The sequence below is a fragment of the Sphaeramia orbicularis genome, chromosome 9 (assembly GCF_902148855.1).
Source record: "Sphaeramia orbicularis chromosome 9, fSphaOr1.1, whole genome shotgun sequence".
Taxonomy (NCBI): domain Eukaryota; kingdom Metazoa; phylum Chordata; class Actinopteri; order Kurtiformes; family Apogonidae; genus Sphaeramia; species Sphaeramia orbicularis.
In genome coordinates this window covers 51,956,229-52,027,269 of record NC_043965.1, presented here as the reverse complement: position 1 = coordinate 52,027,269, position 71,041 = coordinate 51,956,229, and the positions used below count along the sequence as shown (strand labels likewise).

Below are 71,041 nucleotides of genomic sequence, written 5' to 3'. Positions count from 1 at the left end.
CTGGAGCCTGTAACTGACCAAGAGCCTTGAGCTTGGAGTCTGGAACCCGGAGCATGGATCTGACCCGGAGCCCGGAGCACTGAGACCGGAACAGGGAGTTTGGAGCCTGGAGCTTGGAGCCTGGAGCATGGAACTGAGCCCTAACCTTGAGCCTTGAGCCTGGAGCACTGAGCTTACCCTGGAGCTAACCCCGAGCCAAGAGCCTGGATCCTGGATCTTGGAGCCTGGGGCCAGGAGCACGGAGCCTGGAACTGATCCAGAACCAAGAACCTTGAGGCTTGAGCCCATAGCCTGGACTGACCCCGAGCTTTGAGCCTGGAGCCCAGAGCCTGGAGCCCAGAGCCTGGAGTACGGAGCCTTGAGCCTGGAAACTGGAGCCTGGAGCGAAGAGCATGGATCACGGAGCACAGAGACTCTAACAACTCTAACAAGCTTGGAGCCTCGAGCCCAGAGCCTCAAGCCAGGAGCCCGGATCATGGAACTGACCCCGATCCCTTAGCCTGGAGCTTTAAGCCCGGAGCCTGGAGGCTGGAGCCTAGGGCCAGGAGCACGGATCCTGGAACCGACCCCAAACCAGGAACCTTGAGGCTGGAGCCCGTAGCCTGGAGTGTGGAACCTTGAGCCTGGAAACTGGAGCCTAGAGCCCAGAGCCTTGAGTACAGAGAATGGAAACTTGATCTTACCACGAGCTCGGAGCCTCGAGCCCGGAGCCTGAAGCCTGAAGCCTGGAGCATGGAACTGATCCTGATCCTGGAGCTTGGAGCTTTTAGCCTGGAGCCTTGAGCCTGGAACCCGGAGCATGAGGAACCAGGAGCTTGGAACATACCTCGAGCCCGGAGGATCTATCCAGTAGCCTGGAGAACGGAGCCTGGAACTGACCAAGAGCCAGGAGCCTGGAGACGGAGCCTGGAGCGTGGAGCTTAGAACCCAGAGCTTAAAGACTTGAGCCCAGAGCCTTAAACTAAACCGGAGCCTGGAACCTTAAGCCTTGAAATGACCCTGTGCTGGGAGCCTGGAGCACGGAGCCTAAAGCCGGACCTTGGAGGCTGGAGCACGAAGCCTGGAACTGACCCCGAGCATGCAGTGCGGAGCCTGGAGCCTGGAGCCATGAGCCTGGAGCCCGGAGCCCAGAGCATGGAGCATGGAACTTTTAGCCTGGAGCCTGGAGCTTGAAGCCCTTATCCAGGAGCCTGAAACTGACACTGAGCCCAGAGCCTTAAGCCTTGAGCCTGGAGCCTGAAAAATGGAACCGATCCAGAGCCTGGAACCTGGAGACCAGAGCTTGAAGCATGGAGCCTTGAGCCTGGAGGCTAGAATCTGGTGCCTGGAGCTTTGAACTCACTCCGAGCCTTGAGCCTGGAGCTTGGAGCCTTGAGCCTTGAACCTTGTGCTGGGAGCCTAGAGCCCAATGCCGGGATCCTGGAACTGACCCTTAGCCTTGAGCCAGGAGCCTTGAGTCCAGAGCATGGAACTAACCAAGAGCCTGGAGCCTTTAGCCTGGAGCCCAGAACCTGGAACACACATTGAGCTTGGTGCCTTGATCCCGGAGCCTGAAGGCTTGAGCCCAGAATCTGGAAATGACCCTGACTAAGGACCCTGGAGAACTGACCCTGAGCTTGGAGCCTTGAGCCTTGAACCTTGTGCCGGGAGCCTAGAGCCCAATGCCTGGATCCTGGAACTGACCCTGAGCCTTGAGCCAGGAGCCTTGAGTCCAGAGCATGGAACTAACCAAGAGCCTGGAGCCTTTAGCCTGGAGCCCAGAACCTGGAACACACACTGAGCTTGGTGCCTTGATCCCGGAGCCTGAAGGCTTGAGCCCAGAATCTGGAAATGACCCTGACTAAGGACCCTGGAGAATTGACCCTGAGTTTGGAGCCTGGAGCCTTGAGCCCGGAGCCCGGAGCCCGGAGCCCAGAGCCTTGAGTCCCGAGTCCAGATTCCAGGGCCCGGAGCCCGGAGCCCGGAGCCCGGAGCCTGGAGTCCCGAGTCCGGATTCCAGGGCCAAGAGCCTGGAGCCTGGAGCCTGGAGCCGGGAGCCGGGAGCCTGGAGCCTGGAGTCTGGAGCCTGGAGCCCGGAGCATGGAGCATGGAACTTTGAGCCTGGAGCCTGGAGCTTGAAGCCCTTAGCCAGGAGCCTGAAACTGACACTGAGCCCGGAGCCTGGAGCCCAGAGCCTGAAGCCTGGAGCCCGGAAAATGGAACCGATCCCGAGCCTGGAACCTGGAGACCAGAGCTTGAAGCATGGAGCCTTGAGCCTGGAGGCTAGAATCTGATGCTTGGAGCTTGGAACTCACTCCGAGCCTTGAGCCTGGAGCCTTGAGCCTTGAACCTTGTGCCCGGGAGCCTAGATCCCAATGCCTGGATCCTGGAACTGACCCTGAGCCTTGAGCCAGGAGACTTGAGTCCAGAGCATGGAACTCACCAAGAGCCTGGAGCCTTTAGCCTGGAGCCCAGAGCCTGGAACACATACTGAGCTTGGGGCCTGGATCCCGGAGCCTGAAGGCTGGAGCCCAGAATTTGGAAATGACCCTGACTAAGGACCCCGGAGAATTCACCCTGAGTTTGGAGCCTGGAGCCTGGAGCCTGGAGCCTGGGGCCTGGGGCCTGGGGCCTGGAGCCTGGAGCCTGGAGCCTGGAGCCCGGTGCCCAGAGACTCATACTGACCCCAAGCCTAAGGGCTAAATCCTCGAGCCTGGAGCATGGACCTGACCCCGAGCCCTGAGCCCTGAGCACAGAGCCTTGATCCTTGAGCCCTGAGCCTGGAACTGACCTCAAGCCCGGAGTCTGGAGCCGGTAGCCTTCAGCACGGAGCCTGCAACTGACCAAGAACCTGGAGCGCGGAGCCAAGAGCCCAGAGCTTAAATATTGGAGCCCAGAGCCCGGAGCCCGGAGCCCGGAGCCCAGATACTCGAACTGACCCTGAGCATGGAGCCTTGAGCCCGGAGCCTGGAACGGACCATGAGTATGGAGCCTTGATCCCGGAGCCTGAAGAATTAATCCCGTGCAGTTTGACAGTATCAATCACTTATCACATCAAGAAGTTGGAATGCCAATTTGACAATTTCAATGTTTTTTAAAATCAATATGAGTATTTTTTTAATGATTTATCACCATAACTGAAACACCAAGAGGACTGAGAAGAGGCTTTGTCTCATTTGAGCTTGCATTTCCGACAACACCCTTACTTTGAAGGCGGGGAAAACGCCACCGCGGAAGCTACGTAGCCTCGTGTCGTCATAGCGGCATGATATGGTAAAGCCAGCCAGTGCACAACATAAACAAGCAAGTCCTACACCTCCTCTTTAATCTTCTGACAGGGACCGTGAAACCACTCAAAAAAAACCACACACAGCCTCCAACACAACGGCGGTTAATTTAATGACAAGGGAATACAGAGCTGAGGTGGATTTCTTGCTGAGTTTGGCTCCGGACAACTCAGCTGACTCAGGAGAAAGGAGTGCTCACAGAGCTAACTAACATTAGCGCCGACGGTGCTAACTAATGCTAGCGGGCTAGGCTACATTTAGTTGCAGTTAACTCTCAGTTTAGTAATGAAGCTGCAGCAGTCAGTCCACCAGGAATCACCTCGGAATTGTAATGATCTCTGTCATCGTTGTTGAAGGCTGTGTGTTGCTCCTGTCCCCGGAGGTATTCATTGTAAACGCGCTGGTTGTTAGCGTGTCTGACTGCTAATGGCTAATTTAGCAAGATGTTTGCAGAAGCATGCTCCAAAATACTATTAAAATTAAAATGTACGTGATGTGCGATAATGGCAAATAATACAGTGTATATTATCATGTTATTACATAAATTCCATGAAGTTACATACGCAGAAAAACCCCAAATGTCTTACCTTAAACCTGACCGTTGTCTTCTTGTGTTTTGGCGGACAAATATGCGCATGAGTCCTGTATACACGTCACAAGGCGCATGCGCGGGCTCATAAACACGCAGCACAATTAAAACCTACTTGGTATTTCTAAGTTCATTGCAATGACTATGAAACCTTTGAATATTAGGTGAAAATACATAATAAAACTTACTCTTCCTGCGTAGTTTACCTATTACATGGATGGCATATATAGGATTTACTTAAATAATTCAAGTTCTCACAGATACTTTCAAATTGAAAGTTAAAACTGTGAGTTAACCTAGTAAATATTACTACACCACAAGGTCAATTTTTTTCAGTGTAGTCTCAAAGTGACCAAAAAAGCTTCTTTTCGTGTGAAACACCAAAAAATGAAATCTGAGTCAATTTCATCTAAGTCTTCATTCAAATTCATTCATTTTTCCAAATGGTTATCCAAAGGGCGCAGGTCTTCTGCCACCGGGGATTTCACCGTTCTCGGTTCCACAGCGAGCAGTGCTTAAGTGTGTGGTACATGGGTTCACCGAGAGGTCTGGGCATTGGGGTGAGCCTTGAGCCCAGAGCCTAGAGCCTAGAGCCCAAAGCCTTAAGCCTGTAGCCCGGAGCAAGGAGCCTGGAGCCTGTATTGAAAAGGAGCCCGGAGCCTGGATCCTGGAGCCTGGAACTGACCCCGAAACTGGTTCCTGGAGCCCGGAGCATGGAGCATTGAGCGTGGAGCTCGGAGCTTGGAGCCTGGAGCCCGGAGCCAAAGCCTGGAGCCTGGAGCCTGGAGCCTGGAGCCTGGAGCCTGGAGCCTGGAGTATGGAGCCCGGAAAATGGAGCCTGGAACTGAACCCTAGACTGGAGCCTGGAGACTGGAGCGAAGAACTGACCCCGAGGCCAGAGCCTTGAGCCTTGAGCCTTGAGCCAGGAGCCAGGAGCCTGGAGCCAGGAGCCTGGAGCCTGGAGCCCAGAGCCTAAGCCTGGAGCCTGGAGACCGGAACATGGAGCATGGAACTTAACCCTAGACAGGAGCCTGGAGCCTGGAGACTGGAGACTGGAGCGCAGAACTGACCCCGGGGCCGGAGCCTGGATCCTGGAGCCCGGAGCCTTGAACTGACACCTAACGCGTAACCTGGAGCTTGGAACTGATCAAGAGCCCAGAGACTTGAGCATGGAGCCTGGAGCAATGGCCCTGGAGCCTGGAGCCCGGAACATGGAGCTGTGATCCTGGAGCCTGGGACTGACCCTGAAACTGGTTCCTGGAGCCCGGAGCATGGGGCCATGAGCATGGAGCATTGAGCGTGGAGCTCGGAGCCTGGAGCCTGGAGCCTGGAGCCTGGAGCCTGGAGCCTGGAGCCCGGAGCCAAAGCCTGGAGCCTGGAGCCTGGAGCCTGGAGCCTGGAGCCTGGAGCCTGGAGCCTGGAGCCTGGAGTATGGAGCCCGGAACATGGAGCCTGGAACTGAACCCTAGACTGGAGCCTGGAGCCTAGAGCCTGGAGCCTGGAGCCTGGAGCCTGGAGCCTGGAGCCTGGAGTATGGAGCCCGGAACATGGAGCCTGGAACTGAACCCTAGACTGGAGCCTGGAGCCTTGAGCCTGGAGCCTGGAGACTGGAGTGAAGAACTGACCCCGAGGCCGGAGCCTGGAGCCTGGAGCCTGGAGCCTGGAGCCTGGAGCCTGGAGCCTGGAGCCTGGAGCCTGGAGCCTGGAGCCTGGAGCCAGGAGACCGGAACATGGAGCATGGAACTGAACCCTAGACTGGAGCCTGGAGCCTGGAGACTGGAGCGCAGAACTGACCCCGGGGCCGGAGCCTGGATCCTTGAGCCCGGAGTCTTGAACTGACACCTAACGCGGAACCTGGAGCCTGGAACTGATCAAGAGCCCTGAGCCTTGAGTGTGGAGCCTGGAGCAATGGCCCTGGAGTCTGGAGCCCGGAACATGGAGCCATGAGCATGGAGTTGTGATCCTGGAGCCTGGAGCTCGGAACCTGGAACTGACCCCCGAGTCCAGAGCCTGGACCGTGGAGTATGGAGCCTGGAGAGTGGAAATGACCCCGTGCCTTTAGCCTGGAGCCCCTAGCCAAAGCCTGGAGCCTAGAGCCCAGAGCCTAGGCCTCGAGCCTTGAGCCTTCAGCCTTCAGCCTTGAGCCTTGAGCCTTGAGTCTGGAGCCAGGAACCTTGATTCTGGAGCCTGGAACTGAACTCGAGACTGGAGTCTGGAGCCCGGAGCCTGGAATTGACCCAAAGCCCAGAGCCTCCATCCTGGATAGCGGAGCCCGGAGCCCGGAGCCTAGAATTGATCCCGAGCCCGGAGCCTTGGGTGCGGAGTCATGAGCTTTTAGCCTGTACCCTGTACCCTGGAGCCTGGAGCCTTTAGTCTGGATCCTGGAGCCTAGAGACTTGAGCCTGAAGCTTGGAAGAATATCCGGAGCCTAAAGCCCTGAGGCCGGAGCCTCGAATTTACACCGTGAAAGGAGCCTGGAGCCGGAGCGTGGAACTTACCCCGAGCCCAGAGCCCGAAGCCTGGAGCCCGGAGTCCGAAGACCTTACCATGGAACTGACACTGAGCCAGAAGCCTGGATCCTGAAGCCTGAAGCCTTGAGCCCGAAGCCTGGAACTGACAGCGAGCATGTCGCCTGGAACCTGGAGCTTGGAGCCTGGAGCCCGGACCCTTGAGCATTGAGCCTTTAGCCTGGAACCCTGAGCCTGGAGCCTGTAACTGACCACGAGCTTAGAGGCTGGAGCCTGGAACTCGGAGCATGGAGCATGGAGTTTGGAACTTGGAGCCTTGAACTGAACTCGAGATTTGAGCCTGGAACCCTGAACTGACTCCGAGGCTGGAGCCTGGATCCTTGATCGCGGAGCCCGGACCCCGGAGCCCGGATCCTTTAACTGACCCGGAACCTGGAGCCTGGAAACTTTAGTCTGGAACTGACCACAAGCCTGGAGCCTGGAGCCTAGAGCCTGGAGCCTGGAGCCTGGAGTCTGGAAATGACCCCGAGCACAGAGCACTGAGCGCAGAGTCTTGACCCTGGAGCCTAGAGCCTTGTGCACGGAGCATTTAGCCTGGAAGCTTGAGGCCGGAGCCTTGAACTGACCCGGTGACTGGAGCCTGCAGCCTGGAACTGACCACGAGCCCAGAGCCTGAAGCCTGAAGCCTGGAGCCCGGAGACCAGGGCCTGGAACTGACGCTGAGGCTGGAGCCTGGAGCCTGGAGCCTGGAGCCTGGAGCCTGGAGCCTGGAGCCTGGAGCCTTGAGCCTGGAGCCTGGAGCCTGGAGCCCTGAGCCTGAAGCCTGCAGCCTGAAGCCTGGAGCCTGGAGCCCGGAGCCTGAAACTGACCCTGAGCATGTAGCCTTGAGCCCTGAACCTGGAGCAAGGACCATGGAGCCTGGAGCCTGGAGTCCGGAACTTGGAGCATGGAGCCATAAGCATGGAGTTGTGATCCTTTGAGCCTGGAGCCTGGAGACTTGAGCCCTGAGCCTGGAACTAAACCCCAAGCCTGGAACGTATAGCCAGGAGCATGGGGCCTGGAACTGACCAAGAGCCTTGATCATCGAACCTGGAGCTTGGAGCCTTGAGCCTTGAGCTTGCAGTACGGAGACTGGCGCACGGAGCCTAAAGCCCAGACTTGAGCCCAGATCCTCAAAGTGACCCAAAGCCTGGAGCCCAGGCCCGGACTGCCTAATCGGGAGGACCGGGAAAATTCCCGGTGGGCCGGTATAATATTTAGGCCGCGAGGGCTGGAGTTCACTTTAAATATGTATTTAATATTTTATTTATTTACTTTTTGGGGGCCGGTGTTCAGTCATAGCACTGAGTTGATCACGTAATCTGCAGCTGCTGTTCCTGGGCCCCACCCCCTCTACTAGCAAACTGTTTGTTTTCTTCCTCTTATTTGCGGACGCACAGTGACCTGGCATAACATGTCCTTGCATTCGGTTAGTAGCTCTGTACTGTAGCTGTGGAGCATATACTGTGCTCTGTAGGTCAGGTGTGTTTGCTGTTTGAAACATGGATAATAGAAAGAGCAAGGGTGGTGTGGGGAAGGCAAGAATTAAAAAGAGGAAAGCTCTGGAAGCAAACGCAGCCAAATGTGACAAAATCAGCAACTTTTTCACAAAAACGACCTCCCGGTTGGAAACAACTAATGAGGACGATGAACCGGGTAAGGTGAGCTGTTGGAACAGACAATGTGAACAAGCATTAGTTCCAGTAAAACCACTTTCTAGACCCAAACGATAGTACTGGCCTATTTTAATTTTTATTATTAAAAGTGAGACAGTAAATACACAAAGCCCACAACTGAAAGGATATAGCATAAAGTAATATTAAATAAGCCTGCATATTTTGCCAATGTAAATATCTTAATTAGTTAAGTAAGTCCAAATGTCTGTAGATATTATTTTTTATTGTGATCCAGGTGCAGGCAAGTCTAGGGAAACTGGAGGAAGTGTGAAAGGGAGAGCAGTCTACTGATGACAGAGGAGCAGCTCAGCAGCACAACCCTGAACCACTAGGCACAAATGAGACAAATGAAGATGAGTCTGTTGTTAGCTTTGATTGCTTTGCTCGCCCTAAGTCACAGGATACACATATATTTTTTTCTTATCATCCTCATCAAACCCCTAATATCACTATACCAAAAGTTTTCAATAGCAACGATGGAACAAATCGCAAGTAAGTTGTAATGGAAATCTTTTGTTGCAGAGGATACAAAAATAATAGTTATTAGAAAGTGCAGCAAGCTTTTTTTATTTTTTTATTATTTTTTTATTTAATATTTTTATATATTCTTTCATTTCAAACATTTTAATGGTTTGAAAAATGTTAACACTTATAAGAACAAAAATATAGATTCTGTTATTGTTGTGTTGTGAGGAATAATAATGTTGGAGATGTCGATGTGCACTCACTGTTGAAATAAATCCACACTGTGAAGCAACCTTTACTTGCACTGAATTGGAAATATTTTAGAAAATACACTGAATTAGAAGGCTTTGTAGAACAGTTTGTAGACCTAACATGTAAGGTTAGAATTGCATGATTTTAATAATAATCGGTCGTGATCTAAGGTGGGCCGGTCTGAGGTATGAAACTCCAGGGCTGAAAATGAGTCTCAGTCCGGCCCTGCTGGAGCCTGTAAATGACCCTGAGCCTTGAACCCGGAGCATGGAGCCATGAGCATGGAGTTTTGAGCCTGGAGCCTGGAGCCTGGAGCCCGGAGCCTGGAACTGACCCCAAGTCCAGAGCCTGGACCGTGGAGTATGGAGCCTGGAGCTTTGAGCCTGGAGCCTGGAGCCTGGAGCCTGGAGCCTGGAGCCTGGAGCCTGGAGCCTGGAGCCTGGAGCCTGGAGCCTGGAGCCAAGAACCTAGAGCCTGGAACTGAACCCGAGACTGGAGTCTGGAGTCTAGAGCACGGAACTGACCCCAAGCCCGGAGCCTGTATCCTTGATTGCGGAGTCTTGATCCCGGAGCCCGGAGCCTGGAACTGACCCAGAACCCAGAACCTGGAGCTTTTAGCCCATAGCCTAGAACGTATCAAGATCCCGGAGCCTTGAGTGCGGAGCCTATAGCTTTGAGCCGGGAGCCTGATTCCTGGAGCCTGGAACCTGGAGCCTGAAAGAAGACCCCGAGCCCAAAGCCTGGAGCCCGGAGCCTTGAGCCCGTAACCTGGAGTCTGGAACTGAACCCGAACCCTTAAACCTGGAGCCTGGAACCCGGAGCCTGGAATTCATCCCGAGCCCGGTGTCTGGAGCGCGGAGCCATGAGCTTGGAGCCTGGAGCCTGAAACCTGGAAGAAGACCCCAAACCTAAAGCCCTGAGTAGAGCCTGGAGCAGAGGGCGTGGATCCCGGAGCCTAGAACTCACCCCGAGCCCGAAGCCTGAAGTTTAGAGCCTGGAACTGAAAAATAGCCCTAAATGTGGAGCCTCAAACCTGGATCCCGGAGCCGGGAAAATACTCTGAGCCCAGAGGAAGGAGCACAGAGCCTGGGGCATTGAGCCCAGAGCCTGGAAACTGGAGCCCAGAGCGTGGAACCTGAAGCTGACCCCGATCCCGGAGCCTGGAGCCCGGAGCCCGGAGCTTGGAGCCCGGAGCCCGAAGCCCGGAGCCCGGACCCTCGAACTGACCCCGAGTCTTTAGCCATGAGCCTGGAGTCTAGAGCTTGGAGCCTTTAGCCCGGCGCGTGGAACTGTGCCCGAGAATGGAACCTTGAGCCCAGAGACTGGAACTTATCCCAGTCCTTGAGCATGGAGCTCAGAGAATTGAGCCTTGAGCCCGGAGCCCAAAGCTTGGAGTCCAGAGCCTGGGAATGACCCTAAGCCTGGAGCGCAGAGCCTGGAACCTGGATTCTTGAGCGTGGAGCCTGGAACCCACATCAAAGAGCCAGGAACTTACCCGTAGCCCGGTGCCCGGAGCCTGGATTAAACCCTGAGCAAGGAATCTCTAGCCTGAAGCCTTGAGCCCAGAGCCTGGAACTGATCCCGAGGACCAGAAGAAGGAGTGCAGAGCCTGGAGCCCTGAGACTTTAGACCAGAGCCAAGAACCTTGAGCCCAGAGAACGGAGATGGAGGCCTTGCACTGACACTGAGCCTTGAGCTCTAAACCCGGAGCCTGGAGACTTGAGCCCGGATCCTGAAACTGACCTCGAGTCCTGAGCCTGGAACATGAAGCCTGGAACCTTTGGCGTGGAGCCCAGAGCCTGCAGCCTGCATCCTCTAAACCAAACCCGGAGCTTGACATACCTGGGGCCTGGAACCCGGAGCCTTAAACTGATCCCGAACACGGAGCCATGAGCTTTGAGTCGGAAGCTTTGAGCCAGGAGCATGGAGCCTGGAGCCTGGAAGAAGACCCAAAGCCCAAAGCGTGGAGCCCGTAGACTGGAAATGACCCTGTGCCCGGAGTCTTGAGCCCAGGGCGTGGAACCCGGAGCCTGGAACTTACCCCAAACCCGAAGCCTGGAGCCTGAAGCCTGGATCTCAGAACTTTGAACCTACCCCATGCTCAAAGCCTATAGCCAGGAGCCTAGAGCCCGGCGCCTTGAGCGCAGAGCCTGGAGCCTTGAGCCTGGAACCTGGAGCCTGGAGCATGTAGCCTTGAGCCTGGAACTTGAAGCCTGGAGCCTGGAGCTCTGAGCCTGGAGTCCGGAGCCTGGAACTAAAACTGAGCCCGGAGCCCGGAACCAGGAGCCTGGAGCCTAAAACTGACCACACATCCGGACCTTGGAGACCGGAGCCTAGAAATGACCCCGTGCCTTGAGCCTGGAGCCCGGAGCCTTGAGTGCGGAGCCTAGACGTAGGAGGCTGGAACCCCGAGCCTGGAACTGACCCCGAGCCTTGAGCACGGAGCATGGAGTACGAAGCCTGGAACTGACCCTGAGACTGAAACCTGGAGCCCGGAGCCTGGAACTAACCCTGAGCCTGGAGCCCGGAGCTTTGAGCATGGAGCCTGGAGTCCGGCACCCAGAGCTTTGAACTGACCCCGAACCCAGAGCTTTGAGCCTGGAGCCTGGAGCTTTGAGCCCAGAGCATGGAAATGACCCCGAGCCTGGAGCCTGGAGCCTGGAGCCTGGAGCCTGGAGCCTGGAGCCTGGAGCCTGGAGCCTGGAGCCTGGAGCCTGGAGCCTGGAATCTGGAGCCTTGAGCCCGGAGCCTTCAACTGACACCAATCCTGGAGTCTGGAGCCTTTAGCCTGGAGCTTGTAGCCTGGAAAAGACCAAAAGCTGGGATTCTTGAGCCCGGAGCCTGGAGCCTGGAACCTGGAGCCTGGAGCCTGGAGCCTTGAGCCCGGAGCCTGGAACTAACCACAAGCCCGGAGCAAGGAATGTGGAGCCTGGAGGAAAGAGTCGGAGAGAGACAGAAAAAAAGAGTAAGACCAGGGCAAGGAGGAGCAGAGTTCTGAAAAATGGCCACAGACAGTTTGAGTTTTACCGTTATCAAGCTGCACATGAGAAAAGCACCAGAGGTCAAAAAGGGGTTAGGCTTACAGGGGTTGTCTCTGGAAAAAAAATAACAAAGTTCAACATACTGTTCATGTTTTATCGTTATGCAGCTCCAGATGAGAAAAGAACCGGAGCTTAAAAAAGGGGTTGGGCTAACCGGTGTTCTGTCTCTGGAAAAATAACAATCTCCCACACGGGCTGGAAAAAAGATAGAGTCCACACCGTCCACCAGCTGTCCCGGTCTAACCCTGACAAGGGTCAGTGCGACATTTCCCAGTGCTCTTCCTCGTCCATGCACGCCAATGTGCAGCTATAAGGCAGTTGGAGGACAGAGGGAGAGAGAGAAAGAGAGATAGAAAGATAAAGAATCAGGACCATGGACAGAGTTCTCCCACTAGAGAGTGGCTGCAATGTGAGGCAGTTTTCCATCTCCACGGGGCGGTTTGAGAAATGCCAGAACTAAGTGTGAAGCTTTACATTCTGCTTGAGAAAAAAGTTCTTTGTCTCAGAAGTGACCGAATCAGCTTCTGCTTGCGTGAAACGCTCAAAAATGACATTTTTACCAATATAGTCAGAAAAGCATGAAAACACTAAAAAAAAAAAAAAAAAAGTCAAAAATAAGTGTTTTATGGCTATTTTGTCCATTTCTTTTCAGGTCTTGAAAAAAAAGTCCATGTCTCAAAGTGAAAAAAAAAAGCTTCTTTTCGTGTGAAACGCTAAAAAATGACATTTTGTCCTCTTCTAATCCGAAAAGTAGAAAAACGATAAAAACAAGCCAGAAATGTGAGGTTTTATGACTTTTTTGTTCGAGTCTTATCAGTTCATGACGTTTTGCTTTAGAAAAAAATCCATCCTTGTCTCAAAGTGACAAAAACTGCTTCTTATCGCGTGAAACGCTCAAAAATGACATTTTTTCCTGTTCTACTCAGAAAAGCAGGAAAACGCTTAAAACAAGTAAGAAATAATTGGTTGATGGCTGTTTTGTTAAAATCTTATCAGGTCATGAAGTTTTGCTTGAAAAAAAACAACCTTGTCTCAATGTGACCAAAACAGCTTCTTTTCGCCTGAAACGCTCAAAAATGAAATTTTTGCCTGTTCTACTCAGAAAAGCAGGAAAAAAAACTTAAAAAGAGTCAGAAATAATTGGTTTATGGCTGTTTTGTATAAGTCTGATCAGATCATGAAGTGTTGCTTGAGAAAAAAAAAAACCTTTTCTGAACGTGACCAAAACAGCTTCTTTTTGCCTGAAACGCTCAAAAATGACATTTCTACTCAGAAAAGCAGGAAAACACTTAAAACAGGTCGGAAATAATTGGTTTATGGCTGTTTTGTAAAAATGTTATCAAGTCATGAAGTTCTCCTTGAGAAAAAAAACTTTGTCTCAATGTGTCCAAAATATCTTCTTTTTGCGTGAAACGCTCAAAAATGAATTTTTTTCCCCCTGCGCTACTAAGAAAAGTAGTGAAACAAGTCAGAAATCAGTGTTTGGTGGCTGTTTTCTTAAAATCTTATAAGGGCATGAAGTTCTCCTTGAGACAAAAATACCTTGAAAAAAAAAACAAAACTTTGTCTCAATGTGACCAAAAGGGCTTCTTTTCGCGTGAAACGCCAAAAAATGAAATTTTTTCCTGCTGTACAACGAAAAGCAGGAAAACAAAACAAATAAGAAATTTCATGAAATAGTGAAATAATCTTTTTTGAAATAGCTTTATGGCTGTTTTTTTATGAGTTTTATCAGATCATGAAGTTCTGCTTGAGAAAAAAATACATCCTAGTCCCAAAGTGACCAAAAAAGGTTCTTTTCGTGTGAAACATCAAAAAATTAAATCTGAGTCAATTTCATCTAAGTCCTCTTTCAAATTTATTTATTTTTCCCAATGGTTATCCAAAAAACGCAGGTCGTCCGCTACCGGGGATTTCACCGTTCTCGGTTTCACAGCGAGCAGTGCTGAAAGTGTGTGGTCAATGGGTTCACCGAGAGGTCTGGGCATTGGGGTGAGCCTTGAGCCCAGAGCCTAGAGCCCGAAGCCTGTAGCCTGTAGCCCGGAGAAAGGAGCCCGGAGCCTGTATTGAAAACGAGCCTGGAGCCTGGAGCCTGGAGCTCTGAACCTCGAGCCTGGAACTGAACCGTAGGAGACTGGAGCGCAGAACTGACCCCGTGGCCGGAGCCTGGATCCTTGATCGCGGAGTCTTTACCCTGGAACTGATCAAGAGCACGGAGCCTGGAGCAAGGACCCTTGAGCCAGGAGCCCAGAAAATGGAGCCTGGAACCCGGAGCCTGGAACTGACCCCGAGTCCAGAGCCTGGACCGTGGAGTATGGAGCCTGGAGAAGTGAAATGACCTTGTGACTTAAGCCTGGAGCCCGTAGCCAGAGCCTGGAGCCTGGAGCTTGGACCTTGGAGCCTGGAACGGACCCCAAGCCCCGAGTCTGGAACCTATAGCCTGGAACATGGAGCCTGGTAATGAGCATGGAACCTAGAGGCCTTGAGCATATGGAACCTGGAGGCTGGAGCTTTGAGCCTTTAGCCTGGGGCCCAGAGCTAAAAGACCCAGAGCCCAGATCCTCAAACTGACCCAGTGTCTTGAGCCATGAGCTCAAGTTACGAGCCTGGAAATGACCAAGAGCCTTTAGCCTGAAGCCTTGAGCTTGGAGCCTGGAGCCTGGAGCCTTAAGCCTGGAGCCTGGAGCCTGGAGCCTGGAACTGAACCCGAGACTGGAGTCTGGAGCCTGGAGCAGGGAACTGACTCCAATCCCGGAGCCTGGATCCTTGATTCTGGAGCCCGGAGGCAGGAACTGACCAAGAACCAAGAACCTGGAGACTTTAGCCCATAGCCTAGAACAGATCAAGATCCCGGAGCCTTGAGCGCGGAGCATGGAGCCTGGAGCCTGGAGCCTTGAGCCTGGAGCCTGGAGAATGGAGCCTGATGCCTGGAGCCTGGAACTGACCAAAAAGCCCAGAGCCTGGATTCTGGATTGTGGAGCCTGGAGCCCAGAGCTTGAAGCCTTGAACTGACCCCGAACCCAAAACCTGGAGCCTAGAGTCCGGAGCCTGGAATAGGTCCCAAGCCAGGGGCCCGGAGCCCGGAGCCTGGAGCACGGAGCCGTGAGCGGGGAGCCAGGAGCTTCGAGCCTGGAGGCTGAAACCTGGAAGAAGACCCCGAGCCTAAAGCCCTGAGCCCGGAGCTTGGCAATAACCCCGTGAAAGGAGCCTGGAGCCAAGGGCATTGATCCCAGAGCCTAACACTTACCCAGAGCCCGAAGCCTGGAGCCTGAAGCCTTGAGCCTGGAATTGACAACAAGCCCGAAATGTGGAGCCTAAAACCTGGATCCCGGAGCCTGGAACATATTCCGAGCCAAGATGAAGGAGCACAGAGCCTTGGGCATTGAGCCCAGAGCCTAGAAACTAGAGCCCGAAGCCCAGAGCCTGAAACTGACCTCGATCCCGGAGCCCGGAGCCTGGAACTAAGCCCCGAGTCTGGAGCCATGAGCCTGGAGTCTAGAGCCCGGAGTCTTGACATGACCCCGTGCCCTGAACATGGAGCCATGAGCCTTGAGGCTTGAGCCTTGAGCCTTGAGCCTTGAGCCTGGCACCTGGAGCCTTGAGCCTTGAGCCCGTCGCATGGAACTGAGCTCGAGAACGGAACCTTGATCCCGGAGACTGGAACTGACCCCGATCCTTGAGCATGGAGCTCGGAGAATAGAGCCGTGAGCCTGGAGCCTGGAGCCTGGAGCCTGGAGCCTGGAGCCTGGAGCCTGGAGCCTGGAGCCTGGAGCCTGGAGCATTGAGCTTACCCTGGAGGTTACCCCAAGCCAAGAACCTTGAGGCTCGAGCCCATAGCCTGGACTGACCCCAAGCTTTGAGCCTGGAGACCAGAGCCTGGAGACCAGAGCCTTGAGCCTTGAAACTGGAGCCTGGAGAAAAGAGCCTGGAGCATGGAGACCAGAGACTTGACCTGACCATGAGCTCGGAGCCTCGAGCCCAGAGCCTGAAGCCAGGAGCCTGGATCATGGAACTGACCCGATCCCTGAGCCTGGAGCTTTAAGCCCGGAGGCTGGATCCTGGATCCTGGATCACAGAGCCTGGGGCCAGGAGCACGGATCCTGGAACCGACCCCAAACTAGGAACCTTGAGGCTGGAGCCCGTAGCCTGGACTGACCCCAAGCTTTGAGCCTGGAGCCCAGAGCCTGGGGTGCAGATCCTTGAGCCTGGAAAATAGAGCCTAGAGCCCAGAGCCTTGAGCACGGAGACTGGAGACTTGATCTTACCGCGAGCTCGGAGCCTCGAGCCAAGAGCCTGAAGCCTGGAGCCGTAAGCCCAGAGCATGGCCCCGAGCCCGGAGCCCGGAGCCCTAAGCCCTGAGCCCTGACCCGGAAAAGGGAGCTTGGAACATACCTCGAGCCTGGAGGATCTAGCCAGTAGCCTGGAGCATGGAGCCTGGAACTGACCAAGACCCAGGAGCCTGGAGAACGGAGCCTGGAGCGTGGAGCCTAGAACCCAGAGCTTAAAGACTTGAGCCAAGAGCCTTAAACTAAACCGGAGCTCGGATCCATGAGCCCCGAACCTGGAACTGACCCCATGTATGGAACCTTTAGGCCGGAGCCTGGAACCTGAAACCTTGAAATGACCCCGTGCTGGGAGCCGGGAGCCGGGAGCCGGGAGCCTGGAGCCGGGAGCCTGGAGCGCAGAGCCTATAGCCTGGACCTTGGAGCCTGGAGCACGAAGCCTGGAACTGACCCCGAGCATGCAGTGCGCAGCCTGGAGCCTGGAGTCTGGAGCCATGAGCCTTGAGCCTTGAACCTTGAACCTTGAGCCTGGAGCCTGGAGCCCAATGCCTGGATCCTGGAACTGACCCTGAGCCTTGAGCCAGGAACCTTGAGTCCGGAGCATGGAACTAACCAAGACCCTGGAAACTGGAGCCTTTAGCCTTTAGCCTGGAGCCCAGAGCCTGGAACACACACTGAGCTTGGCGCCTGGATCCCAGAGCCTGAAGGCTGGAGCCCAGAGCCTGGAAATGACCCTGACTAAGGACCCTGGAGAATTGACCTGGAGCCTGGAGCCTGGAGCCTGGAGCCTGGAGCCTGGAGCCTGGTGCCCAGAAACTCAAACTGACCCCAAGCCTAAAGGCTAAATCCTCGAGCGTGGAGCATGGACCTGACCCCGAGCCCTGAGCCCTGAGCCCTGAGCCCTGAGCCCTGAGCCCATAACCAGGAGCCTTGAGCACGGAGCCTTGATCCTTGAGCCCTGAGCCTGGAACTGACCTCAAGCCCGGAGTCTGGAACTGGTAGCCTGCAGCACGGAGCCTGCAACTGACCAAGAACCTGGAGCGCGGAGCCAAGAGCCCAGAACTTAAAGACTGGAGCCCGGAGCCCGGAGCCCGGAGCCCAGATACTTGAACTGACCCCGAGCATGGAGCCATGAGCCCGGAGCCTGGAACTGACCATGAGTATGGAGCCTTGATCTCGGAGCCTGAAGAATTAATCCGGTGCACTTTGACAGTATCAATCACTTATCACATCAAGAAGCTGGAATGCGAATTTAACAACTTCAAGGTTTTTTTAAATCAAAATGAGTATTTTTTTAATGATTTGCACCATAACTGAAACACCGAGAGGACTGAGAAGAGGCTTTGTCTAGTTTGAGCTTGCATTGGGGTGCGCCTTGAGCCCAGAGCCTAGTGCCCGAAGCCTGAAGCCTGGAGCCTGGAGCCTGGAGCCTGGAGCCTGGAGCCTGGAGCAAGGAGCCCGGAGCCTGTATTGAAAACGAGCCAGGATCCTGGATCCTGGAGCCTGGAACTGACCCCGAAACTGGTTCCTGGAGCCCAGAGCATGGAGCCATGAGCATGGAGCATTGAGCCTGGAGCTCGGAGCCTGGGGCCTGGAGCCTGGAACTGAACACGAGACCGGAGCCTGGAGCCCGTAAGCCTGGAAATGACCCCAACCATGGAGCCCGGAGCCCAGAGACCGGAGTCTGGAGCCCCGAGCCCGGAGCCCCGAGCCCCAAGCCCCACACCTTGAACTGAACCCGAAACTCGTTCCTGGAGCCCAGAGCCTGGAGCCTGGAGCCTGGAGCTCGGAGCAAAGAACTAACCACGAGGCCGGATCCTGGATCCTTGATCGAGGACCCTGGACCCCGGAGACTGGACCCTTGAACTGACCCCGAACCTAGAGCCTGGAGCCTGGAGCCTGGAACTGATCACGAGTCTGAAGCCTTGAGCGCGGAGCCTGGAGCTTGGAGCCTGGAACCTGGAACCTGGAACTAACCCTGAGCATGGAGTCTAGAACCTATAGCATGGAGCACTGGGCCTGGAACTGAAAAAGAGTCTTGAGCCTGGAGCATCGAACCTAGAGCTTGGAGCCAGGAGCCGTGAGCCTGGAGCCTGGAGGAAAGATCCTGGTGCACGGAGCTGAGAGCCCAGAGCTTAAAGACTTGAGCCCGGAGTCCAGATCCTCGAACTGATCACGAGCCAAGAGCCCGGAGCGCGGAGCCTGGAGCCTGGAGCCTGGAGCCTGGAGTTTGGAGCTTGGAAGAAGAATCCGAGCCCAAAGCCTGGATCGCGGAGCCTGGACCCTGGAGCAAGGAGCCAGGAGCCAGGAGCCAGGAGCCTGGAACGGACCCCAAACCCTGAACCTGGAGCTTGGAGCCTGGAGCCTGGAGCCTAAAACTGATCACGAGCCCATAGCCTGGAGCACGGAGCCTGGGGCCTGGGGCCTGGAGCTTGGAGCCTGATGCCTGGAGCCTTGAAGAGGACCCTGAGCCCAAAGCCTCGAGCCCAGAGCCTGAAGCCAGGAACCTCGAGACTGGAACTGAACCCGAGAATGAAACCTCGAGCCCGGAGCCTGGAGTTGAGCCAAAACCCGGAGTCTGGATCCTGGATCACGTAGCCTTGAGCCCGGAGCTTCGAGCTTGGAATCCGGAACCTGGGGCCTGGAGCCCGGAGCTTGGAAGTGATCCCGAGCCTGGAGCATGGAGCTTTGAGCCAGGAGCCTGGAGTCATGAGCCTGAAGCCTGGAGCCTGGAAGAAGACCCAAAACCCAAAGACATGAGCCTGGAGACTGGAAACAACCCAGTGCCTGGAGCCTTGAGCCCAAGGTGTGGAACCTGGAGCCTGGAACTTACCCAAAGCCTGAAGCCTGGTGCCTGAAGCCTGAATCAAAGAACTTTGAACTGTCCCCAGGCCAGGAGCCTGGAGCCAAGAGCCCAGAGCCTTGAGCGGAGCGCCTGGAGCCTGGAGCCTGAAACCTGGAACCTGGAGCCTGGAGCTTGGAGGCTGGAGCCCGGAGACTGGAGCTTGTAGCCCGGAGCTTGAAGCCTAGAAATGACACTAAGCCCGAAGCCTGGAGCCTGGAGCCTGAAGCCATGAGCCTGGAACTGACCCTTAGCCTTGAGCCTGGTTCCAGGAGACTTGAGTCAAGAGCTTGAAGCATGTAGCCGTGATCCTGGAGACTAGAGCCTGGTGTCTGGATTCTGGAACTTACCCAGAGCCTTGAGCCTTGAGCATGGAGCTTGGAGTCTTGAGCCTGGAGCCCGGAGCCCGGAGCCCGGAGCCCGGAGCCCGGAGCCCGGAGCCCGGAGCTTTAAACTGACCCCCAACATGGAGCCAGGACCCTTGACCCTGAGTTTGGACCCTGGGGCCTTAAGCCTTGAGCCTGTAGCCCGCAGCCTGGAGCGTGGAGCCCAGTGCCGGGAGCCTGGAACTGACCCCGAGTCTAGAGGCTTGAGCCCAGAGAATTGAACTGACCTAAAATCGGGAGCCCTGAGCCCAGATCAAAAAGCCTGGAGCACAGATCCTGTATCACTGAGCCCGGAGCCCGGAACCTGGAGCCCAGAGCCTGGAACTGAACCCGAGCCCAGAGTCTGGAGCCTGGAGCCCAGACCCTGGAGCCTTGAGCCTGGAGCCTGGTGCCAGGAACCTCGAGAGTGGAACTGAACCCGAGAATGGAGCTTGGAGCCTGGAGCCCTGAACCTGGAACTGACACCAAGCCCGAAGCCTGGAGCCCGGAGCTTCGAGCTTGGAACTGACCCCGAATCCAGAACCTGGGGCCTGGAACCCAGAGCATAGAACAGACACTGAGCCTGGAGCCTGAAGCCTGGAGCCCGGAGACAGGAAATGACCCTGAGAAAGGAACCTGGAGCCTTGACCCGGAGTTTTGAGCATGGAGCATGGAGCCTGAAGCCTGGAGCCTGGAGCCGTGATCCTTTAGCCTGGAGCCTTGAACTTACCCCGAGCCCTTAGCATGGAGCCTGGAGCAAAGTGCCCGGTGCCCAGAGCCTAGAACTGACCCTGAGCCTAGAGGTTGGAGCCTGCAGCCCAGACCATGGAACTGACCCCGAGCCCGGAGCCCTGAGCTCGGAACCAGGAGCCTGGAGCCTGGAGCCCGGAGCCAGAAACTGACCCCAAGTCCGAACCTTGGAGACCGGAGGCTAGAAATGACCCCGTGCATTGAGCCTTGAGCCCGGAGCCTTGAGTGCAGAGCTTAGACGCAGGAGGCTGGAACCCAGAGCCTGGAACTGACTCCAAGCCTTGAGCATGGAGCCAGGAGTAAAAAGCCTGGAACTGACCCTGAGCCTGTAGCTTGGAGCCCGGAGCCCGGAGCCCGGAGCCCGGAGCCAAGAGCCAAGAGCCAGGAGCCTGGAGCATGGAACCTGGAGCCCGGCGCCCGGAGCGTGGAGCATGGAGCCTTGAATCTGGAGCCTGCTGCCCGGTGTCCGGAGCATGGAACTGACCCCAAGCCTGGAGTCTGGAGCCTTTAGCCTTGAGCCTCTAGCCTGGAAAAGACCAACAGCTGGGATTCTGGAGCCCGGAGTGCGGAGCCTTGAGCCCAGAGACTGGAACTGACCCCGAGCCCCGGAGCAAGGAACGTGGAGCCTGCAGTGCGGAGCCCGGAGCCCGGAGCCTGGAACTGAGCACGAGCTTGGAGCCCTAAACCTGACCCTGGCCAAAGCCCTAACCCTGGAACTGAGCCTAAGCCTGGAACCCTAACCCTGGTCTTGGAACTGAGCCCTAACACTAACCCTGGAACTTAGCCCCAGCCTGGAGCCCTAAACCTGGCCTCAGCCCTAACCTTAAAACTAGAGTTGAGCCTCAGCCCGGAGCCAAACTTTGGCTCAAGAGCGTAGAGCCTGGAGCCCGGAGCTTTGAGCCTGGAGCCTGGAGCCTTGAGCATGGAACCCGGAGCCTGGAGCCTGGAGCCTGGAGCCTGGAGCCTGGAGCCTGGAACTGACCCCAAGCCCCGAGCCCCGAGCCTGGAGCAAAGAGCCTGAAGCATGGAGCCTGGAGCCTGGAGCCTGGAGCCTGGAGCCCGGAGCCTAGAGCCCGGTGACTTTAGCCTGGAACTGACCCCGAGCCTTGAGCTTGGACCCTTGAGCCTGGAGCTTGGAAATTACCCCCAGCCTGGAGCTTTGAGCTTGGAGCATTCAGCCTGGAGCCTGGAACACGTTGCAACGAGCCTGGACCATGGAGCCTGTAGCCTGGAAAAATGTGGAGCCTAAAACCTTGAGACCGGAACTTGGAACTGACCCCATGCCCAGAGCCTGGAGACCGGAGCCTGGAGCCTTGAGCGGGGAGCCCGGAGCCTGGAACTGACACTGAGCCCAGAGCCTTGAGCCCAAACCCTGAAGCATGGAGCCTGGAATCTAGAGCCTGGTGACTGGAGTCATAAACTGACCCTGAGCCTTGAGCCCGGAGAGTTTAACTGACCCCGAGGCTGGAGCCTGGAGCCTGGAGCCTGGAGCCTGGAGCCCGGAGCCCGGAGCCCGGAGCCGGAGTCAGGCTCAAGGCTCCAGGTGCCTGGAGCCTGGAATGCAGAGCCACGAGCCTGGAGCATAGAGCCTGTAGCCTGGAACTGAGCCTGACATGTGGAGCCAAAAACCTGGAGTCCGGAGCCGTGAGCCTGGAGCCGGGAGCCCAAAGCTTTGTACTTACCCCAAGTCCAGAGCCTGCAACCTGGAGTCATGAGCCTGGAGCCTGGAAATGACCCCGTGCCTGGAGCCTGAAGCCCGGAGCCTGGAACTGACCACGAGCACGGAACCTTGAGCCAGGAGCCCGGACACTGGAACTGACCCCGAGCCTGGAGCCTGGAGCTCGGAGCTCAGAGCATTAAACCGTGAGTCCGGAGCCTGGAGCCTAGATTCTGGAGCCCGGAGCGTGGAAATGACCCCGTTCCAGGAGCCTGGAGCCCAGGGCGTGGAACCCCGAGCATGGAACTTACCCCGAGCCCGAAGCCTGGAGCCTGGAGCCTGGAGCGTAGAGTCTAGAGACCAGAGCTTAAAGACTGGAGCCCGGAACCCGGATGCAGTGTGCAGCTTTTTTGGAGGAAAGAGGGAGAGAGAGAGCAAGAGAGAAAGAAAGACAAAGAATCAGGACCATGAACAGAGTTCTGCCACTACAGTGTGGCTGCAATGTGAGGCAGTTTTCCATCTCCACGGGGCGGTTTGAGAAATGCCAGAACTAAGCGTGAAGCTTTACGTTCTGCTTGAGACAAAATCTCCTTGTCTCAAAAATGACCGAATAAGCGTCTACTTGCGTGAAACGCTCAAAAATGACATTTTTTTTTAACCAATATAGTCAGAAAAGAATGAAAACACTAAAATACAAGTCAAAAATAAGTGTTTTATGGCTAGGTTGTCCAAGTCGTCTCAGGTCTTGAAAAAACGTCCTTGTCTCAAAGTGACAAAAAAGCTTCTAATCGCGTGAAACGCTCAAAAATGACATTTTGTCCTCTTCTACTCAGAAAAGTAGAAAAACGGGAAAAAAAAGCCAGAAATGTGTGGTTTATGGCTGTTTTGTTCGAGTCTTATCAGTTCATGACGTTTTGCTTTAGAAAAAAAAACATCCTTGTCTCAAAGTGACAAAAACTGCTTCTTACCGTCTGAAACGCTCAAAAATGACATTTTTGCCTCTTCTACTCAGAAAAGCATGAAAACACTTAAAACAAGTCAGAAATGAGTGTTTTATGGCTTTTTTTTTTTTTGTCAAAGTCATGTTGAGACATCCTTGTGTCAACGTGACAAAAACAGCTTCTTCTCGTCAAAAGGATCAAAAATGACAATTTTACCTCTTCTACTCAGAAAAGCATGAAAACACTAAAAAAAAAAAAAAAAAAAAAAAAAAAAAAAAAAACAAGTCAGAAATAAGTGTTTTATGGCTGTTTCTTAAAAGTCTTCTGAAATCATGAGGTTCTGCTTGAAAAAAAAAACAACCCATCTTTGTCTCAAAGTGACCAAAACAGCTTCTTATCGCGTGAAACGCTCAAAAATGACATTTTTGCCTGTTTTACTCAGAAAAGAAGGAAAACACTTAAAACAAGTGAGAAATAATTGGTTTTATTGCTGTTTTGTTAAAATCTTATCAGGTCATGAAGTTTTGCTTGAGAAAAAAAAAACCTTGTCTCAATGTGAAAAAAAACCAGCTTCTTTTCGCCTGAAACGCTCAAAAATTAAATTTTTTTCTGTTCTACTCAGAAAAGCAGGAAAAAAGTTAAAACCAGTCAGAAATAATTGGTTTACGGCTGTTTTGTATAAGTCTGATCAGATCATGAAGTTCCTCTTTAGAAAAAAAAACATCCTAGTCTCAATGTGACCAAAACAGCTTCTTTTCGCGTGAAACGCTCAAAAATGACATTTTTGTCTGTTCTACTCAGAAAAAAAGGAAAATACTTTTAAAAAGTCAGAAATAATTGGTTTATGGCTGTTTTGTATAAGTCTGATCAGATCGTGAAGTTCTGCTTCAGAAAAACAACCTTGTCTGAATGTGGCCAAAACAGCTTCTTTTCGCGTGAAACGCTCAAAAATGAATTTTTTTGCCTTCTTTACTGAGAAAAAAGCAGGAAAACACTTCAAACAATTCAGAAAAAATTGGTTTATGGCTGTTTTGTATAATATCATGAAGCTGTCCTTGAGGAAAAAAAAACGTTGTCTCAATGTGTCCAAAACAGCTTCTTTTCGTCTAAAGGATCAAAAATGACATTTTTTCCTCTTCTACTCATAAAAGCATGAAAACACTAAAAACAAGTCAGAAATAAGTGTTTTACTGCTGTTTCTTAACAGTCTTCTCAAATCATGAAGTTCTGCTTTATAAAAAAAAAAAAAAAATCTTTGTCTCAAAGTGACCAAACAGCTTCTTATCGCGTGAAACGCTCAAAAATGACATTTTTGCCTGTTCTACTCAGAAAAGAAGGAAAACACTTAAAACAAGTCAGAAATAATTGGTTTTATTGCTGTTTTGTTAAAATGTTATCAGGTCATGAAGTTCTGCTTGAGAAAAAACAACCTTGTTTCAATGTGACCAAAACAGCTCCTTTTCGCGTGAAACGCTCAAAAATTACATTATTGCCTGTTCTACTCAGAAAAGCAGGAAAACATTTAAAACAAGTCAGAAATAATTGGTTTATGGCTGTTTTGTATAAGTCTAATCAGATCATGAAGTTCTGCTTTAGAAAAAAAACATCCTAGTCTCTATGTGACCAAAACAGCTTCTTTTCGCGTGAAACGCTCAAAAATGACATTTTTGTCCGTTCTACTCAGAAAAGAAGGAAAGTACTTTTAAAAAGTCAGAAGTAATTGGTTTATGGCTGTTTTGTATAAGTCTGATCAGATCGTGAAGTTCTGCTTCAGAATAAAACCATCCTTGTCTCAAAGTGACCAAAACAGCTTCTTTTCGCGTGAAACGCTGAAAAATTACATTTTTTTTTACTCTTCTACTCAGAAAAGTAGGGAAACACTAAATTACAACTCAGAAATAAGTGTTTTATTGCGGTTTTGTAAAACTCTTATCAGGTCGTGAAGATCTGCTTTGGAAAAACCAACCTTGTCTGAATATGGCCAAAAAAGCTTCCTTTAACGTGAAACGCTCAAAAATGACATTTTTGCCTTCTCTACTGAGAAAAGCAGGAAAACATTTCAAACAATTCAGAAAAAATTGGTTTATGGCTGTTTTGTATAAGGTCATGAACCTGTCCTTGAAAAAAAAAAAAAAAAACTTTGTCTCAATGTGACCAAAACAGCTTCTTTTCGCCTGAAACGCTCAAAAATTACATTATTGCCTTTTCTACTCAGTAAAGAAGGAAAACACTTAAAACAAGTCAGAAATAATTGGTTTATGGCTGTTTTGTATAAGTCTTATCAGGTCATGAAGTTCTCCTTGAGAAAAAAAACTTCGTCTCAATGTGTCCAAAATTGCTTCAATCAGTGTTTGGTGGCTGCTTTGTTAAAATCTTATCAGGGCATGAAGTCCTGTTTTTGGGAAAAAAAAAAAAAAAAAAAACTTTGTCTCAATGTGACCAAAACGGCGTGAAACGCCCAAAAATGAAACTTTGAACTGCTGTAAAAAGAAAAGCAGGAAAACAAAACAAATCAGAAATTTTATGAAATAGTGAAATAATCTTTTTTGAAATAGCTTTATGGTGTTTTTGTATGAGTCTTATCAGATCATGAAGTTCTTCTTGAGAAAAAAACATCCTAGTCCCAAAGTGACCAAAAAAGCTTTGTTTCGCCCGGAGCCTGGAATTGACCCCGATTCCAGAGCCTGGACCGTGGAGTATGGAGCCTGGAGAGTGGAAATGACCCCCTGACTTAAAGCCTGGAGCCCGTAGCCAAAGCATGGAACCTGGAGGCTGGAGCTTGGAGCCTTAAGCCTGGAGCCCAGAGCTAAAAGACCCGGAGCCCAGATCCTCGAACTGACCCCGTGTCTTGAGCCATGAGCTCAAGGCACGAGCCTGGAAATGACCTTGAGCCCCCGCCTGGAGCTTGGAGCCTGGAGCCTGGAACTGAAGCCGAGACTGGAGTCTGGACCCCGGAGGCAGGAACTGACCAAGAACCAAGAACCTGGAGACTTTAGCCCACAGCCTAGAACTGATCAAGTGCCTTGAGCGCGGAGCCTGGAGAATTGAGCCTGATGCCTGGAGCCTGGGGCCTGAAAGAAGACCCCGAGCCCAACGCCTGGAGCCTGGAGCCTGGAGCCTGGAGCCTTGAGCCTTGAACCTGGAACTGAACCTGAGACTGGAGCCTAGAGCCCGGAGCCTGGAACTGACCCCAAACCCAAAACCTGGAGCCTTGAGTCCGGAGCCTGGAATTGATCCCGGGCCCGGAGCCTGGAGCGCGGAGCCAGGAGCTTTGAGCCAGGAGCCAGGAGCTTGGAGCCTGGAGCCTGAAACCTGGAAGAAGACACCGAGCCTAAAGCCCTGAGCCCGGAGCCTGGAAATAACCCCGTGCCCAGAGCCTGGAGCCAAGGGCGTGGATCCTGGAGCCTACAACTTACCCAGAGCCCGAAGCCTGAAGCCTTGAGCCTGGAACTGACCACAAGCCCGAAATGTGGAGCCTAAAACCTGGATCCCGGAGCCTGGAACATACTCCGAGCCAAGATGAAGGAGCACAGAGCCTTGGGCATTGAGCCCATAGCCTGGAAACTGGAGCCCGAAGCCCGGAGCCTGAAACTGACCCCGATCCCAGAGCCTGGACCCTGGAACTGACCCCATGCCCTGAACATGGAGCCTGGAGCCTGGAGCCTGGAGCCTTGAGCCCATCACATGGAACTGAGCCCGAGAACAGAACCTTGAACCCGGAGACTGGAACTGACCCCGATCCTTGAGCATGGAGCTCGGAGAATAGAGCCGTGAGCCTGGAGCCTGGAGCCCAGAGTGTGGAACGGATCCCGAGTCTGGAGCCTGGAGCCCGGAGCCCGGAGCCCGGAGCCCGGAACCATGGAACTGACCCTGAACCTGGAGGACTGAGCGCAGAGTCTTGAGCCTGGAGCCAAGAGCCCGGAGCCTCGAACTGACCCCGTGACTGGAGCCCGGAGCCTGTAACTGACCCCGAGCCTGGAGCCTGGAGTCTGGAACCCGGAGCATGGATCTGACCCCGAGCCCAGAGCACTGAGACCGGAACCAGGAGCTTGGAACCTGGAGCTTGGAGCCTGGACCCTGGAGCCTGGAGCATGGAACTGAGCCCTAACCTTGAGCCTTGAGCATTGAGCTTACCCTGGAGCTTACCCCGAGCCAAGCGTCTGGATCCTGGATCTCGGAGCCTGGGGCCAGGAGCACGGAGCCTTGAACTGACCCCTAGTATGGAACCTTGAGGCCAGAGCCTGGAACCTGAAGCCTTGAAATTACACCGTGCTGGGTGCCGGGAGCCAGGAGCCGGGAGCCGGGAGCCTGGAGCGTGGAGCCTATAGCCTGGAGCTTGGAGCCTGGAGCCCGGAGCCCAGAGCCTGGAACTGAACCCGAGACTCGAGCCTGGAGCCTGGAAATGAACCCGAGCCTTGAGCCCAGAGCCCAAAGCTTGGAGTCCAGAGCCTGGGAATGACCCCGAGCCTGGAGCGCGGAGCCTGGAGCCTGGAATCCGGAGCGTGGAGCCTGGAACCCACATCAAAGAGCCAGGAACTTACCCGTAGCCCGGTGCCCGGAGTCTGGATCAAACCCCGAGCCTTGAGCCCAGAGCCTGGAACTGATCCCAAGAAGCAGAACCAGGAGTGCGGAGCCTGGAGCCCAGAACCTGGAGCCCAGAGAACACAGCCTGAAGCCTGGCACTGACACTGAGCCTGGAGCTCTTAGCCCGGATCCTGGAACTGACCTTGAGTCCTGAGCCTGGAGCCTGGGGCCCGGAACCTTTCACTTGGAGCCCAGAGCCTGCAGCCTGCAGCCTGGAGCCTCTAAACCAAATCCCGGAGCTTGGAACATACCTGGAGCCCCGAGCCCCGAACCTGGATCTGACCCCGAACCCGGGCCCTCGAGCACAGAGCGTGGAGCCTGTAGCACAGAGCCCGGAGCCCAGAGTCCGGTTCCTGGAACTGACTTTGAGCCCGGAGCCTAGAGCCCTGAGCCTGGAGCCTCTGGCCTGGAGCCTGGAACGCAGAGCCTGGGGCCCAGAGCCTGGAACCTGGAACCTTGAACCTGGAGCCTGGAGCCCTGAACTGACCCCGAGCCTGAAGCCTGGAGCCCTGAGTCCTCAACTGACCCCAAGCCTGGACCATGGAGAACGGAGCCCGGAGCCTGGAACTCACCCTGAGACTGAAGCCAGGAGCCCGGAGACTGGAACTAACCCTGAGCTTGGAGCCTGGAGCCTGGAGCCTGGAGCCTTGAGCCTTGAGCCTGGAACTGAGCCCGAGCCCGGAGCCCTAACCCGGATCCTGGCCTCAGCTCTAACCCTAACCCTGGAACTGAACCCGAGCCCGGAGCCCTAAAACAATAAAGTCCCACACAGGCTGGAAAAAATGAAAAGTCCAAAAGCTTCTCTTGAAGTGAAAGGCTCAAAAATGACATTTTTGCCTGCTCTACTCAGAAAAGAACAGAAACACTAAAAACAAGTCAGAAAAAGTGCTTTAGGGCTGTTTTGTTAAAATCTTATCAGGTCATGAAGTTCTGCTTGAGAAAAAAAAAAAACCTTGTCTGAATGTGACCAAAACAGCTTCTTTTTGCGTGAAACACTCAAAATGACATTTTTTCATGCTCTACTCAGAAAAGTAGAAAAAACTAACGAGTCAGAAATAAGTTGTTTATGCCTGTTTTGTCAAAGTCAAGAAGTTCTGCTTGAGAAAAAACCATCCTTATCTCAAAGTGACCAAAACAGCTTGTTTTCGCGTGAAACGCTCAAAAATTAGATTTTGCCTGCTCTACACAGAAAAGCAGGAAAACACTTAAAATAACTCAGAAATAATAGGTTTATGGCTGTTTTGTATAAGTCTTATCAGTCATTAAGTTCTTCTTGAGAAACTACCATCCTTGTCTCAAAGTAACCAGAAAGGCTTCTTTTCGCGTGAAAAGCTCAAAAATGACATTTTTTTCCCTCTTCTACGCAGAAAAGTAGGGAAACACTAAAAACAAGTCAGAAATAAGTGTTTTATGGCTGTTTTGTTAAAATCTTATCAGGTCATGAAGTTCTGCTTGAGAAAAAAACAACCTTGTCTCAAAGTGACCAAAAAAAGCTTCTTTTCGTCTGAAACGCTCAAAAATGACATTTTTGCCTGCTCTACTCAGAAAAGAAGGAAAACACTTAAAACAAGACAGAAATAATTGGTTTATGGCTTTTTTTGTATAAGTCTTATCAGATCATGAAGTTCTGCTAGAGAAAAAAACATCTTATTCTCAAAGTGACCTAAAACAGCTTCTTTTCGCGTGAAACGCTGAAAAATGAAATTTTTGCCTGCTCTACACCGAAAAGAAGGAAAACACTAAAAACAACTCAGAAATAATAGGTTCATGGCTGTCTTGTATAAATCTTATTAGATCATGAAGTTCTGCTTTAGAAAAAAAACATCTTTGTCTCAAAGTGACCAAAACAGTTTGTTATTGTGCGAAACGCTCAAAAATGACATTTTTTCCTCTTCTACTCAGAAAAGCAGGGAAACACTAAAAACAAGTCAGAAATAAGTGTTTTATGGCTGTTTTGTTAAAATCTTATCAGGCTGAGAAGTTTTGCTTGAGGAAAAAAAAGCTTGTCTCAATGTGACCAAAACAGCTTCTTTTCGGATGAAACACTCAATACTGACATTTTTGCCTGCTCTACACAGAAAAGCAGGAAAACACTTAAAACAAGTCAGAAATAAGTGTTTTATAGCTGTTTTGTTAAAATCTCATAAGGTCATGAAGTACTGCTTGAGAAAAAAAAACTTTGTCTCAATGTGACCAAAACAGCTTCTTTTTACGGAAGCGTATTGCATTCACAAAAAAAAAAATAATTTCGGCTCTGTTTTTCTGAATTAATGAGATAATTATCTCATAATTACGAGAAAAAATAAGTTACAAAAAAAATCGGCGCTGTTTTTCTGAGTTTATGACATACTGTTTCCTGAAAAAAAAAAAAAAAAGCTCTGTTTTTCTGAGTTTATGAGATACTGTTTCCTGAAAAAAAAAAAAAAAAAAAAAAAACTATGTTTTTATGAGTTTACGAGATACTGTTTTCCGAAAAAAAAAAAAAAAAAAAGCTCTGTTTTTATGAGTTTACGAGATACTGTTTTCCGGGAAAAAAAAAGCTCTGTTTTTATGAGTTTACGAGATACTGTTTTCCGGAAAAAAAAAAAAAAAAAAGCTCTGTTTTTATGAGTTTACGAGATACTGTTTTCCGAAAAAAAAAAAAAAACAACAAAACCTCTGCTTTTATGAGTTTACGATACTGTTTTCTGAAAAAAAATAAAATGTGGCTGTGTTTCTCTGTCAGTGGGACAGTGGTCCCTGGTCCAGGCAGGAGCTCCTTCTATCTGTGCTGCTGAAAGCCTCTCGGGGGAGCGTGAAGTTGTTTCCGTTCTCGTAACCGGTTCCGATTACGGATCATGGAACTAGTTTCGTTCACAGAAATCAGAACCAAGCCCCGCTTCGTGCACGGATCAAGCCCTTCAACCACACCGGCGCTCGGAGCCTGTAACCCTGCTTCCTGACAGGGCACGACCGCGGTGATGGGAGTTGGCATTAATGAAGTCAAATAAAATGACATTCACCAGCATTAAAGAAAATATACACAGCAGAAGAGTGCACATGTGGATTCATTTATTTGTCGGACCTGATGGAAAGCATTAGTCAGAACTAGATCCATGGAGGAGCGGCTTGGTGTACCGGTTCGTCCCTCCTCCAATAACTTTCCATCAGGTCCAGGTGGACAGCGATCCGCTCCCCGGTGTGTAAGCCGGACTGGAGCGGGTGGACGGAGCAGCTCAACTCGACAGAACCCCGGCGCTCGGAGCCTGTAAGCCCGGCTTCCTGACAGGACAGGACGCGGTGATGGGAGTTGGCATTAATGACTACCACTACTACTAGGACTCCTGCCATGGGGCGGGTGTCCTGTCCCGGTGCATTGGGCGCGGCCAGGCTGGATGCTTTGGACGCATTTTTTCTTTAATCATGGTGAATGTCATTTTATTTGACTTCATTAATGCCAACTCCCATCACCGCGTCCTGTCCTGTCAGGAAGCCGGGCTACAGGCTCCGAGCGCCGCTGTTCTGTCGAGTTGAGCCCGCACACGCCAGCCCAAAGCATCCAGCCTGGCCGCGCAACGTCGACCCCGCTGGTTCGGTCATGTCCTCCGCCTCCCTCCTGACCATCCAACAAGAGCCATCCTTCAGTTTGACCCAAAGGCCGCAGACTGGAAACGACCACAAGGCAAGTCCCGCACCCGATGGCTCGACGTCATTGCAGGCGACCTCCAACAACATGGAGTTACCATGGAGGACGCAGAGCAGCTGGCACAGGACCACCAGCCATGGAAAACACTGGTTCACCTGGTCGGCCCAATGCACCGGGACAGGACACCCGCCCCATGGCAGGAGTCCTAGTAGTAGTGGTAGTCATTAATGCCAACTCCCATCACCGCGAAAACCGCTCTGCAAAACAGAGCTTTTTTTTTTTTTTTTTCGGAAAACAGTATCTGGTAAACTCATAAAAACAGAGCTTTTTTTTTTTTTTTTCAGGAAACAGTATCTCATAAACTCAGAAAAACAGCGCCGATTTTTTTTTTAACTTATTTTTTCTCGTAATTATGAGATAATTAGCTCATTAATTCAGAAAAACAGAGCCGAAATTATTTTTTTTGTGAATGCAATACGCTTCCGTACATCTCAGTCTTCTTTCAAATTTTTTTATTTTTCCCAATGGTTATCCAAATGGCGCAGGTCCTCCGCCACCGGGGATTTCACCGTTCTCGGTTCCACAGCGAGCAGTGCTGAAGTGTGTGGTACATGGGTTCAACGGGAGGTCTGGGGATTTGGGTGAGCCTTGAGCCCAGAGCCTAGAGCCCGAAGCCTGGAGCCTGTACTGAACACGATCCTGGAGCCTGGAGCCTGGAGCCTGGAGCCTGGAGCCTTGAACTGACCCCAAACATGGAGCCTGGAGTCTGTAACTGACCCCGACCAAGGAGCCTGGAGCCTGGAGCCTTAAGCCCAGAGCCAGGAGACCGGACCTGGAACTGACGCTGAGTCCGGAGCCTGGAGCCCATAGACTTGAGCGCTGAGCCCGGAGGCCGGAGCCCGGAGGCCGGAGCCTGGAACAGACCCAGAGCAAAGAGCCTGGAGCCCGGAGGCTGGAACTGACCATGAGCCCGGAGTCTGGAGTCTGGAGCCTGGAGCCTGGAGCCTGGAGCCTGGAGCCTGGAGCCTGGAGCCTGGAGCCTGGATTCTGGATTCTGGAGCCTGAAGCCTAGAACTGACCCCGAGCATGTAGCCTGGAACCTGGAGCTTGGAGCCCGGACCCTGGAGCCTGGAGTACGGAGTCTGGAGCGCGGAACCCAGAGCCCAGAGCTTAAAGACTTGAGCCCGGAGCCCAGATCCTCAAACTGACTCCAAGCCTTGAGCCATGAGCCTGGAGCCTGGAACTGACCCCCAAATTGGAGCCTGGAGCCCGGAGCATGGAGCATAGAGCCTTGAGCATGGAGCTTTGAGCCTAGAGCCTGGAGCCCGGAGCCTAAGCCTGGATCCTGAAGCCCAGAGCCTGGAGCCTGGGGCCAGGAACCCTGAGTATGGAACTGAACTCGAGACTGGAGCCTGGAGCCCGGAGCCTGAAGCCTGTAGCCCTGAGCCTGGAACTGACCCCGAGCCCAGAGCACTGAGCGCAGAGTCATGAGCCTGGTGCCCAGAACCTTGTGCATGAAGCCTTGAGCCTGGATCTTTGAGCCCGGAGCCTTGAACTGACCCCGTGACTGGAGCCTGGAGCCCGGAGCCTGAACTTACCCCGAGCCCGGTGCCTGAAGCCTAGAGCCCAGAGACCAGGTCCTGGAACTGACACTGAGCATGGAGCATGGAGCCTGGAGCCTGGAGCCTGGAGCCTGGAGCCTGGAGCCTGGAGCCTGGAGCCTGGAGCCTGGAGCCTGGATCCCTTAGCCTGGATCCCTTAGCCTGGAGCCTGGAGCCTGGAGCCTGGAACTTAGCCCGAGCATGTCACAAATATTAATTATTTTAACATGTCACCAACCATTTCTTTAAAATAAACACTTTGTTGAGAGGAAAACAAAGGATTTAGTTGACAAGCTTTTAAGTGTGCTTTTTAAATGTCACATGAGTTTTGGTAACAGGACTGAGAAAAATGCAATCATGTTCCACTTAAAAACCTTGTAAAAAATGAAATAAAGTTGCCTGAGATTGACCAATACACATTTTGAATAGTTAAATATGTGTGTTATTAGATTCAGTGTTGAAAAAAGATAAAAAATGAAGTTTAATTTGGAAGAGTTATATAACAAGCAAATGGCACCCATTCGGTGGCATGGCCCACAGCACTTTGAAGTGTATGTTGGTTCAGGACCAGTGGTTATCTATACAGATCATAATCCTCTCACATTTTTAAACTCATTGCGGTGTGCAAATCAGAGGCTTACTCATTGGTCATTGTGTCTCTAATATTACTCTCTGGATATAAGGCATGTTAAAGGGAAGGACAACCCGGTGGCTGACGCTCTGTCTTGTGCTCCTGTTTGAGTTTTTTTCTCCACTGCTGTACTCTTTTCTCTCTCTTAATTTGCTTCCAGGTACCAGTTGCTGGGAGGGATGACAGTCATGCCAGTGATGTAGAAAAATAAGAGATGATGGTGTTTTTCCTCACATTAGTTAAATAGTGGGTATTGGGTAATGTAATATTTAAAATTCCCATTCTTAGTGACTTATTGTGGCTGGTTGATCCGCAGGGTTCCTAGTCGGACCCTGTTTTGATGGGAGGGGGTGTGACGGCCCCAGGGCCTCTGTGCTGCCTGTCTGTGCTGTCTGTGTCTGTGTGTTTGTGAATGTGTTACCTTTTCCCCTGCAGTAGCTGCGTCAGTGTGTGTGAGGCAGAGCCTGGGAATCGGGAACACCTGTGGCCGTTGGTTCACAGTCTATAAAGGATGGCTGTCCAGACTGCTCTCTCTCTCTCTGCCACCGGCTGGATGCTCAGCCCGAGCCACCTTTGTTTTTTTTATTGTACTTTGTGTTGTCATTATGATTTCGTTTGCACTTATTCCTTACTTTGTAAAATAAATCACACATTTAGCCTTGATCCTCTGTCCTCCGTTTAATTGTTTTGTTGTGGTCACTGAGCCAGACCATAACAATGTATTAAAGGACTTATAACCATTATACTGTAGTTCATTTACAGACCATGTTCCTGGTTGGACTTTTAAGAAACAATACTGAAACAAACCAACAAAAAGAAAAAACAAACAAACAGTACAATAAAACAGCATTAAAATCAATAAAGACTAAACATATAACAGTATACATGCGTGCTGACAGGGGCCTAAAATCAGTCAAGAGTTTAATGACAGATTAGATCAATATTGGTTGTGATTCAGTGTTCACACATTTGATCATACTCATTCAAATTCATGGAAAACATTGATCAGATCTTGTTGTTGTGTGTGTTTTATATGTGACATCATCATCATGTTTAAATGTGATAATTGAGTGTCTTATACTCCCCACTGATTGGACGGATGATCCTGTTGAAGGGTGGTGGAAAAGGTGGAAGACGAGGAACCAAGTCATGGACTGGGCCAGTATTGTCCTGTGGAAGATGAGGATAAAGATGTGCACTCTGTACAACATGAGGACCATTATCATCTCATTGTTTTGTCCAGTCCAACCTGGAAACATCCTCTTGTCTTTGTGTTGTTTTTGTCTTATCGTTACTCTTTTCTATCTGCTTAATAAAGCCACTAGCAAGAATACACATATCAAAGTGCAGAAAGACAGAAACATTCAGTGTGAACAGGAAATATAAAAGAGAATCCTCTATATTATTCAATCTGTACATATATACAAATTATTTACATATTTCCATACAGTTGTACAGTATAGCTGTATATTCTCTTTGCATGCACATTTTTGTAATCACTGATTTGTAAATTACCTTCAAACTCATATTTCTTCTTCCCATCTTTCAAGATTTTCAAAGATGAGTAAAATTTGGCCATAAATATTGTATCACCGGTCCCCCTCTTAGCTTTCTTGTTCAAAACACCCCTGATGTTGTCCAAACACCCCCTGGGTGGGCGATACTATCCTCACTGAAAAACCCTACTCTACACCTTACAGGCCCAGACTGGCTAATCAGGAGGACCGGGACAATTCCCGGTGGACTGGTATAATATTTAGGCCGCAAGGGCTGGAGTTCACTTTAAAATAAATAAATAAATAAATAAATAAATATATTAAAAAAAATTTTGGGGGGGGGGGGGGGGGGTCAGCCATAGCACTGGGTTGATCATGTAAACCGCAACCGCTGTACCTGGGCCGCCACCCCTCTACTAGCAAGCAGACACAGATGCACCGTGACCTGACGTCATATATCCTTGCATACGGTTAGTAGCTCTGTACTGTAGCTGTGGAGCATATATGATCTGTGCTCTGTAGGCTGTCAATGGTCAGCTGTGTTTGCTGTTTGAAACATGGATAATAGAAAGAGCAAGGGTGGTGCGGAGAAGGCAAGAATTAAAAAGAGGAAAGCTCTTGAAGCAAACGCAGCCAAATATGCCAAAATCTGCAACTTTTTCACAAAAATGACCTCCGGTTGGAAACACCTAATGAGGACGATGAAATGGGTAAACCACCTTTAAAGTTAGTTACTTATCGAGTCAATGAATTGTGTGGCATTGTGGCGTGGAACATAACGTTATGCAATTGAAATAATAGTATGATGCGACGCCACAGAACTGGGAAACTTTGTCTTGTAGCTCCTCAGAGTCAGAAAGCAGATCCAGCACCAGACACCAGCCATGAGCCCACAAGTCCAGAGTGGGCAGGTAGGACTGCTCAGAGAGGGAAGATTATTAGAATAAATAGACTACAATGAAGAGTATGGTGTAGGCCTGTTCAATATGAAAGGTGCTCTGAGATGCTAGATGATTCAGCACTACATGAATGAAACTGACACCAAGGTTTTGAAAATAGAAGATTTGTACTGAGAATTTTGACAATTTTTAAAATGTGCTTTAGTGTCAGAAGCAGAGCCAGGAGCCAGTAGTGATGAGGGGATCGCTCCTGTCAGTATGGAAGGAAAAGGTGAGCTGTTGGAACAGGCTGTGTGAACAAGCATTAGTTCCACTAAAACCACTTTCTAGACCCAAACGATAGTACTGACCTATTTTAATTTTTATCATTAAAAGTGAGACAGTAAATACACAAAGCCCACAACTGAAAAGCAATAGCATAAAGTAATATCAAATAAGCCTGCATATTTTGCCAATGTAAATATCTTAATTGGTTCAGTAAGTCAAAATGTCTGTAGATATTATTTTTTATTGTGATATAGGTGCAGGTGAGTCTAAGGAAACTGGAGGAAGTGTGAAAGGGAGAGCAGAGTCTACTGATGACATAGGAGCAGTTCAGCAGCACAACCCTGAACCACTAGGCACAAATGAGACAGATGAAGATGAGTCTGTTGTTAGCTTTGATTACTTTGCTCGCCCTCAGTCACAGGATATACAGACAGTTTTTTCTTATCATCCTCATCAAACCCCTAATATAACTATACCAAAAGTTTTCAATAGCAAAGATGGAACAAACCACAAGTAAGTTGTGATGGAAATCTTTTGTTGCAGAAGATACTAAAATGATAGAGTTATTAGAAATTGCAGCAGGCTTTATTTTTTGTTTTATTTTTTTATTTAATATTTTTATATATTCTTTTATTTCATTTCAAACATTTTAAAGGTTTGAAAAATGTTAACACTTATAAGAACAAAAATATAGATTCTGTTATTGTTGTGTTGTGAGGAATAATAATGTTGGAGATGTCAACGTGCACTCGCTGATGAAATAAATCCACATTGTGGAGCAACCTTTACGTGCACTGAATTGGAAATATTTTAGAAAATACACTGAATTACAAGGCTTTGTAGAACAGTGTGCAGACCTAACATGTAAGGTTATAATTCCATGATTTGAATAATAATTGGTCGTGATCTAAAGTGGGCCGGTCTGAGGCATGAAACTCCAGGGCTGAAAATGAGTCTCAGTCCGGCCCTGGTGTCATACCCATACCAAACTGTGATTTTTGTAAATTGGTACACATGTGCCAGTTTTCTTGTACTTTCTGTGCATGTTTAGTCCCTAAAAACAAAAACAAATAATGATAATAAATGGAACTGAAACAATAGGACCTTCAAGGCTGATTCTCTGCATGCTCAGCGCCTAATGATCATAATAACAATAAAAAAAAAAAATAATAATAATAATAAAAATAATAATATGAATAATAATGAACAATAATGAGCAGAAACAACAGGGCCTGTTCTTGGCACATTCATGGTCAATTGATTAACTAACTTTCAAAACTGTCCAAATCATTTTACACTTGTGGATGAGTTAAAGGGGTCATATTTAGCTAAACCCACTGTCATTAGTCTTTGGTACATTCATTTGTGTATTTGAACCCTAATAGGACATAAAGTTTGAATTTGAACCCTCCAGGTGCTGCCAAGCTATCTTCATATTCATTTTGGCAAAAATCAAGTGGATTTCTACAACCCCTTTTAATTCCTGCTTAATTTGTTATGTAAAATAACTAGTTACATCACAACATTTGCACATATAAGGTTAAGACTTCTGACAAACATTTCTCCGAGTACGCCATAATTGTTTGTCTGCAGCTGCAGTTGTAGTCCATACTGAAAATATGTCCAAACTTGTCGATTACCAAAATATTCAGTTGTTGGTTGAACAGGGCAGAGCAGCACAGCCAACAGCCAGGAGGGGGTGGGGCATGCAGTGGCTCGTTTGTATTTAAAGGGGCCTTACTCAGAAATAGGGTTGAAAATGGGCCTGTGGAGTTGAGTTAATGAAGAATTGAGACCCAAGCATAGCATTTACAGTTTATGTAGACCACAGGGAAATATTTTAAAATGCATAATTCCATTTTAAAAAAGCTAAATATTACTCCTTTAAGACATCATTTATTTAAGGGTTATTGTTCCATCCAAAAAGTTAAAATGATCAGTGAGGTGTCTCAGAGGCAGAGGCCTTAACACTATCAGTGTTTCCAACTCCTCGGTGGAGAAAATAACTATTGTCTAGAAGTTGCTAAATGACATCATCACTTAATTTGCATAATTGTAAATGTGCATGTAATTGTAATGAATAATGTAAGGGAGAGGAATAACACTGTAGGAGAGACAAAAAGTTAGTATAAAAACACCCTAAATATGTTTAGAACTAAAGATGTACCATACTCTGTCAAAGTTTTTTTTTTTTTAATGCCCCAGTTCCCACCCTCATCCTTCATTGGGGGGACCGGCTACTGAGTTACTTAGGTTAGTTATTTGTTTGTTCATTTAGTGTTTAGCTTAATTTTCTGCATTTGGTTTGGTTTTTAACCTCGTTTTACTTAACAAGTCACAGCAAAACATGAACATTTTTTACCAGAACATTTTAAAGTTGCAAAAAGTTTCCAAACAAATTTCAAAAGTTGTTAAATTTGTTGCTAGGTGCTTTTTGAAAAAACAAAACAAAACAAAAAAGGTAGGGTAGTGGGAAAAGTTTGTATTTCTTATTTCTTTTATTTTTATTCTTATTGATTTTTATAGGCTAACTGTTACAAGATAAAGAAATAAGACAAAGAATGCATAATAGGAGAAATTAAAACAAGATCATAGAGATACATGAAAACATGAATAAAAATTAATAAATAAACATAATAAATAAATGAATGAAAGAGCTATTACAGACCATTAGACTTGAAACGCTTAGATTTTCCCTCGATGGCTCCTTAAAGTCATTTGAAAAAATGTGGAGACCTCTCAAATTAATTTGAAACCTTGACATCTCTGCCTGATTGTGATGACTGAGCCCCCCCACCCCCTTTATTTTATTTTATTTATTTTTCTTTCTCTTTTATTTTAGCTACTTATTTTTCTTAATCAGACAATTGTCGTATGTATTCTGTACTGATCACATGCCGATATTGGGTTTACATTAAGAATTGTCTTCTTTCGGGTAGGGTGGGATTGTGGGAGGGATAAAAAGAAAAATGAATGAATGGAAGTCCTTTCTATCCCATTGCATTGTCATGCTGTTGGCTGTGAAATTGCTTCCAATAAAGAAAGTTAATTTAAAATAAATAAACAAATAAATGAATACAAAGAGGATGAAAGAAAGGATAAAAGTTAATTTAAAATAAATAAACAAATAAATGAATACAAAAGAGGATGAAAGAAAGGATAAAAGTCACCTCGGCACATAAATAAAAGCAGTAAAAATGACTATAACAAAAGTTAGTAAATGTGAATGAATGCAGTTTATATGGAGATGAAAACTTGTACAAGTCATAGAAACAGAATCTCAGTATGATGCTAAAGTGAAGTCAGGGTTGCTCCAGCAGCTGCCGTCCGTGATTTGAGGATTTCGCAGTTATAGGATTATAGTTTAGTTGCATAAGGCAGCTGCACAGGATTGGTGGTTTCAACCGAGCATGCGCACAATGTCGCGCCCGCAACAAAAACATAAGCGTATGTTTTTGTTGTTCTATTAAGTCGAAAGTTTTAAACAACTGGTTTTGAAAAACATCTCACGAAGACTAACGGTGAGTTGCTGTGTGTTTTTGCTTCCTGTTGCTCGGCTCTGCGCGTTTACTTTAAGTGCACTGGGGGAATTATAAAAATGAGGACGGGATGAATGTAGTGATCTACGTCTGAGTGGAAACAGGCTTAAATATAGAGCAGCGGGAGGACGGCTCACAGCTCCGGGATAACACGCGCACTGGAACACAATTCAGCTCTACTTATTCCACCTGAGAAACTCGACGAAACTTCCTCCACTCTCCTTTATTCCTATTTAGAACAAAATGTTCTCAACATATCCTGCGTCTCCGAAATAGCTCCTGTGTAAATTTTCCTTTTGGTCACTTTATCAAACAGTCTGTTCGACTAATGCAACGATTTAAACATGGAATTAAGCTACAGATATTAATATTATATGCATGCGTGTGTCTTTTTTCACCCCGTTTGGAGTCGGTTGGTATTCATCACTGGCGGTGTGGCTGCCGCCCCCTCCCCCCTACCAATAACTACTATACACTTGAGAACGTCATGTTCTTTGTATTTGTAATAACATGGCTTTCTGTATCCCTGCACAAATGCACTTCATTGCTGCTTCATGTGACTTTGTGACTTAGTTAATGTAGAGAAAAGTGAGAAAGTGCACGCGCTTGCTTTGTGCAACAGCTCAACGTGCATGTGAGCAAGTTTAATAAAGTTCCATTTACCTTTAAGTGTCTAAGTCAACCACAAATACATGAACATTTGAAATTTGTCCACAAACCATTTATTTTTTTCTTCAGTTTGGACTAAGGAGTTCATTTGTCAAATGGTATAAAGGGAACACAATGTACCCAAAGGCAGGATCCAGCCCAAACATGTTACCAACTTTACACAACTCAACAGATTTTTTTTTTTTTTTCTTTCTTTTTTTTTTTTTTTAAATACCCATAGCCTTTTAGTCGACTTTTGGTCACCACCTTTGGTTGTTTAATAACTAATTACAACCAGTGTTGTGTCAGTAACAGTGTCATGTTGCACTCTGACTGGAAAAGACCCAACAGGTTAGATGTTAAACTGGTTTGTTGTGGCTGAGTAGCTGGAGGAAAGGAACTAAGAAAACTAATTACAAAAACATGTCACGTCACATGCCTGACTTGTAACACACAATTAAAGGCTACAGCAGGAACATTAAAATCATTTTAGTTCAGGTTCCACATTCAGCCCAACATGGTCTCAAATGGGTCTGACCAGTTCAATAACATAAATAGCCTATAAATAATGTCATCTCCAAACTTTTTTGTATGCTTTAGAGTGAAAAAGAAAAATTACATTATGAACATGTTTATATTTACAAACTATCCTTTAAAATAATTTAAATAACATGACCAACCTGAAATTTTTAAAGAAAAATAAGTGCAATTTTAACAATATTATGCCTCAGTTTATCATTTACACATGTGTACACATTATAACTCACGGATAACAGTGCATATCAAAGACACAAAACATTTAGTAAAAGTCAGAATATTGGTCAAATTGCATTTATTTCTCTTAAGACATTTCACGTTGTTTATATTTGTTCAGGTTATTCACATTTTTTGTGAGAGGACACTGTGTAAATCTAAGAATTTTCATGTAATTTTACTTTTTTACACTAAAGCAAAGAGAAAACTTTAGAGTTGTCATTATTTATATGTTGTGATAGTATTTTACTGGTCTGATCCATTTTAGATCATATTGGCCTGTGTGTGGAACCTGAACTAAAATAACTGTATAATAATCTAATAAAATATAATCATATTTTGACACCGCCCTGCGATGAACTGGCGACTTGTCCAGGATGTACCCCGCCTTCGCCCCTATGTAGCTGGGATAGGCGCCAAGTTACCCCCGTGACCCTAGTGAGGATAAAGCGGGTTCAGAAAATGAATGAATGAATATTTTGACACCATTGACTATTCATTTCATTCATGACATTCATTTCTATTGCAGCTGATCTATTAGGGAAGACTGAACCTGCCAAATTAAAAAAAAATATATACAGAAATATAAAAATGGCTTGATAAGTTAATTTCCGTGCCATTTATGTATCTATTTTGTCCGTATTTATATTTTTCTTCATTTAATTTTTATCTCTGCATTTATTTCTGCATTGCTTTCTATTTACATTGTCTTTGTCTCTTTTCTTGTTTATTTCTATAATCGATTTTCATCTGACATCTTATTAATTTATTGTCTTTTTTTATTCATAGCCATATTTATCTCTTCAGTATTCCCCTTTTGCACTTTCTTCCTCTATTTATTTCTGCATCGACTATTTATTTCTGCATTGCTTTCTTTTTACATTTTATTCCTCTATTTATTTCTGCATTGCCGATTTATTTCTGCCTGGTTTTCCATTTACATTTTCTTCAATATTCTCCCTTTTGCATTTTCTTCCTCTATTTATTTCTGCTTCGCCTATTTATTTCTGCATGGCTTTTTATTTCTTTCTTTATGCATTTATGCCTCATTAGGCAAATTAGGGGGGCGGTCTTTAAAGACGTGTTCTTAGGTCAGCTCTTGGCAAGGCAGATTTATTTGTATAGCACAATTCATACACAGGACAATTCACAGTGCTTTACAAAAATGGAAAAGAGACCGGTTAAAAACACACAATTAAAACATAATCAATCAGCTCTTCTCCTATTTGTCAATGTGTATTTGGCTGCTGTGCTTATCAGTGCCAAGTAAAGCAGGAAATAGCTGGTGCTCGTGGTCTCGGTAGAGGGACATGAAACTGTGTTGTTTGAAAACCAGCAGCATTACTGCTGCAGTAAATCCCACAGTCACTGAGGACTTGACTGTTTGGTATGGATAGAGGAACCCAGTGAGTGTTTGGGTCACGGACCGACCTCTGGGATCACATAACACGGGTGATCCAGATGCAGTTGGAATCAGGGCATCCAGTGTGGTTCACATTAGATCACTGATCCAGATTAGACTACTGCAAACTGAAACGAGCCGGACGAGACCCAACGGGTCAGGCCGGGTTTTGATAAAACCTCAGGGGTGCCGTTCAGAGGCACCGGTACTGGTTTCATAGCGTTATGAACTGTGGCATGAAGCCACAGAACCTGTGCCTTCACATACCCCCGTTGTCTCTTGATTTCTTTTTTTTTGTTTGTTTTCTCTCTTTATGGGCTCAGCTGGCTGACAGGCAGCTGTCTGTACCGATAAGGCAGCAGCCAACACCAACTGTACTCCCAGTCATCATTGCCCATTTTTCTGACACCTTTGCTTGTGTATCCTCTTTTATTTGGACATTTTACCAGGGAGTATCTCACACAACTTTTTTTTTTTTTTTTTTTTTTTTTTTTTCTTTTTTCCTACTTGTCTAGTCCAGCGTCCTAACAGCAGAATGTTAGTGTGGTTCCTTTTGGTACTGAACAAATTTGCTTTGCCAAGGGTAACTTCATAAGGTATATGAAGCGCCCTTTGATATTCTGGTGTGTTTATTAAGGAGTTTTGTTGAACCACATTTCGATGCCGGACCTGACATGGGGGGGGTGTAGAAGAAGGGGAGAGAACAACAAGAGAGAAGAAGGTGGCGAAGACCCTCACAAGAAAGTATCAACAATACAAACAGTAACAACCATGGAGACAATTATAATGGTAACAATAACTACAACCAGAACTGAGTAAACTGGGCAGAAGAGAGAGAAAAAAACCAAAACAAACAAAACTACAAAAAAACAAAACAAAACAATAACTATGAAATACATAAGACCTATGAAATGTTGAGTGTTGAAGAAAGCATGAACAAAGTACTGTATACCACGTTCGCACAAATAATACCTATAACACGTAGTACCAGTAACAAATCCACACATCACTTGTTCACATTCATCTGCTGTGACAGAGTGAACCAGGCAAACAGACTGAGGTGAAAAACACAGGCATGCAACTGCAACCGCACTCCCTCCAAGGATAAGGGACCGACCGAGAGGGCCCCAAGGCCCGGCCAACCAGCAGACACCTCAGAGAGGGCAGATCCAGCCCCCCCCCCCCCCCGAGAGGCAACAGTGTGCCCGCCCCGAAGATGGTCGAGGGAGGCCTCCACCAGAGGCCCCACAGCAGCACAGCACAGGCCCCAGGGGGCCAGGGATGCCAGCCGTCGCCCCCCTTCCCCCCCACTGGGGGCCAGCCACCCAGGGGCAGCCGAGGCACCGGTCCCCGAGCCCCACGAGCCCAGGAGCCCCCTGTCTCCCCGGGCAGGGGTCCCACCCAGCACACTGGGCGGCCAGGCCGGCCCAGACAGCCACTCGCTGCAGGCCAGTGCGCACCCTGATGCCACAGCCAAGTGTCCCAGGGGCCCAGAGGCCCACCCCCCCATTCCACTAAGCCCAACCCCCGAACCCCACACACCCTCCAGTCCCCCACTCACCCACACAAGCATATGCACACACACCCACCGATTCCCAGACATACACACCACCCATCCCACATGTTTGACCATTCACACACACACACAAACACCTCCACCCATGCCCATACCCCCACCTACCCACACGCACGCCCTCACATACACATCTACATGTACACATGTACCCACACCCATCAACAGCCCCTTCCACAGACCTGCACACACACCTGCACGCACCAGACACGCGTATCCGGAGCGCCGGCCCCCGGCAGTGGGGGGGGGCTGGTGTCCCTGGCCCCCTGGGGCCTGTGCTCGGCTGCTGTGGGGCCTCTGGCGGGGGCCTCTCTCGACCATCTTCGGGGCGGGCACACTGTTGCCTCTCGGGGGGGCGGGCTGGATCTCCCCTCTCTGTGGCGTCTGCTGGTTGGCCAGGCCTTGGGGCCCTCTTGGTCAGTCCCTGATCCTTGGAGGGAGTGTGGTTGCAGTTGCATGCCTGTGTTCTTCACCTCAGTCTGTTTGCCTGGTTTACTCTGTCACAGCAGATTAATGTGAACAACTGATGTTGTGTGGATTTGTTACTGGTATTATTTGTTATAGGTATTATTTGTGCGAACGTGGTATACAATGTTTTGTTCATGCTTTCTTTTCTTATATTCAACATTTCATAGGTCTTATGTATTTCATTGTTGTTTTTTTTGTAGTTTTGTTTGTTTTGTTTTTTTTCTCTCTTCTGCCCATTTTACTCAGTTCTGGTTGTAGTTATTGTTACCATTATAATTGTATCCATGGTTGTTACTGTTTGTATTGTTGCTGTTATTGTTATTGTTGTTACTTTCTTGTGAGGGTCTACGCCACCTCCTTCTCTCTTGTTCTCTCCCAGTCTTCTACGCCCCCCCCCCCCCCATGTCAGGTCCGGCATCAAAATGAGGTTCAACAAAACTCATAATAAACACAGTAGAATATCAAAGGGCGCTTCATATACTTTATGAAGTTACCCTTGGCAAAGCAAATTTGTTCAGCACCAAAAGGAGCCAGACTACCATTCTGCTGTTAGGACGCTGGACTAGACAAGTAGGGAAAAAAAAAAAAAGTAGTGTGAAATACTCCTTGATAAAATGTCCAAATAAAAGAGGATACACAAGCAAAGGTGTCAGGAAAATGGGCAATGATGACTGGGAGTACATTTGGTGTCGGCTGCTGCCTTATCGATACAGACAGCTGCCTGTCAGCCAGCTGAGCCCATAAAAAAATAAAAAAATAATGTGACCCACACGGATGCCCTGATTCCAACTGCATCTGGATCACCCATGTTACATGATCCAAGAGGTTGGTCCATGAAGCGAACCAAAATACTCTCTCAGTTCCATATCCACACCAAACAGTACACAAAGACCACATACAGCCTGGTCTATTCAGTACTGACTGAACAGCCCTTCGAATAGAAATTAACCAATAGGAGAAGAGTTGACCTAAGGACACGCCTTTAAAGACTGCCCCCCTCATTTGCCTAATGAGGCACAAATGCATATAGAAATAGAAAGTCAAATGACATCTACAAACAATATGTGCACTGCAGTCTTCAACACATTTGTATCCAACTTACTAACAACTTCAAATGGAACCAACATACAATTTAAAAAAATCAAAGCAAATATTTGTAATGTTTGTGTGAAAGCTTAAAAGTTTAAAGGAGTAAGTGATAGTTCCACTGTAGAAAAGTGAGCACATTGTCTGCCTTTTTGTCATTGTCTTTTCTACGTTTTGCTCCATGTTGTTTGTGTTGATCAGGAAAATTTTAATTGAATATTTAAAAAAAAACATTTTGATTAATCACGTAAGATCTAGTGAACAACAGGCATTCAGTTATAATGAATGATGTAGGAGATAGGAATAACGTGGGAGAGACAAAAAAAATATTTTTAGAACTACAAATTAACTATACTCTGTCAATTCCTGTTTGTTTTTTTTGGTGTTCAAATTTTAACCCTCTTTATTCAGGCTAAAGTGACACCCTGGAGGAGTTGCTTAGGTTAGTTATATTATATTTGTTTTTTGTTGTTTAGTTTTTAGCATCATTTTCTTGAGCTTGGTTTGGATTTTAACCTTACGGTCCACTACAACAACTCACAGTAAAACTTGAACATTTTTAAGCATGCCATTTTAAATTTTCAGTCTACATTAACAATCTAAATCTGTGTTTTTCAACCTTGGGGTCAGGACCCCATGTGGGGTTGCCTGAAATTTCTAGTAATTGATAAAAAAAACAAAAAAAAACCAAAACCTTACTAATAAAAAAATATATGGTGAGTTGAGAGAGATAATCACAATACATAAAAGACATAACAAACTGTGAAGCTGAAACTGAAGCACTGTGGTACTGTTAAATCTTTCAAATGTTCATTGTGGTCAGTTTAAGATACTACAGCTCTTTCATAAATCGTAGTTTGAGTTATTGTTTGTTCAGTATTAATTCAGTTCAGTAATAAAATTCTCACTTTGTGCAGTAATCTCAACCTGGCTTTTCTGCCTCTGTCCATAATAATATACATTATATAGACTAAATGTCATCAACAATTAATGTTTTTTTTTGCAGCATAGTATAGCAAAGTATTACATGATCAAAAACAAATTAATTTTAGCAAAACAAATTTCTTTGTTTTGAATGTCTGGGGTTGCCAGAAATGTGTGATGTTAAAATGGGGTAATGAGCCAGAAAAAGCTGGGAACCACTGGTCTAAATTTATCAAAAACAGACAATAAAGAAAACTGTCAATGTCAATAGGAGTGATTTAAATTCAGTGATTTGTTTTAGATGAGGAACAATACATGTTTTCACCTCATAGTCTCCAAAAGTCTCTAACAACACCAGAAAAAGTTGATAGATTTGTCACTAGTGGCTCTTTGGATAAAGAATCTCTACAGGACTCAAACAAACCACTAAATATACCAACAAAAAGTGTCTAAGTTAGAAACACTGACTTTTGCAGGTACAGACAGACCATGTGTTTTTCTGACTGTGACACAGAAAATCATTTGGTGGCATTTCGAGGAAAACTGTGTGCTTTACTGTAGTGTTTGAGTCACTTTACAAAAGTTGCTAAAAGTTTCCAAACAAATTTTAAATGTAGCTAAACTTTTTTCAGGAAGGAAGGATTTATCAGGAGGAAGAAGCTGCTTGAGATTCGTTTTTCATCACTGATCTGAGTGTGTGTCACCTCTCCATTTGTGTTGTGCAGGGATGAAGTTTCCTGTGGATTTACTGGCACATGTTAGCCAGGAGGAGCTGGAACGTTCGGCTCAGAATTACATGAACACTTTACTCTACAGCAACCCTGATTCTCCAGAGTCCATCACCCTGTCTGACTCCACTGAGGTAAAACATAACATGTATAACACCACAACATGTCAATGTGAGTCAAGTGAGTCAGTAGAATCCAATGTTGTTTAATGTACAGGGGGCTTGTGCAGGTCTTGAAAGTCTTAAAAAGTATGGAATTTTGAAACGCTGTTTTCTAGACCTTGAAAAGTCTGGAATTTTGTGTGAAAGTCTTAATAAAGTCTGGAAAAGTTCCTCTCATAGTTGAATTTTAGAGTATGCTCAAAGGCACAGATAAGAAATACATGAGGAAAGCTGATAAAAACTTGATATGATTTGGCTAACCAGTTGGTACTGGAATGATTCTAGTGAAACTTGTTTGTATGATATCCATGCACTTTTGAAAACGTTTCTGTCAGTAAAACACAATTTACTGCAAATTATGCATTCATTTATGTTAGGGCTGTCAAAATTAACACGTTAACGTGGATTAATCCATCATCATGATTAAGCTGATTAAAAATTTTAATGCATTTAGCCCATCTGCAGCACAGAATGACACCTGAACATCTCTGCCAATGCATTTGGGGCAGTTTGTCCAAGTAGAGTTACCGTTGCGCATGAACAAATGGTCAGTTGATCTGGTAGTGACAGGCAGCAGAACCAACCCATAAAGATGGAAGGCACAAAACAGCATGTCTGGATGGAAATATGAGGACAAAAAACTCAAGATGGAAGAGTTGCTTACAATTGTTTTGTTGAAAAAGTTGAAGGTGTTTAATAAACATGTTAAATGCATATATATTTTCTTTTTTCTTGAGTTTGTTTGCTCATGCAAAATTAAACGTGATTAATATAGATTAAAAATGAATGATTTTTAATCATAATTGAAATTAATCCACAGCAACCCTGTGAATAATCTGATTAAAAATTGTAATGTTTTGACAGCACTAATTCATTCATTTATTTATTAAAATTAACTTTTCTACAACACACAACAGGTGCAATGTCAACTAAAAAAAGTAGGCACGCAAGTATAAAAGTACATAGAGTCAAAGTCTTGGGGAAAAAATTCGTTTTGAAAAAGTCTGGAATTTTAAATATGGATAAAGAACAAGCATCCTCAATGTAGTATATATAATTGATCAACCATGTGGAAACAACTTGAGTTAGATTTTATCAGTTTTTATCAATAAGACTTAAATACTTACACGTTTGCGCATCACTTATCACAGTAAATAGTAAAGCAGTATACCCATCTTGCTGTCAATGTAACCTACTACTCACTGTTAATTTATTTATTATTATTTTCACTGTCATTTTTAGTCAAATAAATTTTTATATTTTTATCTTCACTTTATCTTTCTTTCGTATTTAATGCCTCTTTTCATGTGCAGCTGTACATATGAATTTTCCTCCAACAAAGTATAATCTTATCTTATAACTATTATTTCATAGTTGGTTTCTTACTATTATCTGTAGTTAACATAATTATCAATCATAATGGTGATAATACTGTCCATTCGGCTGTGACAACAGCAGAAATACAGAGACACATCATCTTTGATAAATCCCCAGGAAGAAATTCATTTTCCATCAGCTCAAGAAAATAAAAGATCAAACATAAATAAATTAAACTGGTACTTATAGAATAAGGTGTTGTACTATTTGAACTGTATTGAATAGGAGTTGGGGATCTCCGTTCTGTCTTGCATATTAATTAGAGCTGCAGCTATCACTAAGTTTTGTAATCAATTAATCTCTGGATTCAATTCAATTAAACCATTATTTGACTACATGAAAAAAAAAAGTCAAAATGTGACATGAAAAAATAAAGCCAAATATGTTTAATGTCAGTGTGAAAGCTTAAAAGTTTAAAGGAGTAAGTGATGGTTCCAGTGTAGACGTGAGCATATACAGGTACATCTCAAAAAAATAGAATATCATGAAAAAGTACAATGTTTTTTGTCACTTGTTTCAGAAACCCATATATTATATAAACTCATTTGACATAGAGTGAAATATTTCAAGCCTTTATTTCTTGAAATTTTGAGGATTATGGCTTACAGATAACGAAAACCCAAAATTCAGTGTCTCAGAAAATTAGACTATTATATAAAATCAATTTAAAAAAAAAAAAGGATATTTTAAACAGAAATGTAAGGCTTCTGAAAAAGTGTGTGTATTTCTATGTACTCAATACTTGGTTGGGCCCCCTTTTGCATAAATTACTGTATTAATGCATGGAGGCGATCAGATAGATATACATAGAATACATAGAAATGAAGAGACTTTTCAGAAGCCTGGCATTTCTGTTTAAAATATAATTTTTACCTTTAAGGAGGTTATGTTTTTGCTGGTGTTGGTTTGTTTGTCTGTCTGTCTGTCCGTGTGCAGGATAACTCAAAAAGTTATGGACGGATTTGGATGAAAATTTCAGGAAATGTTGATACTGGCACAAGGAACAAATAATAACATTTTGGTGGTGATCTGGGGGGCACTGATCTGCCTTGGCATAGGTCGGCACTCTGAGTGCTTTTCTAGTTTTAATTGATCTTATGTCATTTTAAAATTTTCTGAGACACCGAGTTTTGCATTTTCATTATCTTTAGCCATAATCATCAAAATTTCAAGAAATAAAGGCTTGAAATATTTCACTCTATGTCTAATGTCTCTATAATATATGTGTTTCACTTTCTGAAATAAGTGACAAAAAATATTGTGATATTCTGAGGTACGCTCCATATTATCTGTGTTGATCTTGGCATCATGTGCACCACAATGAGTGTGTGAAACAACAGTGGAACCAATGTTTAATATCAGCGAAATTAAGGAAACAAAGCATTGATTCAGGAAAATTAATCAAATATGCCCTGCGATGAACTGGCGTAATTTCATACAGATTTCTTTTAATTTGATTTCTGCTGGCGCTGTGGCAGTGTATGGATGACATGTCATGAATCTGTCCTCAGGCAATCATAAACATTTCGACCGTGGGCTTTATTCCTCTCTATGGATCCAGTGATAAACAGAAGATACTGGCCCTTTTCACTGGTCCCACTGATCCATTCACTCCTGTGGCTCTATACCTGTTGAACCAGTGGTGGACCATCAGTGACATTCTCAAGACAGAAGATAATGATCGTGATGGAGCTGTGGAGGTATGAAGAAACAAATCTTTATCAGGATTACAGATCTTAACCTGCAATGTTAATTTAAACATGCTCTAAAAAGTGGGTCATTTTCAACTGTTGTCCTTGGTCAAGTGTTAAATTACCAAGTAAACAACCAAACAATATTCAAAGTTAGAATAGAGAAAGTCAAGTACCATGTAAGGTAAATGAATACAAACAGTTGACAGAGATAGTACTAAGTAGTTGACACAGGTGGTTATCCCACTGTTACAACCCAGCTCAGCTAGGGGTTAGAGCAAATAGAGGTAGTAACTAAAGAAACCAGGGGGTAGCAGATGTAAAGTGCCATTTTCTCTTATTTGTAGCACTCAGGTTGAATACTCAAAAAAAATAAACACAGAACAGAGAGAGGGCTGAGCAGACACTGCCAAATTAAACCAAAATGAAGCTATCCTACCTGGGGCTAGTAGTGAGCCCAAAAGAAATACTCAGTAACAAAAAGAGGACCACTAACCACTTTGACTAAAATAAAACAGCTACTTCTTCTCCAGAAGGCCACTCTTTTTAAAGTCACAAATTTACAAAGGTTTGCTATAGATGAGTTTCAGTGTTTATTAACAACAGTGATGTCATTAAGATGCATGCGCAACCTGGAGGCAAAAACATGAGTACCAGCTACCAGCCGGCTCACTTCAGCCACGTACACCTCCAGGCTCTCCCCTGGAACACATGAATAAGCCGATATGTTAGCTCTAAAACGGTCTACGTATTAACTGTCTCTGACCAAAAGCCAATCCTGTCTTCTCTTTCATGGCCGCATAATTTGACTTGACCGCATCGGGAAGGCTGTCCCATAGTAGAAAAGCGGGGAGTATTCTCACCAGCTCCCCGCTGAACTCACTGGTGTCGCCCACTGTAGCTCTGACTGCCACTTCCAGCTGCCTCAACCAGCTGAGGAAACTCTGGCTGCCATCGCTGGCAAAGGGAGCAGGTAGATCCACAATCACTCTCTCTCTATAGGGTGATAGGCCAGGGGAAGCCCTCCTGGTAGGTTTAAAGGGGTCTTCATCACTGTACCACATGATGACAGTGCTTTTTTTCCACGCCGCTAAGTGCAACAGGCACGCAGGCGAACTATACTGATAAGCAATGCTAACTGTGGTAATAACTATAAACAGCGGTCGGCAGAACAGAACCACCACTGCCACCAGTGTAACCGAGCGGTCTTTATGCCTAACCTATACTTGGTGAAAACAAAGTAATAAACTGCACATAGGAGTTTAGCAGGTCCATCCATAGGTGCGGGTTTTATTCCATCACGTTTTCGTTTAACACGCTACAAAGTCGGCGTGACTTCTGCCTCCAAGATGTGCATGCAGCATGACTTAATGTATGCATACGTCACATGAAACTTGTCTATTAATATAACATAAGCCAAAAGGGCAAAACAAAACTCTATGCTCATACTGTGTACCAGTGGGCAGAATCTACAAACGAAAGGAAAGCTAATTAACCAAAATTCACAGCAGCTGGTGGACACACTCAGGTGCTGGAACAAAACACATTCACTAGAATAGACAAAGAACTAGTCTTAACAATACTTAATCGAGCGATCAGAGTTCACAACAGAACACAAGCAGAATGGTCACACACAAAGGCTTCCGAAGCAAACTGAGCCATGAACACACTACAGCCACCCAGAGCAATCAGCTGGAGGATGTTAAATATGATTAGCTGGTGGGCAGGGCTCAGGTGGGTGCTGGAGAAGAAATGTGCAAATACAAAATAATTATGATATTAATATTGATATTAATATTAATATTAATGGATTGGATTTCTATAGCACTTTTCAAGGCACCCAAAGCACTTTACATTAATGATTCATTATTTAATAGCTCGCACATTCACGCTCTGGTGGTGGTAATCTACATACGTATCTACAGCTGCTGGGCAGACTGACAGAAGCATGGCTGCCAACGGCCCCTCCCACTACCAAACATTCACACACATTCATACAGCAGTGTGAGTAATACTTTAAATGCCGTTTTTGTCATGTAAATAAACCATATTTTTCGATGCAAAAAAACACCAAAAGTTTTTTTTTCTTCAATCTACTATGTTACTTTTTTTTTTTTGTTTGTTTTTTTTGCAGCCTGACATATGTCAATGATGGCTTAGTATGCATTGTTATTTTTTGTGCTACGTCAGATGTTCTAAAATGTGTCAATGCACATTTTTTACTCACTTCAGAGAAGGGTGCTAGTGTAGTAATTTTCCAATGTTTACTATGTGCTGATTTTAGTGGTTGGGTCAGAATATTATAAATCATGCAAAAAATTAACAATTTTTGAATTCTGAACTAATACAAATTGTGAAAAATAATATGTCCTTTTATAACATGAAGTGCAAAGTGTGCATAATCTGCTCACCTGGATACTGGAAGGTTCATACTTTGCAAAATATTTGGACTCAAATAACATGCTGTTTTCTCTGTGTCCATCAGGTTCAAACAGTTGGTGAGAGAATTGTTTTGTACAGTCTTAATCGTGTGATCTACAGAGCCAAGGAGATGAGCTCTGAAGAGCTGCCCTTCCTTTGTCATGGAGAGACAGACTACGCCAAAATCCTGTGGCATAATGGAGAGGCTGTGGGATTCTACTCTGTCAAACCATCAGGTAATGACATGCATGTAGAGCTGCAGAGTCTTACTAGTTCTTTTAATTTGGTGAAGCAAATCACCTTGTCTGATGTTCAGTTGTACAACCTGTGTATGGGCAAAATTTTACTGAAAACAGCTTAGATACAGCTCTGTATATTTGGATATCCAGCACCTTAAAGCAAAGGCTGTTTATGTGTGACAAACTGCAGGATAATCCATTTTATTTTTGTTTGCACTCTGCTGATGGTGCTTTTTTTTTTCAACATTACCAAAGAACACAATTTCTTGAGATGAACAAGCAAATCAAAACAAGCCAAATTCCATCCCCACCCCCCCAGTTTGTTCATTTCTTGGTTGAGGATCAGGTTAGCAAGTTATACTTTATTTTGGTTCATTTTATGGAGCGAAAAATACATTTCTGTTCAACTGAACACCACAGAGGGCTACTGTTTACTTGTCCTCAGGCATTTCCATCACATGTGTCCTGTCTCTTCTTGTTACCTGAAGTAAAGTCTGAAGGGGTCTGAGATCTGATGGAAATGATGCTGGTGATGTTTACTTAATTGTGCTTCTTTTCTTTTTTTCCATTACAGGAAGCTTATGCAGCTCTTTTTCAACCAGAAGCTATCAGCTTCCTGTGATGGACTCAATATTTGTTAGAAAATGTCACCGTGGTAATGGCTATGGCCTCCAAATGCTTAAGGACTATGTGCTCAGTTTCACTGACAGCTCTCTGGGGTTGAGGTACCCTCTGGCAACAGCCATGTACAAAGGTACTAAATCCAATGTGTTGCTGAAGCACAGTCATGTACAGTCATGTAAGAATCTAATATTTGTGTTCTTTACTATTCTACCAATCCTCTGTGTTCTAGTGTGTCAGAAGTACCTGTCTCAGTATCCAGGAGATGCGGATTTGCTGTGGGAGGTTCAGAGCATTGGTGGCCCCAACCAAAGAACCAACATTGCCAAGAAGATCCAGGTCATGGACCTAAGCGGTAGGAGACACAATAAACTGGCTGTTTTATTTTACAAAGGCCACATCTCTTCAGAAGAAAATCTACTTATTCAGAAAATGTGAAGAGGGAATTTAGAGTATGTAGTATTTATTTCTTCCTATTTTGAAACAATTCTAACAAACAAATGGTATGGAAGTAATTTAGAAAAAATTACTGGCCAAATATGTCTGTACATTCTAAAAGCCAATTCAAGCTGATGGATATTTCTTGCCAGTCTGCTGCATTTTACAATTATATTTGTGGAATTACAGATTTTTACTGTCACCCCTCAGTGAACTGCCTCTTGTATACTGTTTGTCTTTTTGCACACACAGGAGAATGGATTACATGGTGCATTTAAGGGCACCTCATTTTTTTGTTTTTTTGTTTTTTACAGTCTTTCTTTCTTTGTGCAGCACAACAAACAGACAGGGTTTTTATGGTGTTTTCAAGAACACCTTGAAAATTCAGAAAACAATATTTCCACAAAGGTTAGATTGTGTATATTTTTCATTTCTTTTTTAATAATCATTTCATTACATAAACATCTATTCTCACTTTCTTGATCTTTCATTTCAGCATTTTTCACAAGTAGATATTGAAATAATAGTGTCTCCCTTTAATTTCTAAATAGGCCTATTTTAAAAGATTCTATTAAAGATTATCTGCAAACTGCATTCTTGTACAAGTCCATGTATCTTAGTGGTAACCTTCCAGTTGTTTAACTACAGCCTTTTTAATAATTAATTACTAACATCATAGTCATATGCATACGCTGTGTTTGGCCACAGGTTTTACAGACTTTACATTGTTGCTGGAATTCTGGCTTACATGCAATTGATGATCTCTGTATGCATTTAAATGTAGTTGTCACATACAGGTGAAATTAGTGATTGGAGACCAAAAAAATATTTTGCAGCAGCCTGTTAATATTTAGGGAACTGCATCTTTTAGTAATTATGCGTTGGCTTCATATTTCAACCTTGGAAATTATGACCTGTAAACAAAATCTTACTTCAGCAGAGCCTAAAGTTCAAAGAATTTTGCCAGATAAGATTTTTTATGTATAATCCTATGCATCATGGTAAAAACTCAACAAAATTACTCAACAAGTTTGTCTTGTACTCTGTCACCTTTAATTGTCAAATATTCATTTTCATTATGTTAGTCATGGATTAAAATAAGTTTATTAAAATTGTGGGATGTTAATCTAAATATTGTATGCATTGTCAGTTTTCTAATCTTTTTTTTTTTCATTCTGTTTTCAGCAGTGTCCAAGAGACTGATGTACACTGAGGAGCCGGTTGTGATCATGGGAGAGAGAGAAAAGGACACAATAACCACAGTGATTAAAGAAGCGGATTCTGTGACGTGCTCAAAGTGCACAGTGGAAATTTTGGTACATTTTCAGAATTTGAGCACAAAATTGGCACTACAGCAACAACGTAAAAGTAAAACTGCATAATAATTTGATTTAATTTTGATTTGTAGGAGGGGGTGACAGCAGTAAGAGCCGCTGAAGGTGAGCATTTAGTTAAACTGGTATATTACATTTTGGTGTGGACTGCATATCGTATATTATAGAAACATGTATCAGTGTAATATAATCAGTGCAAGTTATGTATTTTTGTGCAATCAGAGGCTGATGAAGTACCTGTTGCTGCTTGGGACAGGAACAATGTGTCAAAACAATGGAAGATAGGAGAAAACATCACAGAAGACAAGATAGAAAAAGTCATTAGGTAAGAGCAAAATATCTTTTCTAGAAAACAGAGTAAACTATGAGTGTTAACACAACTAAGCAAGTGGGTTTCAGGGGACCAGAGTGCTGCCTAATTGACATGACAGGCACAATTTTTAGTGCAATATTGTTTTATGTAAAATGTCTTAGACAAAGGTGCTCAGAGGCGCTTACAGGAACATTGGCTGCCAAAGGAGGAGATTATTTTGTTGGTTGATTTCAGCTCCCACTTTATAAAATATTAACAAACCACACTTTTATTTCGGACACAGGTGTGAAACATACAACCTGTGGGCCTAACTGGCCCGCCAAAGGGTCCATTCCAGCCCTTGGGATGAATTTGTGGAATGCAGAAATCACAATATTTATTCATACATTTTCTAAACCCGCTTTATCCTCACTAGGGTCACAGGGGTCGCTGGAGCCTATCCCAGCTACTTATGGGCGAAGGCGGGGTACACTGTGGACATGTTGCCAGTTCATCGCAGGGCTGACAGACGACCAATCACTTTCACATTCACACCTATGGGCAATTTAGATCAACTGATTAGCCCATCAGTGCATGTCTTTGGATGGTGGGAGGAAACCATAGTACCTAGAGAGAACCCACACGGACACGGGGTGGAAACTCCACACAGAAAGGTCCCAGCCCCCATTGACTGGTGTTGGAATTGAACCCAGGACCTTCTTGCTGTGAGGCATGAGTGCTATCCACTACATGTTACCTAGATATTAATTCCGTTCAATTCAATTTTATTTATAGAGCCCAATATCCCAACAAAGTCGCCTCACAGGGCTTTACAGAAATTGTTGAATTGATTAAAAAAACACAATGAAAATAAATAAACAAATAGTCAAGTAATCAGTTAGTAAACAGTAGGTGAAGCAAATGGATCAATGTCCCAGGGATCCCCCGTCCTTAGACCCTCCTTCTCGACATTCAGTGGTGTGAAAATTATTTTAGTTTAGGTTCCACATACAGACTAATATGATCTAAAGTGAGTCATACCAGTAAAATACATCATATGACAACTCATATGAACAACCTGAAATGTGTGTTACTAAATGTTTTGTGTATTTGTAGATCCACTGTGATCTGTAAGTTGTAATGTACAACTGTGCATAAATAATAAACTTAGGATGTAAGCTGTAGATGTAAACATTTTTATTATGTAATGTTACTTTTTTCACTGTTATTACTTTACTGCTCTGATCCACTTGAGATCATATTAGGCTGAATGTGGCACCTGAACTAAAAGGAGTTAGACACCCCTGATTCAGAATATTATGATTGTGCCTTCTCTAGCTTCTCTAGCACTGTACACAACATGTCAATCCAAAGTGTATATACAGGACATTTGCACTGTATGCATATCTTCTATATGTTTACCTCCACCAAGGAGGTTATGTTTTTGCCAGGGTTTGTTTGTCTGTCTGTTTGTTTGTCTGTCCGTTAGTGTGCAACATAACTCAAAAAGTTATGGACAGATTTTGATGAAATTTTCAGGGTTTGTTGGAAATGGGATAAGGAAGAAATGATTAAATTTTGGTGGTGATCGGGAGTGGGGGGGCCCACGGGGGGGGCCACTGATCAGCCTTGGCGAAGGTCTGCACTCTCCAAGTGCTTCTAGTTTCTAATTGGATCAGATCTAAGGGAACTGAATGTTTTGTGACTTGTGAAAAGCTGAAAAGTTGAAAACACTTGACTCAAGGTACCAGATTTGACTGAAACTGTGGTGACTCCTTTGGCACTAATGCATGTAGTTGTCACTAGAGCCTGACCGATTAATCGGCCAGCCGGCTGATTATAGAGTTTCACCAATTAATCAACATTGGCCAATATGTAGCCGGTGTAGCCGATATATTAACTTTTTTTGCTGCACGGAGATTCTGTCGCTCGCTGCTCTAGTGTGTGTGTGTGCTGCCCGGAGAATAAGAGGAACTTTAAAGCGAGTTAGTTTCACTTTTACTCCTGCTCGGACAATGACGCTATCACCCCCCACAGACACAATCACATAATGACAGAGCTGCAAACCCCCCCCCCCCCCCCCCCCCGCACAGTCTGACAGGGATGGACTGCCCCCCCCCCCCCCCCATCCTATGAAGTATTCACCCCCTCACACACACCCATGTCTGTGCACTTCCTGTCTACCTCACAGTTTCATTCTGCCAGCAGGCCTGGGTGTTTATAGTGTTGAGGAGACTGGGGACAGTTGTAACACGGGTCAGTTATAACTCTTGCAATTGCTCCAATCAATTAGGACTCACCTAATTCACTCTTCACATGCTCAGTTTAGTCCTTAGTCCACATGAGAAGTTGTAGTGCCGTGAGGCAGACACATCAAAATTTGTGAGTGAAAACATAATTGTGTGGTCAGAAATATTTTTTGCTCTCATTATTTTTTTGATTGCATAGTTTGCATTTGAAAGTTGTGTAAATTATATTTGACATAAACAAAGATTTATGCAACTGTTTCTCCACCTGTCCACAATTATCTAATATAAGATGATTATATCCTGTGTAGATCAGTGTTCTTATTTCATAAATCAGCCAATATATCGGTTATCGGCCTATATCGGCTGATATATTGGATATAGGCTTTTTTTAAGCCCCCGGTATCTGCATCGGCCCCAAAATCCCATATCGGTTGGGCTCTAGTTGTCACTGATGCATTTTTGCCCTGTGTTGTTTTGCCAATAGATCCTGACAAATACTAAAATTAACAAGAGATATTTAAAAATCTTTTAGAATCGAGGATATTGAGGCAGAATCCCCTGGAGAGGAGCGGGTTTCTGAGCAACAGACAACAGACGAGCATAATATTTCCGAGCAGGAGCACAATGAGGTGAGCATATATCAATCTTAAGCCTTTCTCAGTCATGCACATGCCTTCTCCTCTGTAGCTAGAATTTTTTATTTGCATTTAAAATTTTTGTGTTTCCACACTGAAGATTGAAAGAAACAGTTTCAGTGGATGGGACCAATTAGGACACTACAACATTCCTCATTTTGATATATTATATCTATACAGTTTGGATGTGAAATAACAAATAACAATTTATATAGCCCCTGCAGTAGCGGAAGAGGTGGGTATTCAGTTTTAAACTGTGATGGTGGTGATGATGATGATGATGATGATGATCACCTTTCCTTACAATTATTCAGATCAGTTTCATTTATACAACTCCAATCCCAATGCAATGTTTTCTCAAGGCAGAAGGTAAAGATAAAGACCTCATAATATTATTTAGAAAATTACAAATTATGACTACTTGACTTTTTTTTTTTTATACAGGATATGCTGCGTGTGGCCACTGAAGGTAAAACAGAGGTTGAGGATAGAGAAGATTCAGCCTCAATGTTAGACAAGGCAACAACTGTACAGGCCTCAGAGGACCTACAATCTGAATCTACAGTAGCACCTGCTGCTGAGGAGTGTCAAGACCTCTGTGGTCTAAATGCATTGTATGACTCTCAAATAGCAATTGAAAATGTGGTATCAGAAATAGAAGAGGCACAGAAGAAAGACTCTACAGTTGTCTCTAGAGAGGTTTTAGACATATGCAAGGAGGCAGAGATGGTAGAAATGGAGTGGGGAACTAAAAATGAGGCATGTGAGGAAGAACTGGCTGAAATAGTTATACAGCAAGTCAAAGGTCAGTCAACACATGCAACATCAGCAAAGAAGAAAGCTGAAAAAAGAGGACAAGCTGTTGTAAAAACTGTCCACTATGAACCTCCCCAGTTGAGATCCCACACAAAGACAGGGGAAGATGAAGGGAGGGTTTTGAGAAGAAGAACTGTTGTTGGCAGCCTTGCATCTAAATGTAAATCTACTCAACAAAGCCAAAAGACAGGGGAGAAGTTAGAGACAGAATTTTCTTCAGCTAAGGAAGTAGATGAACTGACTGGAACTGAAGGCGAATATGGTACAGATTTTATGGCAGTGCCAGAAGGGGATGAAATAGTAACACAAATCAACAAGACTGATCAAGAACAAAAGAATGATGAAGAGGCAGAAAGATCACTGATACAGGATGAAGCAAAAGAGTCTGAAGAAGAAAAGGAGCCCCTGTTGTTCAAAGAAGAGCTCTGAGAGCCAAATCCAAAGCCACTCCTCCATGCAAATCCACAAGACATAGTAAAAGGCATCAGAAACAACAGGACGAACATACAGATGATCTGGTGGAAGAAGGAAAGGAGGAAGAAGAAGCAGGCATTGTGGTAGCTGATGTGACAGAAAAGTGTGATTCTTCTGCTGATGCTTTGATACCTGATGAAGCACAGAACTTACCCAGTGTTGTGTCAGCTGATACAACTGACGAGCCTTCTAAGAAGAATGCTGGAAACTCTGACATCCCTAAACTCCATAAGGGTGCTGTCATGTTAGTGGACATGAAAACAGCCTGCCATCATCTTCAGGTAAAGAACACAGAAGAGAAACAAGCCACCAAAGTTAGTACTGCTGTAGAAAATGAAGAAATGATTTTGTCAACAGCTGGAGCATCTGAAAAGGAAAATCCAACTTCAGTGGTGGAGCAAAAAGAATTAGTACCACAGCAGGTGGAGAAGGCGGTGGAAGAAGCAGCTAGCGAAGGCGACTCTGGAAAAGACATGGAAAATGATAGAGAATTTCAGGAGAAGCAGTGTCTTCTTTCAGAGACATCTGCAGACAAAGAGGAAGACTGTACAGTACAGAATGCTCAACAGAGTACTCCATTAGCTGAGGATAATGAGGGAATGAGCCTATACAAGGAAGAGGTGCCATTGGTTCAAACAAGAGTTCTGAGAAGTGGCACAATCACAATCATTGACATACCAGGGCACAATATAATCAGAAAAACAGAGGACCAACACAGTGAGGCAGAAAAGACGGATAGGAAGACAGAGGGAAAGGCTAAGGAGGAGACAGTGGAAGGGGGAGAGGCGTGTTTAGAGCCAGTTGTAGAATTACGGCAAGAAAAGGGAATTGCAGAAGAAGCTAATTTGGAGCAAAATATAACTGAACAGCAATCAGAAGCCATAACTGAGACAGTAGCAGATAAGGTAGTACATGTCTCAGGAGAGGTCCTACAAGATGGAGAAGATGTTGGGGAGAAAACAATGATAGTATTTGAAAAAGTGGAGAATGTAGCAGACCTAACAACTGCTGCAGATAATTCAAAAGGAGGAGCACCTGAAAACCAAAATGAAACTGCTGCCGACTCAGCCTTAGTTAAAATCAATGAAGATGAGAAAATACTCACAGTGGATGAGCAGCAAAGTGAAATAGTGGCACTTAAGCTGACTGACCTCCCAAGATTGTCTGTAGTTTTAGTTGACCTGAAAAAATCCCAACATGGAGTCCAGGCAGAAGCAAATGTTGAGCTGGCACAGGAGGAGTCAATTGTTGAAATATCTGTGCCAGGTTCTTTTGTAGTGATATCTGAACCAAGACAAGGTCTGAAAGAAGAGGAAACATCAGTTGTCAAAACACAAGATCTGCATGATGGAAAGACTGCAAAAGCTATACATGGTGACGAAGACATGGAGGAAGAAAAAAGCACTGAAGAAGATGAACCAGCAAAAGAAACAAGACTTTTAAGGAGCGGAAGGAAGTCTACCTCTGCTACACCCAGACATAAATCCAAAAGAGCCCGTACACAACCTCAGACAGAGCAAAAGTTAGAAACTGAAGAAGCTGAACTATCTGAATATATACAAATTGAGGAAACCATTGCTGAGGAAACACAGGACAACCAAGAAGAGAAAATGGCAGAAAAGGAAGAGATTGAATCTACAACTCAAAAAGAAGACAACAAAAAGTCTGAAGCCCAAAACACTGACGAAGACAAAAGCACTGAAGAAGATGAACCAGCAAAAGAAACAAGAGTTCTAAGGCGTGGAAGGAATTCTGCTTCTGCTACACCCAGACGTAAATCTAAAAGAGCCCATACACAACCTCAGACAGAGGAAAAGGAAGTAAGGGAACACACTTCTTCAGCTGAAAAGATGCAAGTTAAAGAAATAAGTGCTGGAGAATTACAGAACAACCAAGAAGAGACAATGGAAGAAAAGGAAAACATTGAATCTACAACTCAAAAAGAAGACAACAGAGACTTGGAAGCTGATGTGGAAACAGTAGAAAATATTGTAGAAGAATCAGTCCCAGAACAAGGTGCAAGCAAAGACACTGTCAAAGACACAGTAGCTGATGAAAGTCTTAACAGCATACAAACCACAGATAAGATACAAGCTACTGATGAAGAAGCATCAGCTGCCAAAACAACCATTCTAGAGAGTGATCGGAAGACAATGAAAGCTACACAGGATGAGGAAGAGGAGAAAGACACTGAAGAAGGTAAACCAGTAATAGAAACAAGAGTTTTAAGGAGTGGAAAGAAGTGTGCTGCGACAATATCTAGACATATATCCAAAAGAACTTGCATACAGTCTCAGACAGAGGAAGATGATGTAGAGGAAGGAACTGCTCCAATTGAAAAGATACAACTAGAAGAAGTCATTTCTAAAGAGACACAGGATAAGCAAGAAGGGATGATAGACGACAGTGAAAAGGCTGATCCTGCCACTCAGAAAGAAGACAAAGAGTCAGAAACTGAGGTGGAAAAAGAAGCTGTGGCAGAAGAATCACTCTCAGAACAAGGCACAGTAGAAGAGACCCCAGCTACTCAAAGTGTTGAAGACCTACCAACCACAGAAGAGGCAAAGAATATAGAAAAAGAAGATATCCCAGACACTGAGGAAGACAAAAACACTGAAGATGAACCAGCAAAAGAAACACAAGTTCTAAGGGGTGGAAGGAAATCTGCTTCTGCTACACCCAGACGTAAATCCAAAAGAGCCTGTAAATGGCCTCAAACAGAAGAAAAGGAAGAAAGAGGACCCACTGCTTCAACTGCAGAAACACAAGTAGAAGAAACTAATACTGAGGAAAAACAGGACAGAGAAGAGAAGATGGAAAAAAATGAAGACTGTGGCACTACAATTCCAAAAGAAGACAATAGGCAGTCACAATCTGAAGTGGAAAAAGCAAAAACTGTGCCGGGAGAATCACTCTCAGAACAAGGTAGAGTAGAAGACACCTCAGCTGAAAGTCTTAAAGACCTACCTACCACAGATGAGGCAAACATTACCCATGAAGAACACACACCAGTTGTTGAAGCTAGAATTCTAAGAAGTGGTCAAAAGGCAGTGAAAGGTGCACAAGATGAGCAAGACATACAAAAAGACAAAAGCACCAAAGAAAATGAACCAGCAATAGAAACAGGAGGTTTAAGGGGTGGAAGAAAGTCTGTTTCTACAACATCCAGATGTAAATCCATAAGAGCCCGCTCACAACTTCAGACAGAGGAAAAAGAAGAAACTAAAGAAGCTGCGCCATCTGAATATATACAAATCGAGGAAACCATTGCCAAGGAAACACAGGACAGCCAAGAAGAGAACATTGAAGAAAAGGAAGAGAATGAATTTACGACTGAGAAAGAAGACAAAGAGCCAGAAACTGAGGTGGAAAAAGAAGAAGCTGTGGCAGAACAATCACACTCAGAACAAGACACAGAAGAGGAGGAGACTCCAGCTGCTCAACATCTGGAAGCCCTACCAGAAGAGGCAAAGGCTACCGATGAAGAAGACATACCAGTTATTGAATCAAGAGTTCTAAGGAGTGGTCAAAAGACACTGAAAGCTACACAGGATGTCCAAGACCAAGACACAGAGGAAGACAAAAGCACAGAAGAAGATGAATCAGCAAAAGAAACAAGAGTTCTAAGGCATGGAAGGAAGTCTGCTTCTGCTACACCCAGATGTAAATCCAAAAGAGCCCATAAACAGCCTGAGACAGAGGACAGAGTAGAGGAAGACACTGCTCCAACTAAAAAGATACAGCTAGATGGAGTCATTTCTAAAGAAAAACAAGTTAACCAAGAAGAGAAGACAGAGGGCAGTGAAAAGGCTGATGCTGCAACTCAAAAAGAAGACGCTGAAGAGACAGAAATTAAAATTCAAAAACAAGCAGCTGTGGCAGAAGAATCACTCCCAAAACAAGGCCCAGTAGAAGAGACCCCAGCTATTCAAAGTGTTGAAGACCTACCAGCCACAGAAGAGTCAAAAGCTACTGATGATGAAGACATATCAGTGTTGGCAAGAAGAGTTCTAAGAAGTGGCCAAATGACAGTGAAAGCTGCACATGATGACCAAGACACTGACGAAGACAAAAGCACTGAAGATGATGAACCGGCAAAAGAAACAAGAGTTCTAAGGCGTGGAAGGAATACCGCTTCTCCTACACCCAGACGTAAATCCAAAAGAGCCCGTACACAACCTCAGACAGAGGAAAAGGAAGTAAGGGAACACACTGCTTCAGCTGAAAAGATGCAAGTTAAAGAAATAAGTGCTGGGGAATTACAGAACCAAGAACAGACAATGGAAGAAAAGGAAGACATTGAATCAACAACTCAAAAAGAAAACAACCAAGACTCAGAAGCTGATGTGGAAACAGTAGAAAATATTGTAGAAGAACCAGTCCCAGAACAAGGTGCAAGCAAAGACACTGTCAAAGACACGGTAGCTGATGAAAGTCTTGACAACATACAAACCACAGATAAGGAACAAGCTACTGATGAAGAAGCATCAGCTGCCAAAACAACCATTCTAGAGAGTGATCAGAAGACAATGAAAGCTACACAGGATGAGGACAAGACAAAAGAAAAAGACATTGAAAAAGGTAAACCAGTAATAGAAACAAGAGTTCTAAGGAGTGGAAAGAAGTGTGCTGCGACAATATCTAGACATATATCCAAAAGAACTTGCATACAGTCTCAGACAGAGGAAGATGACGCAGAGGAAGAAACTGCTCCAATTGAAAAGATACAACTAGAAGAAGTCATTTCTAAAGAGACACAGGATAACCAAGAAGAGATGATAGAAGACAGTGAAAAGGCTGATCCTGCCACTCAGAAAGAAGACAATAAAGAGTCAGAAACTGAGGTGGAAAAAGAAGCTGTGGCAGAAGAATCACTCCCAGAACAAGGCACAGTAGAAGAGACCCCAGCTACTCAAAGTGTTGAAGACCTACCAACCACAGAAGAGGCAAAGACTATAGATAAAGACGACATCCCAGACACAGAGCAAGACAAAAGCACTGAAGATGAACCAGCAAAAGAAACACGAGTTCTAAGGGGTGGAAGGAAATCTGCTTCTGCTACACCCAGACGTAAATCCAAAAGAGCCCGTAAACAGCCTCAGACAGAGAAACAGGAAGAAACTGAAGAAGCTGCTCCATCTGAATATATACAAATAAAGGAAACTATTGCTGAAGAAACAAAGGACAACCAAGAAGAGAAGACAGAAGACAGATTAAAGGATGAGACAGAGGAAGATGACATAGAGGAAGGAACTCCTCCAGTTAAAAAAATACAACTAGAAGAAGGCATTTGCACAGAGACAGAGACACAGGATAACCAAGAAGAGATGATAGAAGACAGTGAAAAGGCTGATCCTGCCACTCAGAAAGAAGACAATAAAGAGTCAGAAACAGAGGTGGAAAAAGAAGCTGTTGCAGAAGAATCACACCCAGAAAAAGGCACAGTAGAAGAGACCCCAGCTACTCAAAGTGTTGAAGACCTACCGACCACAGAAGAGGCAAAGACTATAGATAAAGAGATCCTAGACACAGAGGAAGACAAAAGCACTGAAGATGAACCAGCACAAGAAATAAGAGTTCCAAGGGGTGGAAGGAAGTCTGCTTCTGCTACACCCAGACATAAATCCAAAAGAGCCCGTAAACGGCATCAGACAGAGAAAGAGGAAGAAACTGAAGAAGCTGCTCCATCTGAATATATACAAAGAAAGGACACTATTGCTGAAGAAACAAAGGACAACCAAGAAGAGAAGACAGAAGACAAATTAATGGATGAAACTACAACGCAGAAAGAAGATGACAGAGAATCAGAAACTGAGGAAGCTGTGGCTAAATCAATCCCTAAAAACGATCAAATTGAAGAACGAGAAGATGAAACCAATGAAGAGGAAAAAATTTGGATTAAAATGACAGATACGGAGACAAGTACTGAAAAGGGGGATTTGGAATTAGATACAGATCAAGAGGTAGAGATAGCTAGTCTTAATCAGGAGGAGGAAGATGAGCAGAGTTTGTCTGAAGAAGATAAACAGATAGTGATTCGAGGGAAAGTCTTAAGAGGGAGATCAGTACCTTCAATAATCGCACCGAAATACAGACGCCACAGTGCTAAAGTTCAGAAGGCAAAGGAGTCTTCCTCTGATGAAGACCCTGAACGTAAACCTAAGAGGAGGCAGTCACCTAAGAGGAGTCCCCAAAAGAGGCAAAGCTCAGAGATAACTCCAAATCGCAGGTCAAAACGTCACAGAATTTAGCATGTTGGAACAATATTGGCAAGACCACCAGCTCTAAAGTGTCATGAGATAACTTTTGTTATGATGTGGCACTATATAATTACAATATGATTTGATTTGATGGTGACAGGCACCTTTCCAAAACTGGGAAAAAAGCTAAGATGCTTTTACATTTGTTTTTCAGATAAGCTTTTCTTACATGAATGAAAAAACACAATTCATCAATACAATTTGCAATCATTTTATGTTTACTGAAGCTGTAATAGTAATAGGACTGATTTGTGTAAATTAGTCATTTATAATCTTTTGAATCAGGATTGTGTGATTGGATTCCAATCAAATGTGTTATTAGACATTTCTGGTAATACTATTTAACAGTGATCCACAATGAGAGAAAACACATTTTATGAATCACATTTGTGAATCTGAGCCTACAAGAGGCCACAATGATAAATTTTAATCAAATGTAATAACGTTACAACTCCTCTACTTATGCCCAAGCAAAATAAATATTTTTAAGGCCTCACACTGAATGTCTTATGTTGTTTAAGCCCTTACATGTTTATTGGGAAACACTTCAAAAGTATTTTTGCCCTTCCCTTATTTATATAGTAGCATGCCTTGATTTTCCATTTTTAAAGCCAGATGGAGAAAAAGCAGTTGGAGGTTATTCATGATAGTGACATTACAGCACTTTCAAATATACATTAAACGTTTAAGGGGACCATTATTTGACTGCTTCAATAAAAAAAGCCATGATTTGTATTTAATAACAATTGGTACCTGATGGTAAAATGCTATTATTGTGAATGTGTTCTTGTATTTCAATTTTAATTGCTGACTTTTATGCTTGTGTTTGAAATGTACAGGCCAGTCCCTTTTTCTCAATCCTGGCAACAAGTTGCTCAATCACCAGTTTTACTAATGTGTTTGTACAAAACATTACCAAGAATCAGTTAAAAATGTGCATACATGAAATGATCCTTTTTAATTTGTACAATACAAAAGTACATTTTCACACTTGAAAAGTTTTTAAGGTCTTGTGTTTCTCAAAATATGTGTACCAAAGTAAAAATGAAATTACCCAAACATGTTCTTGCCACCACCAGCAGAACTCAGGTCTTCACATTTGATCTTCTCAGACACACGTTTTCCTTGTAGAGATTTTTATTAAGCCATTACTGAGCATGTGCGTTTGCATTCATGTTGATTTTAATCATGTGATCGTTTAGTTGTTAGTAACTCTTTTTTCAGTACTAGTTTATTCTTTTATTTTTATCATTTGAGGCTAACATTAATTGAGTGTTGTAAAACTGTGATGAGTATTGACTAGATAGCAGTGGCGATTTCTCATAGACTGCAAGGGAAGCCCGGCTTTCCCTAAAATTACGAAAATTAAATGGTTAAATATGTACAGTTGTGTTGACATTTTATTGACTACAAATGTGTTAGAACACGTTCATCTCAAAGATGAGTTCGTTCAGAATCAGCTTTATCACAAGTCAACGGACGCGATGTTCACTTCTCATACATTCCCGTTGCGCTGTTTTCTCATTCGATCTCTGCTCAGTGCATTTGTCCGTAGACACCGGGCGTCTCTGGGCTTCAATGGGACTGAGTGGAACAGTTTTTTTTCATTGCCTCAAAACTGGACAGTAATTGGATAAATGCCACGATGTTGTCCCGCCCCCGGACGCTGGATGTCTCTGGGGGTGAATGGAGCTGTGGGCGGAGCTCGGCCGGGCTGGGCGCCAGAATCCCACGTGCTGATTGGAGGATCAGTCGAAAGGCTGAATCCTGTTTTGATTGACAGCTGTTTTCAGCTCTACTCCTTCACTGACACAGTTCAGTTTAATACCGTCGCACATTCTGCTGTGAAATCGAGAGAGAAACCAGTACGAAATTACTCGTTCATTTCTTTCACTGTACATAAAACACACTCATTGAACTTCCTTGTTTCAATTTAACATAATTTCAGCGTTTTGTTTCAGTTACATAATTTAATCATTTCTTGTTCGAGTTTAATATCGTTTTGTAGATAGTTAAATCAATCAAACTGTCGGCTAGGTCGGAGTGAAAGGAGCATCTCTAGTTTAAAAAGGCTGAAGTCTAACACCCACAACACAATGGGCCAAGGCAATCTAAGCAGCCTAGCTCTGCTGGACATTGAGAGGACACTGGTCCAGTCCCTGGAAAAGACGCCTACTTGGTAGGATAAGGTCACTGACCATTTTCTTAAAAAGGAACAGAGGGCTGAATGTATGTTTAAATAACTTGACAATTTTTTTTCCTTTTTTTTTTTTTTTATGTAAGCCGACAATGAGCTTCCCCCGTCTGAAAGACGAGCAGCCGCCACTGCTAGATAGCCACTGCCAAGAAATTAAAAATCATTAAACACATGTTTTTTTCCTCTGTACTTCATGTTGACTAACCTTTGTCTGTAACATTGTTTTTCCGTAAACTGTGATTAATACTTTTTGTGGCAAATAAAATTCTAAAGATATCAGCAGTTATTTTATTATAGTTCCTTGGTATTAAAGTTGATCTGAGTTTAGATAAATTAACACTTCCATCCAATTATATAGGTACATTTTCAGTCTAGTTTTAAAGCTCCACCGGGAGGCTGTTCCAAAGCCGAGGTGCTGCAGAACAGAAGGCTCTGTCCGCCGTAGTACAGAGCTTGGTGGTGGGAACCTGAAGGAAGAGGCTGCTGGATGACCTGAGAGTGCGGGTGGAAGTTCGCTGTGAGATTGGTTCCTGAAGGTATGATGGAGATTGTCCAGTCCATTTGTGTGTGAGGAGCAGGATTTTATAATTGTTGTGTGTGTGTTGTGTGTGGGTGGGTATGGACCACAGAGGGATCTGAACCAGACTGCAGGACCCCCGTCCTCTCCAGTCCTACACAGACTGCAAAGCAGAGCAAAGAGGCCACCACTCGATCCATCAGGTGTGACCTAAAGAGTCCTGGACCGGGACAGGTGACTGTGGGGGGTCAGGAACCCCCCCCCGTCACTTTATGCGTGGGATCACAGTGGTGTTTTGATGCTGCTGACGGGGTTTATTCTATCCGAGACACAGTGCAGGTGTATACAGGTCTACAGGTGTGCACACAGTGCCTCCCATGGTTTTTTCACAAATAGTTGGATTTAAGCACCCGAACGTTACCACCGTCATACAAGCCCCTCAAATCACAGGTGAGCCTGGTTAAACCTAAAAAATGTACATTAAATAGCCTGCTCGCATAAGTTTGGAAACAAACAATAGACAGTAGAGTATAGATTTGTAGAGAACTATAGACAAGGAACTACATGCAGTATCTACTTTCTAAAGGCCCACTAACTCAGTTGTACAGCTAGAATGATGGCCTTTGTATGTATATTGGTAGCACTCAATATGCCAGTAAAATGGTGTCAAAATCTATAATTACCTACTTCTTAGAGTGTTTGATTGAGGCCCATTAACCAGACCTGACAAATCTGTGTCGCCCACAGATAAACCACCGTGGTCCGATCACTGGTTTCAGTTATTGACTCAAAATTATAGGCCTACAACCATTATTGGAATTAATGTTAGAACTATGACGAAAGGACAAAATATCAGGTTAGAACTACTATCAAATTGCTGTTGTAGCCAACTGAAGAAGAGGATAAATTTCCAAATAAGCAAACAAAAGAGCTCTTAAACTGCTCTTAAATTGGGCCTGGGTAGCCTATCCATCAGAATTTAATCAATAGCCAGTGTGGTCAACATTAAAGGCGTGATGAAAATCACCCTGGAAGACTTGGTCAAGAAAATGTTAAGTTTCTAGAAATGATGATGATAATGAAAATAACAATAATAAGCCTACAAATCTGTCTCATCTGTTGAGACAGGGGATCTGTGCATGGACCACAGCTGATACCTGTCACTGACTTACATTGGTATCACTTCTGTGGGCCTATCACGGAATCTTGGGTGATTTGGTGATGTCATCACAGATTTTGAGCTAAGGGTCTGTCATTACACAGAATTTTGTGAGACCAGATTGTTGAGATTAAGAACCTCTTTTACAATGGTGTCCTGGCCAACATAGGCAGCAGGAAATATTAAAGCCGCAAGCGGCATCTAAAGGCCCTCGCCATGGGCACGTCCAGTAGATGTATGTCCGTCGTTCAGCAGGTGAGGCTCTAGCCCCAAATTTTGTGTTTTCTGATGAATGGGTGTAGGCCTGGGAGATTGACAATTGACTCAAATTTGAGACTAATCAGTGTTCGTATGTCCGAACTAAAAAAATTTTTGTATAAAAAAATCTGTAGGGGGCGCTACGGAGCCAAAATTCAATTTGTTCCATTGAATGGGTGTAGGCCTGCGAGATGTACCACTGAGTCAAATTTGAGCCAAATCGGTGTTCGTATGTCCGAACTAATGCAATTTTCGTGAAGGTAAATTTGTAGGGGGTGCTATTGCGCAAAATGGCATTTTCTTTTGATAAATGGGTGTAGGCCTGGGAGATTGACAACTGATTTAAATTTGAGCCAAATCGGTGTTCGTATGTCCGAATTGATGCAATTATTGTGAAGGTAAATTTGTAGGGGGCGCTACTGAGCGAAATGGCAATTTCTTTTGCTGAATGGGTGTAGGCCTGGGAGATTGGCAACTGCTTCAAATTTGAGCCAAATTTGTGTTCGTATGTCTTAAGTATAATAATTTTCGTAAAGGTAAAATTGGAGGGGGCGCTATAGTGCCAAATTTCAATTTTTTCTGATAAATGGGTGTAGGCCTGAAAGATAGACATCTGAGTCAAATTTGAACCAAATTGGTGTTCGTATGTCCGAACTGAAGCAATTTTAATAAAAAAAAATTTTTAAAACTTGTAGGGGGCGCTGTAGTGCAAAATTTCACTTTCTTTTTACAAATAGGTGTAGGCCTGGGAGACAGATGTCTGAGTCAAATTTGAGCCAAATCGATGTTCGTATCTCCGAACTGATGTCATTTTTGTAAATGTACATTTGCAGGGGGCGCTGTAGTGTGAAATTTTAGTTTCTTTTAATAAATGGGTTTAGGCCTGCGAGATAGACGTCTGAGTCAAATTTGAGCCAAATCGGTGTTTGTATGTCTGAGCTGAAGCAATTTTTGTCATGGCAAATTTTCGAAAAAACTTTGCAAAGTTTGCAACCTCGTCGCACAAAAACGGTGACACCGATTCAAAAAATTCGGCTAACTTTT

General features: G+C 45.4%; 2 protein-coding genes across 3 annotated transcripts; both read left to right on the top strand.

The window, feature by feature from the left end:
* The first annotated feature begins 39,132 nt into the window (after positions 1-39,132).
* LOC115426423 (soluble lamin-associated protein of 75 kDa-like) lies at positions 39,133-61,219 on the top strand. 2 transcript variants are annotated; one of them, XM_030144547.1, is made up of 12 exons: positions 39,133-39,258; positions 46,856-46,992; positions 49,908-50,096; positions 52,573-52,744; positions 53,322-53,501; positions 53,601-53,723; positions 54,995-55,122; positions 55,215-55,245; positions 55,363-55,465; positions 58,214-58,310; positions 58,761-59,650; positions 61,190-61,219. In XM_030144547.1, exons 2-11 carry the CDS (start codon positions 46,858-46,860, stop codon positions 59,559-59,561), a joined length of 1,959 nt encoding a protein of 652 aa, XP_030000407.1. In that variant the 5' UTR covers positions 39,133-39,258; positions 46,856-46,857; the 3' UTR covers positions 59,562-59,650; positions 61,190-61,219. The 2 variants fall into 2 exon arrangements, with proteins under 2 accessions (XP_030000407.1, XP_030000406.1); XM_030144546.1 differs by having other exon boundaries at positions 54,992-55,122.
* LOC115426251 (microtubule-associated protein futsch-like) lies at positions 59,657-65,857 on the top strand. The gene is made up of 2 exons (XM_030144253.1): positions 59,657-62,167; positions 63,074-65,857. The coding sequence occupies exons 1-2, from the start codon at positions 59,849-59,851 to the stop codon at positions 65,855-65,857; spliced, it is 5,103 nt and encodes a 1,700-aa protein (XP_030000113.1). The 5' UTR covers positions 59,657-59,848.
* Positions 65,858-71,041: the final 5,184 nt, after the last annotated feature.

Excerpts from the sequence above, each read along its gene's own strand:
- LOC115426423 (XM_030144546.1), top strand. The coding sequence starts at position 46,858 with ATGAAGTTTCCTGTGGATTTACTGGCACATGTTAGCCAGGAGGAGCTG. Across the intron at positions 52,745-53,321 it reads CTACTCTGTCAAACCATCAG|GAAGCTTATGCAGCTCTTTT; the intron begins GTAATGACATGC and ends TTTCCATTACAG. Across the intron at positions 53,724-54,991 it reads CCAGGTCATGGACCTAAGCG|CAGTGTCCAAGAGACTGATG; the intron begins GTAGGAGACACA and ends TTCTGTTTTCAG.
- LOC115426251 (XM_030144253.1), top strand. The coding sequence starts at position 59,849 with ATGTTAGTGGACATGAAAACAGCCTGCCATCATCTTCAGGTAAAGAAC. Across the intron at positions 62,168-63,073 it reads ACCTACCAACCACAGAAGAG|GCAAAGGCTACCGATGAAGA; the intron begins GCAAAGAATATA and ends CTACCAGAAGAG.